Raw genomic sequence first — 56,595 nt, forward strand, 5'->3', positions numbered from 1 at the left:
GTTTAAGCACCGGCAGATACCGAGATCTTGGCAAAACACGAAAACCATCAACAAGAATCCCACTCCTACACGATCCTTCAAGCGGTTCGCTTGCCGACCGTGCTTCATCCTCTCCCGCTTCAAACCAAGTGGACCTCAATCATGAACGAACTGAATAGGGGTTGGAGTATGCAGCTCAAAAAGCAGGAATTTGCAGGAAAAAAATAAACTTTCGAAAGGAATTGGGTAAAGCTGATAAGAAGAAGGAGGAGGAGAAGGAACAGAAGAAGAAGTCAGAGGGGAAAAATAATACAAAGAAGAAGCCGGTGTTCGCGTGCTTGTAGACTATTTTAGACTGAGATGCGTTTGAAAACGCGTACACTTGAATACTTGCATTTGTTACTACGACAGGCTTCATTTTTTTCCATTTTCCTTTTATGATATCTCTCTCGGATGTTCGTAGCAGATGCATCTGCATTACATGAAAAGTACTTCCTACGTAGGTTTGGACTTGATCGGGTCTTAAAAGGCAACACCAGGAAGGTGAAGAGTTCAAAAGAGATAGAGAAGTCTTATTTTTACCCTCTTGGGCCCCGGTAAGAATTTCCTTTTCGCGATAATGCGCTTTACCCCGTTACCACCTGACACGTTAATCGTTATTAATCCCGACCCGATAACTTCGATCTTATCGGCGAGATGTATGGAGTTCAGAAATGACCAAAATCTAAATGATCTCGGCACGATGAGCCGGATCCTAACCAGCAACAGGTATCGATACGAAAGTCTCGAGATACGGCCGTTTTGAGCGTTCGTCACTCGCGATTTCTAGTAATTACCCCTTGTTTTTTTATTTATCGGTTCGAACGCAAAGCGGGTTTCCGACTTATAGTCTACGGATATTTCCAAGAATATGATGTTTTTTGGTCCCGTCCAAAAGAGAGGTGAGGGGGGGGGGCGCGATGCCGGTGACATAATAAATAATTCCTCGTTGTTTCTTTTGCGACAATGACAAGCCGGTCGAATTAATGAGCGAGGACTAATGTCCTTGCATTTTTTTGCCAGGGACTTCACCGTTAGGTTCCCATCCGGCGCCGGCCACATCTTTTTGAACGGCACCCAGTCTCTCTCTCTCTCTCTCTCTCTCTATCTCTATCTCTAGCATTTTTATTTACTGGGGAAATTATTTTATTCATTTATTCATTTATTATTACCAAATTAATTCGACCATTCCAATCCCCAGCATTTAAGAATAGGGAGAGGGGTGGGGGGAGTTTCCTGGAAATTCACGGGAATGGAAAAGGACGACCATTCCAATCCCCCAGCATTTAAGAAACGGTCCGCGAGATTTTTGTTGAAATTATCAAAAAATTGGGGCGATGCTTTTTCGGGGTTACGTTTGCGCGTCGTTTTCTGTAAGTTCGGCCCCCTCCGAACATTTGAATGAGACGTCGTACTATCAGAGCACTCCCGTCGTTGGCGCGGGACCATTCCCTTCGCTCAAATTTTCATCTTAGACGGTAGAGAGCTAACCTTACCAACGTTCCCATCAATAGCATCTGCCTATGTATTTAGTCTATGTGTGTGTAATGACTTGATCCGATTTGCATGAATCGAACCCCTTTGAAAGGATTGCTCGAGATGATGATTGTTTGCAGATGGGTCTTGCCGGTCAATTACTTCGCGAGTCCGGTCATGCTCGATGCGGCGGCTTTTGTAGGTTCGAGAGGTAGCTTTTCGCCGTGTATCGCTGTGTCCCAGGCGAAATCCGAGAGGTAGCTCCCATGACGTAGCACACTATCCCTCGTGGCGCTTTTGACTCGTGCGCTGCTTCGATGTCAATCGTAATGACTCAACCTGTACACGTGGAATAAACTCCTATAAAGGGTGAACTGATGTGGCAACCCTATGAGGATGGGTTTTGCTTACGAATCACTTAATATATGTTCTCTATCATTTGATGTGAAACTGTGATGTTTCTATACACACGACGTAGTTTTTTAAAACAGTCTCTCTCACGTTGTCACCGTCAACTTCACAATATTCCTAGAAATGGGGTATATCGAGATGTGTATTTACCACGAGAAATGGGCTTTGTATTCCAAATCCGAGACCTTTTCGTTCCTCGGCAAGCCAAACAAATAATTCAATCCTATACCATGGAGGGTTAAATTGGGTTTAGACTCCGTTTATTTCGCGAAAAATTAATGATTTAAAAAATATCTCTCTAAAAATAATTACTTAAATCACTCGAAATAATTAATCTAGCGATAACGATGGCTCTTCCCTCTTCGACGGCCACGCCACAACCGCATCTCCTACCCCCTTTCATGCACGCATGGGCTCAATTTCACAAATCCATTCACATTTCAAACAAAATCTAAAATCAACAAAAGGAATTTTGCAAAGTTGCTTTGCATAATTAAGGGTAATTTCAGTTTCTTATTTCGCGGGCAAACAATAAAAAAAATAAAAAAGAGAGGAGGGCATCATGAGCTGGCGCTCGATAATTCTCAATTCAAGCAAATGAAACCACGTGCGATGTCGTGCGAGTTGGACCTCTTCAAACTTCCCCCACATTGCGTATGAACAGCTCCTATCTTGACGTCAACACATACCCGATTTCAACAAGAGCACGTCCCGTTACAATAATTAAATCTTATACCACGTAATCATCTAACAGTTTAAATTTTTAGAACCGTTGATAGTGATTTAATGAAATTTCACACCTCCAAGATCGTGCAACGCCAGCTATATCTGGTGCAACGGATGAGTCCTGTGCCGATTATTTTTATATGAACGTAAACTTTCATCGATAACCCTAGTCAATACGCCAAGAACTTGCTCTTATCTCTCGAACTGTGTGCTTGCATTTTTTCTGGCACTAGTCACCAACTTCTTGCACCCGGTAGCGCACTGGTAAGAGACAAAGACCGAGCAACCGATGCTGAAAGATCGGCCACCATCGTGAGGACACTTTGCGGTTATTGGGTCGCTCGAATTATGACTTCGTGCGCCCGACTTTATTTACCATCTTTACTAATTAGTTTTCTGATAAATAGAGTTACGTGTGATGTTAAGGACTCTCTAAACTTGAGGTGGGGGAATTGGTGAAGAGGCTTAATTACGTTTGTCGAATGCTTCTTTAATTTGCAATTGTACATGGTAATTAGGTACGATGGCTATACGGGATATCTATCGAGAAACCATATTGGCAAACTCCGTCGGCCCTTTCAGAAAGATGAAAATTGGGAAAGAATAAAAAAAAATTTAGAAATTTTAAAAAATATTTATGAAAATCGTCTACCTCAATAGTTTCCATCCAAAATTGACTAGGAGGACTACGTCGGGAAGTCGTCGAAAGGTTTACAACTAAATTAGCTAACGTGAAAAGTTTATGATTGAATTATCCGCTATACAATAATGGGTTGATACCATGAAAAATCCCAAACTGGTACACTTGTAATAAATTTATTACAAACTAATTTTTTGAATACAAAAAATTCCAAACTGGTACACCCATGACAAATTTACTTTCCGTCAATTTCTATTAAATTTTATCATCAAATTGCTAAGTCGGATGACACTTAACAATTGACGGGTGTACCATTTTGGGATTTTCATGGGTTTACCAATTTGTGATTTTTCGTAATATTAATCCAATTTTACGGAGGGTAAATTTATCACAAGTATATCGGTCTGGGATTTTTGGTGGTCAAAAAATTATTTAATGGTAAATTTATCACAAGTGTACTAATTTGAAGTTTTTTGTGGTCAAAAAATTAGTTCGGAGTAAATATGTCACAAATATACTAATTTAAGATTTTTCATAATATTAAATTTACAATAAATTCAAAACTTTTTAGACAATTTCCTCCTCGTCATCTACAACAACTTTTTGGCCAAACAGTAAAGGAGATTGAGTGGAAGAAAATTAAGGGAAGAGAGATACGAAAGACGGTGACATGCAAGAAGGAAAACATTATTGCATGAGGGAAAAGTCGGACCCACGAAAGGGACACGAAAGGGAAGAATGTCGCGACAATGTTAATGCAAATGGCTTCTTTTATCAAGTCCTTTGTGGCCCGCCCTTTGCCTCCCCCCGCCAAAGGAATCGAGCCCAGAAGACTCGGTCCGAGGCTCGTGTGATTTGACTCCCACGTCCACATTGGAGAAATGCAACGAAGAAGATGGTAGGAAACAGGCAGATCCTAACCTCAAATTAATGGCAATTAGAAAACAGAAATCTAAGCAATTCGCGGGGGCGACCGAATGCTCGATTCGGGACGATGCAAATTTGATGCGCGACTCGTGGTACCTCTTACTTAGAATAACTTCGAAAGTCTCATTCACCGTTTTGTATGCGATACTTCGTGCGGTGCATCGGGACGAGACATTTTGTGTGCGTTCGTGGTCGAATCGAAGACTTAGATACTCTATATTTAATAATAATAAAAAAAAAAGTGGGTCGAGGAAGATGTTGTAAAAATTTCAATCCTCATCCTTTTCTCAAATCGTCCTACTTCATATTTGGAACAAAAGGTACAGTACGAGGTATTGAGAATAATAATGTAATTTAGTTATCTATTTCTCCAAGCTACAAATCCCCCATAAAATAAGATTTTCTAGCCAGCCAGCATATATCTAGAAGGGAAAAAAAAAACTTTAATTCTTTTTTTAATGATGGGATTGCGGCCGCTATGAATTTTCCCCCTTTGATTTCCTTTTAACAAGTTCAACCCTTTCTCCTGACAATTCATGAACTTTTCCATTTTTTTTCAACCAAAAAAAAACCGAGTTTGAACAACAGCCATCGAGAGACATTTTCTCTGGCTCTAGAACTACTTCCTCCTCTTCGTCAACAACCCTATCCTTTAGAGAAAAAAGGTATCATGAACACGCGCAATTTCCCATTTAACCGTAGGAAGCGAAAGTTGATCGGACCTTATTAACGAGCGTTTCGAGACACTTGTTAATTACGTCCGTTAAAGAGATATTTTCATTTTCAAGGTACGAAATAGATGACGCATTGAAGATTACAAAAAATTTCTCCGATGAAGTGCTCAACGAACGTTTCGGGACTGTTTTTGACAAGACCTGAGCAACGATTTTTCGCTGATTTTTGATCCGTGACAAAAATGCTCAGCCTGGGCCATACAGTATCGTCGAACCGCCCGACGACTCCTGGAAGCGGAAGTTACTCTTTTAGCCCCCTCGGGGAAACCTTCCAGGGGCAGGTGGTAAGGAGTCAACGGTAAAGTCAGGGGTAGATAAAGCCGAGACAAGGACCAATCGTGCAAGTGGAAATTGGGGAAAAAAAAAAGCAAAAGGAAGAAAATGACAACCCCTTCTTTTTTTTGAATTTTTTAAATTTTTAAATTTTTTTGGGGGGTCCGAAAAGGACAACCTTTTTGACAAATCAAAAAGTTAGTTTTGGGCGCTGTACCACGTGGACGAAACACGTAAATAGAAAAACGAAAGGAAAAAAACGAAAGAGGCGTGGCCCCCAGTCGCCAGTCGCACCTGTCGGGATCGAGACGTCGTCCCAATCTTGACGCGGTCAGCGTTTTTATTCTTTGACCCCCTTTTTTTTTTATTTCGAGATATGCAATTTGCAAAATTCAAGTCAATGCTGGGGTAGAAACATTAGGGGACCTAATTATTTATATAATTAAAAAAAAAAAAAAAGTGACCCAAGCAATCGATCCCTGTCATCTCACGTCTAATCGAAATATACAACCAGCAACCTTTGAAGACTAAGGCTGTAACACCCAGGATCAACGGATAATTCAATAAACAAAAGTCCCTAATTTTCTTTAATTTTTGTTTGTCAAAATCGGCGCTGGCTTCTGATCTTTCTTCAATTGGGGCCGGTTCTTTGCACATGTTGCAGAGATTCCGCATTGGCGACACCTGGTGTCAGTTTGAGTAGGGATGGAAGATGCGTGTGTTCCGCAGCCTTCATGCTCTCTTTTCGCATGCGTGTTCCACGGCTTTTCATTAGGGTGTATGCTTGAACCGGACCTCGAGCCCAATCGAATATGACCCGAGACCAAAATCCGGTCCGGTCCGGTTTGGATATTTTTCGGTTCGGATGAGAAAGCCAGAGATTAGGGTTTCTCGGGGCGAGAAAGAGTGCGCGGTTTTTTTCTGAGAATTTCGGTTATGTTCCGTTAAATCGAGCCGAAATAACCTGAACCAGGAAAAAGAACGGTTATTTTTTTATTATTGAAATTAAAAAACGCACGAAATTTCGGTCTTGTTCTGATTTCGGTTCGGTTTTTGACGCCCCTAGGTGGGTGTCCGAGGCTCCCTCCCGTGCAAGACACAAGAGGGACCTCAAGGCGAGTTATCACAATCTCAGCGTACCATACGGCGCGACATTTATGGAGTTACTTGAACGTGAGATTCGATACCGTTCGAGGATTTTTGCCACGGAATAATAGAACCGGAAAAATTACAAGTCAATGGAGGTCCACGAGACCACCCATTCCGAGCCCCTTCTTCACGGTGTAAATGCTAGCCACTTCGTCTCTGACGTTCCCTTTTTTTTGGTCCTTTTGTCTGATATTTCGCGAGTCGTTCTCGCTCCGTAGTCGCTCTCGCTCCTCTGTTTTCTCTGCTCGAATTAAAAGGGAAAACGAAGGAATTCGAATCATTATTAGGACATATAAGATAAGAAAACGGAAGCATTCCCTAGTAATAGCATTTACGCACGATAATGAAAGGTGTAGTGTTGCGATAGATATCGTTTCGTGTATTATTTCGGGTCTCCATCCTTTCGATTTTCAAAGCATCGGTACACACGGTTTACAAGAACAATTAGAGTGCTAGAGATTGTGAACGTTTGCTAATGAGTTACTGGACACTTGTTAACAAAATTTTAATTTTGAATAGGGAGATTCCACTGATTAATAAATGGAAGGACAAAAAACAGAACGTCTTCCATTTGGGCTTCGTTATTGGGCCAGGATCTAGGGCCATGGATTTCTAAATGGGTCGGGTTTCGTCGTCCTCTGGGTTTCTAGTCAAGAGCCCAAAAGGGGGAAAAGGGTGGAATTCATTAGATGTCTTTGCTTTTTCTTTTTCCCTTTTGGATGAGTAAAAGGGTGGAATGCAGTGTTCTTAGTAGAGCTGGGCATAATTTTGTTCAAACCGCCGAACCGAATCGAACCGAACTGAAATTCTTAGTTCTGTTTAGTTTTGGAGGAGTGATTTCAAAAATCCGATTCGTAAAAAACCAAACCGGATTGAAATTGGGCAGTTCGGTTCGGTTTGGCTTTCTTCCAAACCGATCAAATGCCAAACCAAATTGTTTTTTTTATTTCGATTTTATAAGTATAATATTCATATTAATAGTATGAGAGAGATAAGAGTAGCTGAGAAATTCTTTTTTTTTTTAAAAATTCAGAGAGGGGAAGAAGAAAACTCAAAGAAAGAGACGTATAAAACGAAAGTCGAATCTAGTAAGGGGGAGAAAACATGAACATTCATTTTCGCAATTCTAAAAGATGTAGTACTTCAACTCTCTCGCCTACTTCATTTTTATTTACTTATTTATTATTATTATTTTTACCTTTCTTTTTTATTCATTTCCATCATTCCTTAATATATATTTTATCAAAGGGATAAGTGCATTGAAAGTTTTAAAACTTATCATGAAAATGCAATTAATTCCCAAAACTTTCAAAAAATGCAATTAAGTCCAAAAACTTTTAAAAAGTGCAATTAAATCCTAAAACTTATATAATTGATCTAATGAAGTCATTCAATTGATGGCACTTTTTGAAAGTTTTAAGACTCAATTGCACTTTCGTCACAATTTTTAGGACTCGATTGCACTTTTTGAAAGTTTTATGACTCGATTGCACTTTTGTGACAAGTTATAAGACTTGATTGCACTTTTTAAAAGTTTTAAAACTCAATTGCACATTCATGACAAGTTATATGATCTCTGGTAAACTTATCCCTTTATTAAATAATAAGCTATACTAATATGCGTAAGATACCGATATACCTAATATTTGAAATAAATACAAATAATATATATAATACACATTACAGAGTTGAAAAAAATTTAAATATATAAATAAAAATATGAATAAATAAAAATAAAAACCGATGTTATTATAACTTTTCTTTTTTTATTAGTGTAACGACTTGGTTTGACGGGGGCAGGGAGTGGTCGTTGGGGCCAGAGAGTTTGGATAAGGACTAGCTCCTAGCAGACTTCTAAGATAGCAAATGGAGCAAGAATGAATTGAATTATGCGCTAAATACGGGGAGAGTGATTATGAGATATGAGTGTGTGTGTGTGTGTGTGAAAATTGGAATTAACTCATAGAAGCGCATTTTGACGTAATGGCAACGCTCCAAAGTTAAGCGTACTCAGGTAGGAGCATTCATAGAATGGGTAATCTCCTAGGAAGGCTCCCACCTATACGGCAAAGGACAAAACTGTGAGGCTCGGTATGAGACGGGTCAAAGCGAATAATACCACAATGAATTTATCCATGGATGGCACAATGTGGTAATGAGAGCGGGACCCCCTCCAACAAGTGTATGGTTTGTATGCCAAAAGACAAAACCGTGAGGCTTAGTGTGGGATGAGACAAAGCAGACATTATCTTAATGAGTTAAATCCAAGAATGTCACAGTATGGTATCATAGCGGGATCTCCTCCAGTAGGTGTGTGGTCCTATATGAACCACGTGAAAATTGGTGGACTTGTAACGACCTGATCTGACGAAAGTAGGGAGTCGTCGCCGGACCAGAGGGCACTCTTAGCAGGCTTCTTGAATAGCGAAAGGGGCAGGAATGAACTGAACGACGCACCGAACATAAGAGAGGGATTCTAAGATATATATATATGAAAACTAAAATTAACTCATAGAGGCGTCTTTTGATTAACGGCAATACTTAGCTTTATAACTCCAAAGTTAAGCGTGCTCAGGTGGGAGCACTCCAACCAAAAGACAAAAATCATGAGACTTGGTCTAGAACGGATCAAAGCGGACAATACCTCGAGTGAATTAATCTATAGATGCTATTATTATTATTCAAAATTATTTATTTTTAATAATTATTGTAATTTATCAATTTAAAAGTTTGTTATTTGCAAAAAATAATTATTATACCGTGGATATAAGAAATCACGTTCACCTTTATCCTACCTCTCCAACCAAACATGGGATATGATAAAGTTTTATCCTATCCCGACTTCTATCCTGGCTATCAAACGTATCATTTATGCTTATGGTTAATTAGGTTTCAGTTTAATTTCAAACTCCTGTCTAGTTCAATTTGGTTTCATATTTTTTCAATCCATGCTATTTTAGTTCGATTATGTGTTTCATACAAATTGAATTGAACTTAATGGTGCTCACCCCTAATTCTTCGTAAGAGAGTACGCTATTTTTCTTTTCTTTTTCCAAAACGAAAAATAGCAACAAAAGGATACACCTATTAATTGGAGGCCATCAAAGCTCGTTGGTAAAGAGTTCCACATGGAGAAACAATTATCCGGTGCTAAAGTAGAAACTAATCTGAATGCTATCCGAAGTTTACTGTCCATTCAAGAATAGCCCATTTTAAGCGAACGAAAGAGGTTCCAGTCCGGCCTATTTTGGTATCACCTCGTTTCCTGATACTAGTTTCCTTATTTTAAGGAACACATATGGAAGTAATTTTATGTATCGGCCAATACCAAACCTCGAAGTTTCCAATTCGATTCGATTGTGATGGTTGCCTGTTGCTTGGCAACCATCGTCGATGACTGGTCGATGGAGTCAAACCAAATCAAAGGGTCGAAAAATCGTTTTTGGTCCGATTGAACTCGGGGAATCGATGGGTTCCAGAATGCACTGTTTCAATTGTTCATAAACTTGAACCAACAACCATTTGTAACATAAGCTCCTAGAGGATGTACAAATGAAAAGGGATAAATTGGAGAGCCCGCAGAGAATACAGCTTAAAAATTCGACCATTACCTTTCTCGTCTCTTCTAATAACAGGAACCATGGGTCACTCAATTTTGACTCACCACGTATAATATAATCTGGGCTAATCCAATCTCCTAGTTCCAGCTCCATTAGCGATTTCAGGTGTTACGGACTGATCAGTAAGAGGAGCAAGAGGAGCAAGAGGGGCATCTGATGAGGCCGTTGACGTTGCAGGCCTTGCAGCTCTTGAACCCGTGCTTGTCCGAGTAGATCTTGCAGCTCCCGCTGCACCTCTCGCACACCGCGTACCTCAGCCCTCCGCAAGGGTCGCACGCGCCGGGCCCCGCCTCGGGCGACGCGCGGCCGGCGACCAGCGACCTCAGCTCGCCGCTCTCGTGCAGCTTCCGGACCTCCTCGGCGCCGCCCACGAGCCGCCCGCCGACGAGGACGCAGGGGAGGGACAGCCTCCCGCGGCCCAGGATGCCCTGCAGCTCCGCCACGTACCTGGAGTCCATCGACAGGTCGCGCTCGTCCACGGGGACGCGGAGCCCGCGGAGGATCGACAGGACGGCGCGGCAGTCCTCGAAGGTCTTGCGGACCACGCGGAGGCTTGTGAAGTAGACAACGACGGCGGGCTTCTCCTCGTCGGAGGAGCCGGGGGGGTGCTTGGACTTGAGGGACGAGGCGGAGGAGCGACGGTGGTGGTGGAGGGTGGGTGGCGATGGCGGTGCCGCATTGCGGTGGGCCCAGCTGGAGATCCGGACCCGGTGGAAAATGGAGGGGGTCCTTGGGGAGTCGGGTTCGGGCTCGGACTCTTCGGTGCAGAGGTTCTGGATGTCCTTGAAGGACGAGCAGGAGAAGCTCCTTGATCTCGGTGCGGTTTTGATCCTCCTGAGTGGCCACATGACAGGGAAAGGAGAGGCTTTTGGGGAAATGAGGTTAAGGTTGAATTTGATGGGTGGAGAGAAGAAGGGAAAATAAGCCTAGGAAAAGAGGGAAGGGAAGAAAGAGGCAACAAAAGATGGCAAGGGTGGGAGGGAGAGTCACAGTGAGAAGGTAAGGTTGGGCTTTGCTGTCAATGATGATGATAGTAAATGCTTTTTTTTTTTTGCTAAATGATGATAGTAAATGCTTAGTATCTGCCTTAGGCGCTAATTATTTGGGCATGAAGCAATTGTGGGTCCACGTCATTTGGTGATATCCTCTGTCAAAGTGTCAATTCATTTACTTTCCCACAGTGATGATGATTATCGATTCTTTCCTTCTTCTGACAAATTCCTTTGACCGGGGTCGACCCTGTTCTGCTACTTGAAGTTGTTAGCGCTTCGGGATTTTGCCATCCCGTTCTGAACGCAGAACGAGCATCTGTCGGAGAATGCTTCCGTTTCGATTTCTTTATGCAACTGAAAACGATGACAATGTGGGTCGAAGCACAGATATTCGTGGGGGTCCGAGATTGGTTAATCCTATTCAGACGGTTTCCACTCTTTTCTGCCTTTACTGCGGCGAGGTCGCATTGAAGGAAATAGTCGATCTTAGTGCCTTTTTACATATTTGGAGTTAATGACCTAATTAAAATCATGACGTGTCAAGTAATAAGTCGGAGCTATACAAGAACTCCGAGAAAAGACCAGGATTAAATTCAGACAGGAAATAGATATCACCCCGAGAAAGAGTACCTCAGTCTAAGAGTTGCCTAGTGTCAACAGAATAGGCTGTCGTCCCGAAGCAAAATTTGGAAGGACATGTTTGGGTCCGCCTTGTTTTAATCTGTAGGAAAGAGAGAAGTTTTCTCAGTAAAGCTCTAGCATCACGTAAAGGCAGAAGAGCTAGAGAAATTTAGAGAGTTCTCACGTGGGAAATGCGGACCGTAAGCGGAGTCACATTTTTGCTCCTCGAGAAATGAGTATGTCTCCATAAGGCACCCTTTGTTCAACTCTGAGCATATCGCGAGTCGCAAGAACTGCACGAACAGATCAGCTGATTAATATTGGTTTTGCGAGTTGAAATCAGCGGTAAGCCAATGCAGTGTGAGTAGTTCATTGACCGTAAGCGATTGGAGCATTGCATGGATAAGTACCGCAAGTCTGATAGAAGAGCGTAGCTGCTCCTCTTCGGCTCATCCCAGTGGCGAGGTGGTTCAGAGATTCTTCCTTGGGGGCCCCAGGAGTCTCGAAATGCTCTTTCATCTGGCTGAAGCCACCAAGACAGGTACGGTGGGCTTCAATTATGCCAAGGAAATGTAAATTTTTAAGCAGATAGAATAAGAAGATTTTGCGACATACGTGCGGATGGTATCTGTAAGCTTGTCAACAGGAGGACTGCTGATTGGGCGTTGGGTTTGTGTTGGTCCAGTTTCCACCAGTAGTTCTGCAGGAGACACTCAATAAAGAGACCGTTTAGGGAATAAAGAAGCTCGCCCACTTGCCGTGCGTCTCTAAGTAATCGACAATTTGACATGACTATGCATTTTCTCTTTGATATCAATGAGATACCTACCTTGCTCAGGTGTTTGGCCGTCTTCAGGCAGCCTTGATAACTTGAAGTTGGGATCCACGTTTAACCATGAATTTTCCTCAGCTACAGGTTCGAGGCCACTATTGCTGTTTCTAGATGAAGATAAGGGTCGCTTCTTGCTGGATCTGTTAGATACAGTGATGTCAATCCATATGATCAATGATTTGTTTGATGAACAAGACAAGCTAATAAGATGCAAGATAAAACCAGCTAGTTCCACGATGGTTTTAATTGGCTCTCATGAGAAAATCTGATTCCTGCCTGTATATCTTTGTTCACTATCCAAAGCACTCTTAGGAAAGAAGCATATTCTCACTAACCGTCCAGAGTTGACTTCTGCATTGTGCGCTATGAAGTTGTGTCCAGAAGCTGAGCTTGGAATGGATCTTACATCATCCCCTGTAATACCATATACGAAGAGATTTTTGTTAGTTCTCTGCCGTATTATGTGATATATCCCAATACGTAAGTATTACCTGAATTTCCTGGAGTTACCATTGGGTCTGGATCTGCTACCGCTGTCTTATTGTGGATGAGATTGTTTCTTAAACCTTCCATGAAAATTTCCGGGGGCATTTCATGATTTTCAAAATTATTCCGCAGCTTCTCTATGGAGACATCTTGTGAATGCAGGTTGACCTCCATGTGTACATCTTTGAAAGGCTTCACAATCAAATATTTCATCAGAGGGAGGCCAGACGAACACATTGCAATCAGGTACTCCAGTAAAAAGATGTGAGCCGTACCCGTGCCCCTAAATCTTGATAATATGCTCTCTCTGGGGGGGATGACGACGAGGGTTCTGGTGGCAAGGGCAGGGATGTTCTTCCTGTGGAGAATGGTTATTATTTTGAACTGAGGTTGCACAATATCAAGCACGACAAATTGTTAAAAGAGGCTTGCCAGAGGCTGACCAGAAGGTGTGTCATGGGGAGGCTGGATACTTCTCATCCACAGCTCCATAAGAGGTTGAGGATAATAGACGCGTCTATTTTCGTTAAGTAAACCACATGCTAGCACTGTCGGCGGTAGCTCCATGAGATGAGCGATCTTCATGCTGGTCATCACACTCGTACGCTGCAACCAAATGTGTCTGGGAATTATGACATCATATTGTTTTTATTGTAACTGTTGTAGGCTGAAAGCTGAAACTCCTAACAAGGATGTCCCTCCAAATTTATGGTCATCTAAGCCTCCAAACACTCAGTGGAAGGGACAGGTTAGTTCATATGAATGGCTTGACTGGGTAGGATATTTTGGCAATGTGGAACTACATCGGACTGAACAGGAGAAGCACCAACCTTTCTCTTTCTCCCTCTTTTTGAGACAATGCTTGAAGAGTTTTGCAGCCATGATTGGTATGTATTTCCAGGGATGATCGTCTGTTCATAGTCCATGGCAAAAGGTTCTGCCCTTTTAGCTTTCCTCTTGGCTTGTCCCTGTCTCTGCTTATCCTGCTTCATTCGCACCTTTATCATTATCAGTGAACTCTCTAAATTGTCTTTACCTTTATAGAAGAAAAGGTTACTTCGGTAAGTTAACTGTGACCTGATGAGGAAACTTGAGATCATCAGTTTCCTGATTAATTTGGCTTTCTGGATGTTGATTTTGAACTTCATCTGTGCCAGAAGCGTAATAGTTAATTTATGGGAGGTGTTTTCACTAACAATTCAATTCTTAAATTTCCAAAAGAAATCCAAGTAGATCTATGTGCATCTTAATATATCTGTCTCTAACCCAGAAGGCCATCTGCAATGCATACTCAGTGCTTTATCAGAACGTGACTTCAGAAATAAAAGGAACCGAACTATGAATCCATTCGTATTGCTGTGTCAAATGCTTAAGGATAATAACATAGAGTGCTACTCATATGATCATATCGTGAAGCTATTAGCCACTTAATAATTCAGAGGAATATGCTACTTCAATGATCGCTATAGGTGGATGGGCAATAATGTGATACACCCCCAAAGGATCTCTGTCAAGTCAAGTATCTTTCACATAGATCTGAATTTGGTTCTCGGGTAGTAGAAACCAAATAATTCCTGAGCAGTTCTAGCTTGATGTACACTTTCCTCCATTTAGTAAACAGAAAATGAAGGAATGGTGCTGCAAACCTCTCTGAGCATCGTCTGGCAATGGTGGTGAGGGTACGAGAGTACTTGGTATGTGTGCATCCTCTCCTGAAGCAAAATTGGCCTGAGTCTCGTCCTCCCCCTCTATATCAAACCTGTCAGACCATTCAACAAGATACGCGGTATTGCAAATGGTCAAAATCTAAGATTAATGTGCATAGCATACGTTAAGAAAAGGCACAACTAGATGCTTGTCATAGTATGTTAAGCAAACGAGATATTCCATCACAAATACAATGTAACGTTTAGAAAATGAGATTCCATCTCAAGTGCAATATAGCCTTTCTCTTTGAAGTAGACCAAAGAAAGACGTAGATTGAATATTAGAGTTCTCATCCTTTGAGCTTAGAGTGCACGTATTACCTTTCAAAGTGATTAAATAGTTCTCTATCAGTCTGATAAGGATCAAAATGATCGAATAAGGTTATATTTGCTGCATCAGCTGTGAAAATAAAGCACTGATGATGTTAATCTAAAGGATACATATAAAAGAGGAAAAGCTGGACAAAAATCATGGGGTTGATGATGAACCTTGATGAAAGTTCTGATTTTGGTCCTCATTCTTTTCATTGTCATTCATGCAGGTCTCGTCAACATTGTCTAGTCGCTGCAAAACCGAAAATTAAGCAGAAGAGCCATGGCCATGAGAAATTGGGCATATTCAACATTCCACAAAAAGGTTGTGCACTTGGCTCGTGAAAAATACCCAAGGTTGCTAGGTAACTTCGACAATTTGTCATTAGCTAGGTGTTCCTCTAGCTGAATCCTCGCTTTATTTCAAATATGAGACTCAAAACACTGTCAAACTCAGGCACCTAACAGCTAAACCTACTTCTTACAAAGATCATCATCCAAACTTTAGACAGACTTAAACATAGAGTGAAGTATTCAAGGTATGGCATTCCCATTACTCAATGTACTCATCTTCCTGCTCAAGCTTTGATTGCTTTTAGTTGAGAGGGGGAAGTTCCAAATGAACTTGCTAAGCGACCAAAAGAAATTTGTGAATAGTATCTTTCATCGACATCTTGGCCATAGAAAAAAATGCCAATCCTTCAAATGCGCATGTGGTGGCAATTCTTGTGATATATCAGGCACAATTTCCTTTATTAGCACGCCGAGCACAGGGACTGCGTGAAAGACAGATGAACACCTGAAAGCAACTACTGTGACCCTGAAGCGGTGCTGGACAGGGAATGTCATAATACCCCAAACCAAAGACAGCTTTTGAGTTTTGACAATCGCAAAGTACCCCAACACATCGCCTCACTTTTCTTTTCCACGAACTGTTCTTCAAGATTATGCCTAAAAAAAGTGTGAAAATCGTGCTAGTAAAGAATATACCCATCTCTAGAATCATGGCATCAACTAGCTAGTATTTCCAAAACCGGTGACTGTTGAAGAGTCTATTTGTAAGGTGATTCACTTAGGCTCGCTATCACGCTCAAATATCAATAGGCCGCATACATCTCACTATTTTTATCCATCTCTGCTATTGCAAGAAAATCTTCCCTCAATATCCTCCCGAGTTATTGCCTTCCCTATTCTAGTTCTCCTGATGTTAACTGAAAACCAAATTTACCTGACATGATGTTTTTTATTTCAATCCGGTACTCTCCAAATCCTCTTGCAGATGATTTTGATAGTCCAACCACAAACGAACCACGGAGAGAAAAATGTAACCAGGACATTACAGAGGTGGAAATGCCAAACAATGTTCTGAGATCTTCATCAGATGAGATGGCCACAAAAAGAAAAAAAAAAAACCACCAAATCATACTTTCAGCTGCAACCATTCTACAAACAAAAGGCATCCTCAACATATTAAAATAGAATCAAAGAACATCAAATTGCGCGAATTACCATAGCAAAGTAAGCCGTGTGTTGGAAACCCATGGTGGCCGTCGCATCAGAGAAATTAAGGGGTTGCTCAATATCACCGATCTCTGTCTCCTGGTTGTCTGGCAGAGTAACAGCTTCTCTCCTACGCACATGTGAAACGCCATGAACTTCTCTCTTCCACAAATTAATTTGACCAGCTTGCCCTCCTTCCTCCCACTGTTTCTGCTTTAATCTTTTTTGGGGCTAGAAAAATCGTGCCGTCGGAAAAAAACAGCTTTCTAAAATGACAACGATTGACGCGGATTTGGACAAAATGCCGATCCTATAAACACTCTTTAGATTACACCAATGAAACGTGAAATGAACTAGTCTAGATTGAAGGGAGCTGGTCGGAGCAAAAATTACGCGGAGCAAACCTAACTCACTTGGCCTGAGTTTTTCCCTTGGGCAGGATTGTTGGATCTGGAGCAGATTTAACCTTCCAAGCCTCGTTTATCTCAACCTAATACCGCAAAAATTCATCGTCAGTCTACGAACACAAGGATAAGAAATGGAAAAAGCTTGTGAAGACGAGGTGGGTGTGGTTTTTGATCGGGCCATGTTCGTACCAGGAAACGAGTGACGTCGTCTGCAAATCATTCCCAAGAAACAGCATTACTCATTTTTCGAAATTACGAAGAAAATTCTTAGCAAAGCGGAAGAACTGGAAGCTTACCATAGAGGAGTTTCACTTTCCGCTCATAGACGATCACGACTCCACCTGAGAGAGATTACGAATCAGGCGTTCAAAATTCGACGGAACACGCAAACGGGGATGAAGAGGAAATCAGGAAACAACAGACGGAATCAAATACCCATCAGAATTCCGGAAAGTCTGAGCGCCATTGGGATCGATGGATTCAAGATTTCCTCACTGAAGAAGTAAAAAGAAGAAGAACGGACACGTCGGTGACTCGATGGAAGGCAATATCGACATGCCGAGAGTATGGAAGAGAAAAATGTCCGTACGTAGACGTACCATATCTTGATGATGTCGAGCTTGTCGAGCTTCCTTCGGTTGATCTTCGCGTGCATAGTCGCGGCCATCCTTCGTCAACACGCGAGAGCAACGCACGGCAGGCCAAACATTCATCAAATCACAGAATCAGAATGCCTGTTTTTTCTCAGCGAAAATTATCAGAGACTAAAACTATATGTTATCACGCTATTCATTCACCGGGGACAGAGTTATCCCGCTATTTCAGGACTCTCTGCATGAACAGGAGGATCAGGTATTTCGAAGTTGACGTAAAACAGAGCAAAGAACGTAACATCGCATATCAATCTTCGCATCCGCGTCGCTCTCCTTTCAAACAGAAAGAAAAACCGAAGATCACCGCAGAAGTTGTAAGAACAGAGCCATATCTTCCGGAAATGAAAAACCATCGCTCCTGACAGCAGCGGAGCGCAACGGAGACTCGACAACTCAAGAGAGCGAAAACCATTACGCGTTTCTCACGCGCATGCTATCCTGGGCGTTGCTAAACAGGCGATGAAGAAGATACACAGACCAGCTTCACGTCGCTCGCACGACGGCGCATGCACCGAGAGACGACGTCGAACGGAACGGGAAGCTCGTTCGCGAGGTTCCGGGGATCGAAAAACGGCGGCGGAATCGAAGGGAATCGAGGGGGAGGAGGGAGAAGGAAGGAGGATCAACCATATCTGGCCGAGCGGAGCTTTGCGGGCGAGAAGCTGGTGAGAGTAGAACATCCTCCTCGCTCGTGCTACTGCCTCGGACTTTCACACTCACAGAGAGAGAGAGAGAGCTTGAGCTGCAAGTTTACTGGAATGGAGAGAGGTGCGTTAATGGAGTTCAAGCGGAGTAGCAGCGAGCAAAATCAGCGCGGGGGAAGATGAGGAAGAGAACGTTCTTACGTGAGAGCGCACATGATGAGCGCGCGTGAGCGCGTGAGAGAGAGAGTGAGGGTCGAAAGCCTGCAAGTATGTTCACTCGCCGCGACTGTAACAGAAAATTGGCTAACGGCAAAAAAAAAAGGCGACTAATGTCGTGAGCCGAGAGAGAGTGTGCTAAAGCTACCCGCGGGTGTAGGTAACCGTGCTGCGTTGTCGACCACGGTGGACGAAGAGGAGGTGACGGCCCGTTTGGTGACCGTAAAGTTAAGAGAAAAATAAGAGATCGATTCATTTACGAAGGCCACGGTAGGATTTGGGGTTATAATCCTATGATCAAGCTGTTGATTTTTTGTTCGGATCAATCTTGAAAGGCTTCACGCGCATTTGACGAGTGCACCCGATTCGATCCTCCATCGACGTGCGCGAACCGGTCAGTCTCGTTTTGTGCTCCCCGGTGCTTGTTTGGCGTGCTTCCGTCTCTAAACTTTCGACTGATCGAAGCAGATCGGATCAAGACGGTCGATCCGAAGGGGGGTGGGCTTTAGTGGTCAGTGACTGAGGATCGGGGACTCTGGCCTGACCACAGTCACCAAACTCGGACCGGTTTCTCCATGTGTCCGCAACTTGTTCCAGTTTCCATCAATTAGCGAGCTTAAGTTAATAAATGAAGCACCGGTCTTCGAATAAATATGGCAGTCGGACGCCGGCGTCATGCCGCCTCGTTTGAAGTATATATCAGCAAACAAACACCCGACATTCTTTAGGAACATAATGTCTATATCCCATCGTTTTGGCCGAGCAAAATAAGCCACCATATCATGCTTTACTTGAAATGCCAATTCAACATCAGTGGCAATTTTTTAAATGCACTCTTCGAACAGAACTATATATAAGCTGTAATTATCTGTGTAAGCCGGTGTTATAGAAGTGAACTAAGGAGAAGATATTTCCAGCTTCAAATTACAAGCAATTGGAAAAAAAAAAAAAGGGGAACATTTTGCTGTTTCTATTGCTGTATAACATCAAGCTTTATATCTGTTGAACTCGAACTGAGATTCTGCAGCTCAAGATTTTCTTCTGCAGACTCAAAGAATCGATTTTCTGCTTCTTGTGCTCAAACGCTTGTATAACGAAAGAATCGTACCACAAAACTAGAAATCATATTCATACAGATGGGAAGCATGCTCATGTGCTGATGCTGCCATCTCCCGGTCGCCAAAATCCTTTCTTACCAACAAGAAACTGTTCTTGGTGAAGGGTCACCGACCAGTGAAGTGAGCGCAAAACTGGACCAAGTTTGTTTATAACTTCTGGGTTGTCTTGTACCAGAACATAACCACCCGGCCTCAATATGCGATCCATCTCCACAGCTATATCTACAACCTCACATCTGATGAAATTGCAGAAGATCAAGTCATGAGAAACCAATCATCTTGATTCAATTAAAAAAAGATTGAGGGACACCTCCAAGTGTATCATGGCAAAGACAATAACAGAGGATCCAATTTCCATTCCATCAGTGTTTGGTCAAAAAAATAAATCATCAATTGAAACATCAATGAGTAAATTAATAATACCTCTCCGGAAGATCTTTGAAGAGAAAACTGGAATGAAGCAGATCATATGTTCGAGGGTAGGTATTGAATGATTCGCACCAGTCATGATAGGTTCCAATCAACCCTCTGTCAAATATAACAGAGAGAGAATCTTGCACATGAATTGGGACAACATTCATAACCCAGAGTGGCATGTCAATGAGTGCTGCTGCGAATCTAAGAGAATAAAAGGTCACAGTGTCAGTGCAATTCCGAACATTGGAAGAAAATCAAATAGCCATCAAGTAACTAAATAGTGGAACAAGCCAAAAACATTAAATAAACCTGAAATCGCTTAGATAAAGCATTGATTAGGTGGACAAAGAGAGAAAAAAATACATAACATAATAAAGCAGAGATGTATCGCCACACAGCTAAGAGAAAAACCACTCCCACTATGAGTAAAGGAGAAAGTGATGTCCAATTAGCTGGTATTTTATACAATCTTAAACTTACCCTCCATAACCAGCATTCATATCCATCACATTCCTCATGCTTGACCAGTTTATACCAAGGCCTTCCAAATAAACATCTGAAACAAGGGCAGACCAATGTTTGCTATCTTCGTAGAACATTTGCTCGGTTTCAACTTCACTTGACAAGCTTAACGGTTTAGTCCTGAGCCTTGTAGGCCAGGGAGCAGGCCAACTACTATTGTCTGGAAGCCTGTTAAGGCAGCCACCAAGAGGCACATACCTGGATCACAATAATAAATGAGATCAGAAGGGCATACAAGCATGGCAAATAGAATTGTGACCAGAGATGATAAAACGATAACTGAAATAAGGTCAAAGATGGAGCACTGAAATAAGGTTGAAGATGGAGTAATCTTGGACTGAATTAGAAAATATACAAGCCAAGCAAATTCCCTTCTTTTGGAGGTCCCACATTTATTTATCAGATGGATAGCAAAAATGACACAAAGGTCGACTCATTTGTGAGATTGATCTCTGAGTTCGGAGCAATTGAGAAACCGGACTGAGGCAAAGGCTTCTGAACAAGACAAACTTAACCTGATTCACAACCACCCTCATTTGAGCTTCTCTCATAGAGAGCTAACCCATTTAGCTAGTGCTCAGTAGAGTCAACAGCTTTTAATTAGTCATCCGCCTCAAACTGAATCCGTTCCCATATCTACACACCTTTGCCCTTCCTTCTCTCTGTGTGTGCGCATGTACCCATGCATGGTCGTGCAGGCATGTATGGATCTTTGGGGTGGAATTAGGTAATGCTACATCCCAGCCTTGTGGTCGTGACACAACAGCATGTCCACAACAAAATATATTTTTTGAATGACCAATGCAATATGACATTAGTACCAAGAATGTTGCCGCTGATCTTGCTGTTCACATAAGGGGGGACTACTTTCTTCACGTTTCTGGTAGCAGGAAGGTGAAACAGGTTTTTGATATATCACCAGGCCAATCCCAGATGACTCCATAGCTTTAGCCACCACCTTCCAGCACATGGACTTCGTCAAATCAACCATAGCTGCAGAACAAGTGGATCATCAAGGCCCAGTTAAATCAACACCAGTTGTTGACATCTCCGAGCATTTTACTCGGAATTTACTGCAGACGTAATAACGTAAAACTCGCAGACTCGGCGAAGAGGTAAAAAGACAGGAGGAAGGAAGAAAATTATGTCAGCTTACACACCATTCCAGACGGTTTGATCCCTCTCATCATTGCGATAAACTGGGGTAGCCGACCATAGAAAGAAACCCCCAGGCCTAAGAATCCTGTTGAGCTCCAACAGTGGTTTCCCACCTACATTTTCCACAAAAACCAAATAAAGATGAACTCAAGACTTCACAAAACTTCTATAAAATGGCACATGTATGATTGATTGACAGGAAGTACCATCTGCATCCCAGTGAACCCTGCATCTTGCACAATGAATCAAGTCGTATGTGTTATCTGGAAAAGTCAGCATCTGTGTTCCAATAACGGAAAGAGTGGCAGGAATTCCTCGTTCTAGAGCAAATTGTATCTGAGCTTCATGCTCATCCTTTGGAGCCAATGACATGGTAATTACATCTTTGTCCAGCAAATAACCACCAAAGCTGGCAACTCCACAACCAACATCTAAAATAACCCTGACGTGTTTTCCCCATTCTATGGCTGGTAAAGTCTGAGTGAAATAAGCAAAATCAGTGAACCGCGAAAAAAAAAAAGGAAAAGAAATCCAACTACTCTGAAAGGTAACAGCCCAGTTCAGGATTACGTGATGAACAATTTGCAGCCAGTGCCAGTGCCGGATGCCAACATAATCAATGTGAAAGTTTTGACCCTTTTGCAACTCAAAAGACGACCAAGCGTGGTAATACATTTGGTACCTTTTCTACAAACTGAATATAATTATCGACTCCATCCTTAAATTGAGTTCCTCCTCCTGGAAAATGAAAATAATCGCCAGATTTCTGCACCCAGTTTTGGTCCCTCTTGTATTCAACAAGCTTTGGGTGAGGAACATTGTTGTACCAGATCTGCGGGGCATAAAGAAGATAACGGCCAGTATTAGTTTACTGGTAAACCACGTAACATGAAGAGATCTCATCTTGGTCCAACATTTTTATGGAATCAGCAGAAGAATTGATTTCAGAAAAGGCAGAAATTTCAATGCCAATACGACTGCAATTGCTTCTATAAGCTAATATGAGTAATACTCATCGATAAGAGGCAATTTTGTGAGAACACAAACTAGAGGGATTCAAAGAAGAAATCCTTCAGACAGAAATTGATGAATGGATGACAGCAACAGATTCACATCACACAACCTCATCGAATAATAATCCGTCAATCAAGTAATGAGGAACTAACACAAACATCACATTATCATAGCTGATAGTGATAGATCACACAAACCTCAGGAGATTGGGCAGCGACTGCATCGAGATTCAAGAGGAACTTATTTCTTGAATCAACAAACATCACATTACCGAACCAAACCCCGAAAAGGCAGTACGAAAACACTCCCAAGAAAAACTTATTTCTTGAATCAACAATCAACCAAAGAGATACGCATTTTGAACTAAAACCACAAATCTTACCAAAATCAACATATCAATCTCACCATGTCCCTGCTCTTGGGCCACGGAACAGGCGCCTTATACCCTTTCGGAAGCGGCACCAGACAACGCGGGCTCGGGCTCGGGCAATGCCGCTCGCGGTGCTCCATGTGCCGCCTCGAGTTCAACTGCTTGATCGCCTTGAAATTGTCCAGGCACGGTATGAAATCCACCGCGGTCGGTCCCTTGCACGCCTCCCACTTCAAGCTCGAATCGAGAGGCGGCGGCGGCGGCTGCTCTTCGATCGGGGCCGGGACTGACGAGCCTCTGGGCGGCGGGGGCGCCGGCGAGGAGATCCGCCGGAGATCGGATTGGGAGTAGAAGGAGAGTGAGGATTGGGAGCCGGCAGTGAGGACGAGGAGGGTGACGAAGAGCAGGAGCAAGATCGAGGACGCGAGGATGAAGGGGTACTTCCTCTCCTTGAAGAGGTTCTGCACTGCTGATAGCGCCATTGTCGATCTTGCTCGAGGTCGAATGTGATCCACAGATTGAAGAGAGAGAGAGAAGAGAGAGAGAGAGGGATCTTGAAAGGAAAGGAGACGATGATGATGTTGGACGCGGTAATTGACTGGGGGAAATTCGAAATGTCGTTATATATCCACTAGTAATAAATTAATAATATAATGCTAAAATAAAAAAAAATAATCAAACTCTTTAGTATTAGAAACGTAAAATCCGTATTTCGATGAAAATAGTACTTCTCGTTTTCTTTTTCTTTTTATCTTTTGCTAGATTAAAGAGAAGATCTTCCGTTCAAAATAAAAAGAAAATTGGGCATCCTTCCGCACCCTTTATTGCTAAGTCCTTGTTAATTACACATATGAACCATATGATTTTATATGCTCATCAAAATAAATCATGTAAATGATTGAATATTATCGTTCCCTGAAATATCACGTGTAATGCATGTGGATGCAGTGGCTATATGCAGGAGAAAGAATAAAGTAGTAGGGACTCGGGAGGTCTTGTTTCTTTTCTATAAACTTTTTTTCTTTATTAATATAGTAAGGAGTTATATTAGGCTTATTAATATAATAAGGAGTTATATTACTTGACGCAACAGAGTCCAGGAGAAAAGGATGTCGACGCAGCAACATGCGCAATTGCTAGATTGGCTGGATTTAGATTTGATCCGGTCCTCCAAATTACATTTCAAGTCGCCCACTGTTGCTCAGGAGATCACCCAATTCCTGTTTGCTGGAGATTGGAACTGCGGAAGTCGGATTTCACAAACTTAGCAACTCGGTGCAAAAAATCGGGCTATTCGACTCTTTTAGGATCAGTTTTTTTAGAAAAAGAAAAAGCTATCTCCGGAAAATTATTTTCCGACTTTTTAATGTTTGTATGACGGAAAGCTAATCGATTTACAGATAACCTTTTTCATAAGCTGAAAATAACAAGTATAGCTTAGAGGAAAACCGACATCTTCTTTTGATAAGAAGAAAATCACTTTCTTTGAATCACCAAGCAAATGAAAACTCATTATTTTCCTTGAAAATGATTTTCATAAAAAATATTTTCCTCAATCATGAAATTTTCGACAAAAATAAACGCATCCTTAAAATGAATTTCTAAGTTTAGGAGATGGTCCGTTATCAGCGGCCAAAATGATTTCAAACAAATAGAACAGGGGTCATTCAAAAAATAACACCTCCCTCCTTAACACACTCATTAGCTTAAGAACGAAGCTCTGCCTCCCGGAGAGGCTCTCGGGTGTCCCAGCGGCTGTTGCCGCTTCTCCGGTCGGCAGCGGAGCTGGTGATTTTGCCGATCCACAACGATGAGAGCATCCTTCGCAGACGTGCCCATCTATCTCAAACAGCCGCAATTCCAAAACGAAAAAGAACACTTCCCTCCTTAGTGTAAGTTCCGCACGTGCAGAAAACAAGTGCAAAACACTCACAAGCAGCTATACGACGCAGGAGCTTCCACCACCAAAAATGATCAGACATCGTCCAAATATAAACTAGCGCACGAACGCAATACTCCGCATCTTCCATGGAAAACATTCTTCACGTACATGATTAGTCTACTTTGACATCATTTTTGTTTAGTTTTGATGCGGACATGGCAACAGTTTTCGAAAGATTCTTGCTTACATCTCTAGGCAATCCTTCACTAAATCATGTTTTGCATTGAACACATTTCCATATCTAGTGCTCAAAGTCGCCAAACAATAAAGAATTTCCCTTCACGGACTTGACTGAATAAATCAGTACATACTGGGAACATCTGGTTTTCGGATACAAAGAAATTGATCTAAACGCATATTATCACCATTCCCTGAGTTTCTACACTCCTCATATAAAAAAAAAAGGTACATCGGGTTTTGCTAAACTTCCCTAAATCATCAATTCAGATTATCAAAGCCAACAGGCACAGACAAGGAGAAAAGCTCAATAGTACAATTTGAAACTCACTTTGTACAACCGCAAAAACCCCGTTCCAGAGGGAAAAAAATTGGTTTGGGATAATTTGTTACAAAAGGCTTGCTTCTCTTACTCCGTTATTCCGGAACCTGCATTTTCCACATCAATTGCTCCCATACCTGTATCTTCCTCTTCTTCACTATCTTCATCTCCACTAACCTCCTCGTTGTCCCGGTGCAACTGAAGCATGTGCTCAGCAAGTAATTTGTCATCCCGTTCACTCACCTGTTCAGATACATGCTTATTACAGTCTCAAAGAAGTGATTTTCAAGTGTTGCAGAAATGCTAAAGCAGATGAATATCTCGTTGAAGCGTGCAAGAGAAGGAAATTTGCAGGATCGCATCAAGTTCAGGATGCATAAAACGCGCACGAGATAATGTCACTAGTAAATAGAAGAAACTGCTCACCGCTCTAGGGGCCTCCTTCACAACGAGTTTCCCCTTTTGCTTCTCAATAGCTTCACTGCAGGCTGCAATAGCTTTATTAAGAATTGCCAATCCTTGCTCCTGCCAAATGCAGTACAAAAGCAGCCGAGGTTTCATGAGCTGACATACCACCAAAAACTTACCAATACATGATGACTTTCTCTCTCGACGGACATTAACATGTTCAAACAGTCTTAAGTAGAAGTTTCTTTAAAGAACAATTCAGAGCTTCTCAGAATAATCATGCCAGTGATGAGGAAAAATACGCATCCAAAAACTAACATTGGCATCTAAGAGCATTGATCCCAAAAAATTAGATCCCACAAAAATAGATCAAAGATCAACAAAGGAGTAATTTTACGTTGCAGCTTTTTGGACAAAACTTGCCATGAAAAAAAAAAATATATATATATATAAAAGAAGCCACGACGAAAAATTCATAGGAAATTTTAAATGATCAGATTAATAACAAGTTGGCAAAACCATATCCTTCTAAGGCCGATAAAATTAGGACAGGAACCTATCATCATAAAGCTTAGGTCAGACTCAACAGACTTCCACATAGTGGCTAGCTACAGAAGTGATAATACTCGAAAAGGTGGAAAGAAATGTTGATGACAATAACTAAATATGGACAAACGAAACCCAACACCCAACTCCCCACTGCAAGAGTTACCAAAGGCTTACAGTCTCAAAAATAGTTTATATTTGCCTCCAAAGAGACAAAAACTAGTAATGAAAATTAGAGAAAAGAAGTATGCACAGAGGGCACTTCTAGAAGCCCATAAAAGAACCAAAGTGAAAATGACGACTTTACAAGAAAAGGTCAAGTGAAGCACCGACCTTGTCCAGAGTCTGAGTAGTGAGGACATAAAGTGGAGGTGCAACCAGTTTGATTTTCACAGGACAATCATCGTTTCCAGCAGCTTCAGCTTTCCTCATAGCATCCTGCAGAATCAATTGTTAAACAATTAAACTAGAAGGGTAATGAGAGAATACCTTATAGATAAAATCACTACTCTCTTGAACAGATGTACTCTAGACAGAGTGAACATAACCAAAAACTAAGTAGAAAAACAAAGTAGGGACCTTAATGTGAAGAACACCATCAAGCTGGAAACATTTCATTTCAATATCAGCTCGTATCTTCAATGGTTGTGGGGTCATTCTTCTCCTAATATTCTTTACCAAAGAATCTTTCACTTCCTCCGACACAGCAGGGACCACTTTTGTCGCCTACATACCAATTAAAGCTGAATTGAGTAATAGGCTACAAGGACAGCTCACAATCAGTATGTCGTTGCGAAGTCTACCTCTTGTCCATTGGGACCAACTTCTTTGATCTCACGGGTTAGTGAATCAAGAACTGAATCGGGATCTGTCACAATTATCTTAAATGCCTGCACAAAGATATAGTTAGTAAACTCAAGACCCCAGGGCACCTGTACCACAGAACTCAAGAGCAAACCCCATAAATGGCCGAACAACTCACCTCAAACGCATGTCCGTATTTCCTGTACAGAGGCCAGCCAATACTGACGTACAGTTCCTGTGAAAGATCATTGCAATTCCCCTCTATCATCACGGACAACAAATAAGGCGAAAAAAAAGTCCCAAACTAAAGTTTCCAGCATGTGAGACTTTCATTTCTAATAAGCAATTCCCTGAAAGCAGCAGCAATTCAAATAACTTCTCTCCAATGAGTAACTCACAACCCTCAAACTTTTTACTACCAAGAACCTAACCGCCAAGCGTGGAGACATGGACTTGCTCTACCAGGAGGAACACTGCTGTTCTCTCAATCAGCAAGCAAGACCAATGGCAGAATACGATTCCTAAAACAATCTTCAGCAGAAATGCTTCGTCGGAACGACATCAGCAACATCCACGAGTTTCTCAAATTCACTTCAGAAACTCAAATCTCTGCCTCCAAGACCAGAGACTCTTTACCACAATTCACGAGGAAAAAAGAAGAAAAAACCAGCAATCGTACTCCGGCAACTCGCAGGGTAAGCATCCGAACAAACTTTCCTAACCATACCGACAAATCAAACCATCAAGCGATAACAACGAACGCAGCAGAAATTGGGCGAAACATAATCGACTAAGAACAAGAACTCCAATCCAATAACAACACACGCCCCAAATTGAATCACGCGTTCCACGCATATCAAAGCGCACAAAACTCCGACAGGTTTAACCAACCACGCACCTCCAGATCAATGCCCAGGGTCTCCGCCACGTGGCGCATGATGGAGTGGACGAGCTTGCTCTTGTTGTACCGCTCCTCGCACGCCTGGATGTCCTCCTCGGACACCCTCCGCTTGCTCAGGTCGATGTATCCCTTCTCCTTGTCGACCCGGAGCACCATGACGGGCTCGATCCGGCCGACCTTGATGAGGCTGCTGACGGAGCGGATCCGGCGGCGGGAGAGCTCGGAGAAGAGGATCATCCCCTCGATGTTGTTGTACTCGAGGAGGGAGACGTAGGCACCCATGTCGGCGATGTTCTTCACCTGGATCATCACCGCCATGTCCACCTCCGGGTACTTGGCCTCGTACATGCGGCACTCGAGGTTCGGGGCGTGGGACGCCATTGGAGGGGGCAGGGACTGTGGAGGAGGCTCTCTTCTTCTAGGGTTTTGGGAGTTCGGGAGAGAGCGTGCGGGGTGCGCCGAAGAGGACGATGGGGGGGCTGAACAAAACGATGGATGGGATGGCTTTGGGTGGAATTGTCATGTCGTCGCGGTTCGGGCCGCCGGGCGAAATGACCCCGGGCGAGCTATTCGGGTTTATACCCGCGTCCGATTGAGGGAGTGGGCTGCAGGCCCGTATCGCATGGTCCAGGCCCGTTTGGCGTCGTTTCTGGCTTTTTGGGCCGAAAATAGAGATTAAGAAAGGCCCACTCGATTGGATGGGCCAATGGCAGTGCGCGCGCAGTATCATGATTCGGGGGTCTTGTCGACGAATTGCACATTTAAATGTTGGGATAAGTATGCTGAAAATTCTAAAAGTTGTCACGAAAGTGCAATTTAGTTTTAAATTTTCAAAAAGTATAATCTAGTCCTAAAAGTTATCACGAAAGTGCAATGGAGTTCTAAAACTTTTAAAAAGTGCGATCAAGTCCTAAAACTTATCACGAAAGTGCTATTGAGTATTAAAACTTTGAAAAGTGTAATCAACGGAACGACTTGATTGAACCAATTTGACATATTTTAGGATCTGTTTGCACTTTTTCAAAGTTTTAGGATTCAATTGCACTTTCATGATAAGTTTTATGATTTAATTGCACATTTTGAAAGTTTTAAAACTCAATTACACTTTCATGACAAGTTTTAAGACTTCCAATATACTTATCCCTTTAATGTTAAGAGTTAAGTAAAAAGTTCATGTTTCCAAATATTAATAAATTACGAACATATTATATAATATACATGTGTCGATATTTAGGTATTATGAAAGTCTTGACTGTTTTGTCCAAAAGTGATTTCAGTTGAATTTTCTACTTCGGATTCTTGAAATTAAGGAAGTAAATTGGGTGGGCTCAGTCCGACGTTTAAGAAACTTTGGATTACCAATTGAAATAGGAATATAAGATCGAGAGACTAACGTAGAACGATTCGTGTTTTCTATTGATTTATAGCCAAAATTGGAGCAACGTTTGATCATACTTTTTGAATGTAGAAAATAAGAGGAATATCAAGAAAGCGACCCGACCCGAAATCAATTGCACCAGCACCTTTCTCTATCTCAATTATTCATATCATGGGGGGGCATGACGTCCACCAAGAAGCGCTTTCTCTACTTAGTTCCAAAGCAAAGCGAAAAAGAAGAATGGCCACTGTAATCACACCAACATCGAAAGCAAAGCAAGGCAAAGCAAAGCAACGATTAAGTAAAGAAAGCCAATGCTGACAAACTTCAAGAAACCAACACCTGGAAAATAAAAAAAAGCCACCTTAAACTCCTCGCTCGCTCACACGCTACTAGCGCTACCTTCGCTTTAGTTCGCTCTCCGTCTCTCTAGACCCTTCCCTTGCGTTCATGGCGACCTTGGCAGCGGAGGCGGCGAGCTGGCCGGACGCCTTAGCCCTCGCGAGCGCGATCGTGTCGTCGGCCGGGGACGTCCTCGCCCACCGGAGGAACTGCAAGCAGCTCGCCGGGCACGCGGAACTGGTACGAGCCTGGCTGGAGAAGGTGAGCGGTACCGACCTGGAGAGGGTGCCGGAGATCCGAGAGGGTCTGGGGGAACTGGCGGAGGCTCTGAGAGAAGCGCTCGAGTTGGTGGAGAGTTGCAGAGGGAAGAGCTGTATCTACATGGTGGCCACCGGCTGGAACGCCGTGTACGAGTTCCGTCGCGTGCAGGCGGAGATCGATCGGCGGGTGGAGATCCCTACGTTGACTTCGTTGGTGCATGAGTTTCGCATGGAGGTAATTAACGGGAGAACTCTCTCCCTATCCCTATCTTGTCGTGCTACTTGAGCTACTCAAAACTTGACTCGAAGACCACTCAATATTTAATCATCTTAGACTTATCAAGACGAAAACATGAACAAATGATACTATTTCTTTCGAAATTCTACATGTTCTAACTTACCCGCTCGACCTTATTATCAAGTCGATTAAGTCGAACTCGAGCTTATTGAACACATAGTCCAGTCGGGTTAGTATTCGAGAAGTCGAGCTCGAGTCAAATATTCAGCCTTACAAATTTGAGTCTAGCCCGAGATCCGACGTTAAAGAATGTTTGTTGAGCTTGATTAGACAGATGATTATGGATCTACTAAATATCCATGTCATTTGTTGACGAGATTTAGATATCTTTTATATATTTATATGCTCTGTTCTCGTTTGTAAATTTAAATTTTCAGGTTGGATTTTTTTAACATAATCCGTCCACAGATACATCTTCTCTTGTTTTGCCACTTCCACCGAATTTGCTGTCGGCGCTGTTGAGACGAAAAGTTGAAGAAGTGCGACTAAATAAGAATAAGACAATAAATCATTAAAGTCAGCACGTTTATTAGTTAAATAATACTTTTTGCGGCCAATAATTCTTCCTTACTTTAAGATTAAAATAAAGCTGGCGCACTTCATAGATGGGACTCGTCGCCTTTTCATTTTGTGAAAGATACATCACAAGAAATAATTGTTATTAGCAATATGATCAAGTAATGACGCAATCTGTTACTTCATCGCATCATGTAAAGTTCACAAAAAGGCGCTCAATGCGATTAAGCAAAGTTCTCATCTTTCTTATTACGCTCTGATCCTTCCTTGGGATTTCTCGTTCCAGCATTTGGAGCAAGCCTTGCGAGCCATCAGAGACGATCGCAGAGAGTACACGCTGGACGAGCTGGACATCGAAGCTCAGAACGCGATCCTGAAACCCAATCGGACCAAGAGAGATGCGGACATACTGGAGAAGTTCCTGTATCGAGCGTACCCCGACCTGCGATTCGACGAAGCTCTTCAAGAGGAGCGAGAGAAGCTGCACGTTGAGTTGCAGTGGCTGCGATCGAGGAATGACCCGAAGCAGTGTCGGGTGATCGAGCATCTCATCGGGGTCGCCGAGAACGCAACCAATGGGTTGCCGAGCAAGAGGGTCACGAAGCTGCTAGTGAATGAACCGGCATTCGTCATATCGGGGTAAGTATTAATAAGTCTAAACTGAATGCTCTTAGATTGGCTTCAATTCGATTTAGCAGGATCGGTTTGTGTAGTAGCTGGTGGGATTCTTTTCATGTGGCCAGGTATATAAACAATGTAAAGTCCATCACGGAGAGCTTTCAAGATCAAGGCCAAGATGACTGGCAGGCTGATCTTTTTGGTTGCTGCATGGAGCCCTGCTTGAGTGAGTCTTTGCTTACATAAACACTTCGAAGTGCTCTTTAAACGGACAAGTAATTGAATTATTCCAACAAAATCAAGCCAATCATGCACATGTCTTGTGTAAAGAAGAACGCAAAATCTGCGTAATTTGGATACAATGATTGGTTTTATCGGTCCCATTTACCATAAACGTGTTTACCAAGTCATTAGTTCCAATATAGCAGCAGAAGTATAGATTAATCGATGACTCGAGAAATTACCTGATGAATTGGCTGACTGTACAGTGGTTTAGCTTATGATTAACATCATTATCTTTGATTAATCTCCATGAAGAAATGTTGTTAGCTCTAATAGGAGGTTATCAGCTTACCTGTAGAGGGCACGTTCTTTGTAACAGGCTTCAAGACCTGCCTATATCCTTGTGGAATGTTTGCAAAGATCGCAAACGCAGTGTCCAGAGGAGAAATATGTAAGTCCTCATGCCAAAAATGATAGTCCATATGAGAGAGTGAGAAGGAGAGCGCGAGAGAGCATGCGTGCGTGCATGCATGCATGAGCTAATTCGTCTTGAATCCAATGGCCAGCTCGTGAAGCTGCCGCAAACAATGTTTTTGCATTCTCTCTCGTCGGCAGTTGCTGCTGCTACACTTGCTGCGTGAGAAGGAGGCTGAGAGAGCTTTTCAACATTCAGGTGCTTTCCTTTCTAATTGGTAGTTGACATTATGTTTCCTCGAATGATTTTGAAATTCATTAGAAAGAAGAAAGAAAATCTCACCGAACTCATGGTTTGCTGTGTAGGGAAGCTTATGTGATGACTTCCTAACGCACCTGATGTGTTGCTGCTGCGCAATGGTTCAAGAGTGGCGAGAGCTTGAACTAAGAGGCTTCGAGGGTACGTGTGTTTCCAGATGTAGCCTCCTCGTCGGCCAGTCTTGCTACTTATTTACCGCAAATTCATTCTTTACAGGGTGCCAGGGGAGAAAAATGATTCCTCCACCTTACCAATTCATGAAGCCTTAAACCGGTCAACTGGTGACTGATAGTATCAGTACTTCATTTTGTTTTACAATGCTACATAGTTTAGTGCAGAGAGAGAGAGAGAGAGAGAGAGAGAGAGAGTTTGTATGAATATGTTCTGTCCTTACACAGATTAGTTTCTTTGCATGCTTGATTAATAGAAACTCGATATACATTAGTTACTGCAGGATCAGCAGATCAAAGAAAAGAAGAAAGAACAGAAATTTATCTAAACAAGTCTGCTAAGCAGCCGGATAGAAACCTCTTACAGCTCATGAAATTGTCCAAACCTGAACATATCAAGTTCTTTAAGAACTTCTCAATAGATACAGTCACACTATCAGAGATGACCGAATTTGGAAAAGAAAAAAGGAGTTAGATAATAGTCGAAATTACTTGAATCATCACGCACGGCGAGAAAGCACCGGCGTCCGATTTACAAATGAGTAAATCATGACTCAAGTACTCTTCAGCTTGTTGAAAGAGGCACTATGGGCTATGGTTAAATGCACAGTTTGGAAGGTGCCTCCTAACCTGGAAATTAAACTGAAGGGAGTGTCAGCAGCTAAAAAGAAAGAACTTCCATCACCACGTTGGAAAAAGCGAAACTACAACTCATTTCCGTGGGAACCTGGCTCATTGATTCCCGACGGAAAAAGCCAATGGTACAACGCTGACAACTTACTATTCCCAGAACTCAGCTCCACCTGATCGGCCTTCACATTACATAATGCATCATAATCATGCTTCAAATGGGGAGCTGCGATCTTTTCCTGAGAAAAAATAATACTTCCATGAAATATGAGCGAATATTCTATCTCAGGGAGAAACTTCAAACCATGAATAGTACCTTGAAAACTTCAAACGGACAAGAATCAGCACCACCACAACCCTATAGAAGGAGGCAAATAATTGAGACAATCTTACTTATATGAATACAAAATAAGCCGCACAGTGAACTCCAATATGCTGAAAAGAGAAATATGACATTTATAATGAACGCAATAATGACAATCTGGCTTACTGTCTCATTTGTCTAAAATGAGGAGTCAATGAAAATTATGCCATGAACACAGACAAAAACAAGAAAAAAAAATTGAGCGAGGAGTTCAATGTTTATGATTGACAACATACCGGCATGGGAGTGGGATGTTCATTGTGTAATACTTGCACGTAGTACTTGTTTGAGAGATTAGCAGGACAGCTATAAAGTACCAGCATATTATTCCCACTGAAAGGTGCCACAATGCTCCCCATCCAATTTCTGTTATGAGGAGGTTTTGGAGGGAGCGGCAAGGGTTGCTCTCTCTGGATTTGCTGAAACTCTAAATTATCAAGATACAAAACCATTAAGAATAGTGACCACAAACCAGAAGAAGATGTAGGACAGTGCTAAACAAATTCAGCCTCGTGACATGCTTTGAAAGAAATTTAGTACAGATAACTCTTGGCCAAAAAACTAGAGATGATTTGCTCTTACTACAACCAAATAAAAAAGTTGAAAGGAGCTTACCAGATCCTTCAAGGAAAAGGCCTAGGAGACAGGAAAAAGGAACCACAGTTTCGGCATGCGCAAATCGAAGTCTAGCTTTCTCATAACTTCCTGGAGGATGCTTTTCTAGAGAGAGAAAAACACAAGAAGTTAAATTAGGACTAGGAACAAGTAAAGCCGGAAAGAGATAACAAGGCAAATCCACAATGAAGAAATTACAGTGACAAGAGGGAGATCGTAATTGCATGCAGTTGATAACCTATCCAGCCATGATGAAGAAACTACAGTTCAGTGCAGATGCCACTACTGGAGATAGGTCACAGTCTATTAACTGCCCCGTTAAGGGCTACGTTAAATATTCTAGATTAACTAAGAAAACATTAACTGCCCTGAAAGTGACACATGCAACGAAGAGATTGATCTGTTTACATACGGTTCCTTTCTACATTCTATGCATGAACAAAAATCTGTCAGTCTTTTGACACTGAAGTTGGTAACACCAAACAAAGTCTAATAGTGCAGGGGACCCTTGCCCAGATCCAGGAGTTCCAAAGGTTTTCTAGAATGGAGAAGTCAATATCCAATAAGAGACTCACTCAATTACCCAAATGTAGAGAGAAACTGACCAGCAGGATCCTCCTGATTATTGAAAACCCAGATTTTACGAATCGAGAATAAACAGATAAAAGGAAAACTGAATTGTGAAGTTTGATTTTTGAGAGTACTACATACTACATAGCAAGCCTAGGAACTGGGTTTATTTTTTAATTATCTAAAGGCACATACTGTCGACAATTCATGTGGAAAAGGTTAAGCTTATTTACTGACACACTTCCATTGTAAAATGATACAGAAAGGTCAAACAAGATGAGACTTGAAACATCTGCGTCACCTTCATTCGCCTGAATAGCTTCCTCCATGGATTGAACAACATCTTTCAGCAACGGTACGCCCATTCTGTAGTTCAGTGCTTTACCATATCCTTTCAGTATAAACACCTCCAAGTCATCGGTCCACTCCAGCAAAGCCATCTTACCAAACGAAGTACCAAGCAAAGTAAAGCATAAAATCGTCAGAGAAGAAAAGCTCCTCAAACTTCAAAAAATACTTAAGTTTGACAAATAAAGCATTCAATTTGTGACTGACACCACTAAAGTCATGGTTCCATAAACCTTAGACATTCACAAAAATCCACTACATGAATGATTAATTATTCAACATCAAGAACCTAATATTAAGCATGTTACCAAAATAGATGTTCAATATAAACAAAAACCAACAGTTCAACAAACTAAAAGTTGTGACCAGAGTTCAGAGTAGGCACCCACAAGATACCATCATTACTAAACCAAACTGCACGGAGATTGGTAAATAATAGGTCCAGGGGAAAGAAACAGTAGAAAGCGATTTACCTCATCAGGGTTGAAAAGAGCACATGCTTGATTAGTTATATCCAACAATGATGCCTCCTGCAAAGGGAGAAATGAAGAAAAATAGCCACACGGTCAGCTCTAAATGGAGAAAGAATAACCAGTCTTGAATTCAGCACAAGTTAAGCAGTTCTGTCAAGGGGAAAACAATCAAAAGGAGGATCAGATATTGTCACCTGTTTGCAGAGAAACCAGAGAGAAGATGTATCCTGCCTTGTAAAATTCAACTTATAGCGACTTGCTATGGCCCCAGTAATTTCGTCCAAAATGGGTTCCTTAAGCTTATCAACAGCAGGCTCCTGCTTTTTTCTAAAATTCTGCACCACAAATCAGAATGCCTTTATTTCGTTAATGTTTCTGTCCCATGAGTTCAAGAGTTATGCAGCAAACATGGGCACTCGATATTCTGTTACAATTTTTTTTTTGAAATGCTGTAATAAGAGCCTTGAACATTAGGCTTTGTGCAAACAGATATATTCCAGCTCTTAAATTAAAAGGTACTATAGACTCACATGAAAATACCTTGTAATTTTCACAACAATCATGAAATCTGAGCAATATATCACTTGCACGGCTTTCACTGGTGACAGCAAAAGCCCGATGCTTCCCCGGTCCAAGAGTTCCCTTTCCACTAAATAGCCCCATTCCAAAGGCCACAGCACTTGCTGCTGCCCTAGGGACCTAGTCTCATTGAAAAGGAGAATAATTAGGACAACTTCACAGAGGACAGAAAGAGAGATTCATTCCCAGACAATATGACCTCGCTGAATGCAATTCAGAATTCACGTTGATTTGTCAAAAGTTGTCAACAGATACTGAAGCTTAAGAGAGAACCACAGACCAATTTAAATTATCCAACTTTTTTTGCTTACCTGTGTTGCTTTCAGCGTATACATATCAGGGTGGTAGTCTTGACTAAACAATTCAGGAAATCTTTCACGGATCCTGATTCCAAGATCATACAACTCATCTTCTCCTTTGCTAATTAACTCTCCACCTTTCACTTTCCCTTTCCAAGGAGATGTCCATCCCCGCAACCAAGCAGGAACAATCTGCGCTAAATTCTTTTCTTCAGCATCTTTTACGAGTTCCTGTATGTGAGAAGCCAAATTTTCCAACTCTCTCATCCGTTTCTTTGTTGGAGAGCGAGTTCCATGCCTAGCCTACATATGCAAGACCAGGTGTTAGAAACACAAATGATGAGGATATTATAGCTCGCATATTTAGAAACAACCCGCAGCAACTGAAAGTACCAACACAACTACTGCTGATAACGCATGCAAGCCAGAGAATCACAAAGAAATCTTAACGTGTTGAACCTTGTGCCTGGGGGACCATCACCATGCTATCCAAAGGTTGACTTTGCAACCTTATCAACCTCGCAGTTTTTATAAGTCAAGTTGGGGAAATTTAAGATAGCTGATACCACAGGATACAAATTCCAGCAAGCAGGCAGTGCACATAATTAATCTACTGCATGCAATAAGGCAGGACCAAGTTGAGATAGCAAAAAACCAGCAAACTCCACAAACTTTACAGAGAAGCCTCTAAGTGTTACTCCCTAACGGGTCACCTAGACCAGTCATCAGTACTAAGAGTTCGATGAAGAACGATAAGATGGTCAGTCTAGTAATTAAATGTCAATCACTAATGCAACCATATATACAAAAAAATAATTAAGAACATAGAAAACAGAGATTACCACAAGATTTAAGTGAATAGGAGTACATCCATCGGGTACGCTCGACGGCACGTAGGCGTTGTTCGCGACATCTTTCCCCGCACCATACCTGACATCAGAACATAAAACAAGATGGGCAAACCCAGAAGACCGCGATCTGATTTCAGAAGAACTAATCGCATGCTTATGGGGGTTTGGGAGAGAATCAGCTAAAATGCACGAGAAAAGCTGAAGTCATCCCAGCGACTTCCTCATGGTTCCTTCGATGGAAAGCAAACTTTAAACAGTTCCGCTGAAGCGGAAATGCGAAGTGGGGATCGATTCGATTGTTCTGTACTTGTCGCCGACCAAAACGAGGGGGAGAGCATAGAACTCGTGTCCATTGGGGAAAACCATCAAACAGTTAAGAGGTTCAGATCAAGGACGAGGAGGAGTTACCTGGTCACAGTAGAGAGATGTTTCCGCACATCAAAAGCTTCTTCGGCCGCAGAACCAGCGCCGACGATCGCAGAAAGCATCAACAGAAGAGCAACCGCCGCCATATCCCTCGCCATTCCCATCTCCTTCTTCCTCTCTTTCGAAGGTTCACGTGAGAGAAGAACTCCGAAGAAGATCAAAGGGAATTTCTCTTTCTCTTCTCTCTATCTCTCTCCGGGCGTGAATATGTCGGGTCGGGCCGGTCCTGTTTTTATGCAAGCCCGACGCGAATGATTCGAACCGGTACCGGTACAGATCGACTCGGTACGGCAGGATCGGGTTGGTTCGGTGCAGAGTCCGAGTCCGAGTCAGAAAGCCATTTATATGTATATTTTTTACAAATACTTGTATTTTGTGTATTTATTTAATTTGAGCTTAATTGTAAGTGTATATTGCATATTGAAATATGGATTATCAGTGGAACTCGTATTAACATTGTCCACTTAAAATTACAATTAAGATTTTCATGATCAAAGTCTGCATTATATCAGGCGAATCAACTGCATTTAATTTTACATTAGTTATATAGTGCAATAAATTGACTACTCAACAGTTAAAGTGATATCTCTCCTATTATAATTTATATATATGCATGTAAGGAATCGCCCCCACGTTTCGTTAAATAGCAATTCTCACGATGAATTTCGTATTGCATAAAAAATAATAATATGCAAGGATGACAATTCGTATGTTATCTACAAATAAATTATCTTAGTTGCAAATTTATGAACAAATATTTATATTTAGGGTTGTAAATAGGTTTGCACGTTAAGGGTGCGAATGATAATCATTCTGTTTCTTATTTTTTTATTTTTTTGTTCCTGGAATTAGGTTTGAAACAAAAATTCGTTTGGTAAAATAATTTCATTTTTTTTATTTCTGGGACAAATTTTGGCCAAAAAATAGATTTGGAACAGAAATGAGAAGTTAAAATGTTTTACTTTTATATTTTTGGAACAGGAACAGAAATAACAAATCTCTTTTATTGCTCACCCTTGCCACCCACTTGCCAGCCGTCCGTCGCCCGCCGCCGCCACCGCCGTCGCCACCGCTCATCGATCGGTGGGAACATAAATTTTGTGTCTAATTTCTATTTCGGAAACAGAAATTTTGTGTCGTTATCAAATACTGTTTTTTGCTCAGGAACTCATCATGAAAAGAAAAATAGATTTTTCTATTTCTAGCCAGAAATAAATTCAGGGAAGAGAAATGTTGTCATTCGCGCCTTAAATATGCAAATAATTGATTTATCATTGGTCGTTTAAGCAATTATCATTGATTTGATAGATATAATAGATCTAGATATAAATAAATTATAGTTTTAAAATACAGCTCTCTTTTATATTCGGGGTTTTTGGTTGCTATGGATCTTTTTAACTTTTAGTTAATTTGCAATTTTTTGTGATTCATTGCTTAAATAACAAAAAAATTGAGATAGACTTGGAAAATTAACAAAAAAAACTCCATGGGGCGGCGGCACATCCCTCGTCCTCTCCCGGCCCATTGCCAATCCCTATTCAGGGTTATATTGTGGACCATAACATTTCTCGAAAGCACGTTTTGGATTGATTTTACGTATTTCTTTCGACTTAATTCTACTATCAGTGCTCACTAACTTTGACCTTTCTTTTGATTCAAAACGCTCGAAACACTCACAATACGGGAATAGTGCCAAAAAAGTCCTAAACCTTTTGCATTAGTGCCAATTAAGAGTGTTAGAACCGAACCGAAAAACCGAACCGAGATACGAACCGAACCGAACCGAAAATTTCGTGTATTTCGGTTCGGTTTCGGTTTCGGTTCGGATCATCAAAATTAACCATTTTTTTTTCAATTCGGTTTATTTCAGTTTGGTTCGGATCAGTTCGGATCGAACCGAACTGAAATAAACACTCTTCCTCTCGCTGAGACCATCCTCATTCCTCACGGTCCTCCACACTCTTCCTCCCGCCGCCGTCCCTGCTCTTCTTCTTCTTCCTCCCCATCGACTTGCCGCCCCCGCCCTCGCCGCCACCCCCGTCGCCGCCACCGCTGTTGCCGGTGACAACACTCATCTCTCTCGAACCCTAAACGCGGAAAACCCCCCAAATCATCAAACCCCACGAGGAGGCCCAGGAACCCCACCGCCCCCACTCCAATTCGGAACCGCGAGGATCACAACCGCCGGCCCTCGAGAGCGTCGAGCTTGTCGCCGCTGGCGCGGGGCACTCGGAGCGTCGCGCAACCGACCACAGAGCAGTGAACCCAACCGAACCGAACCGTGTACGTCGACCATTGTAAGGGCGTCAATGGCCTCGAGAAGGTTGTCCTCCGAGAAGTCTGTGGCTGTTCCGCCGAGGTATCCGATCGATTCGCCCCCCACCCCCCTCCACCCCATCGCTCGCGTCTCTGTGAACTCTCATTGTTTCCAGGAGTGGGGTTTTGGGTCGTTCTCCGTTTCTACTCGCGTTTTTTTCCCGTCGGAATCTTGTTTTTTGCGTTCTTGAGCTCTGGGAGCGCGGTGGAGTTTCGGGAGGTGGTCAGATCGAGCGCAATGGGCGTTGGATTTGGAGGCTTCAGATGTGGATTGGTCGGTTGGACGGGCCGATTCGTGTGTTCTCTCTCCATTTCTCGCAGATTGCGCGCGGTCGGGCCGTTCTTCTGTATGCATTTTCTCACTTGAGAGGCGCGGAGAAGGTGTTTGTCGAAATGGCCGAGAGGGACGTCATTTCATGGAATACTGTTATTAGAGTCTTTTCGGTGAATGGTTTGTATGAGGAGGCGTTTGTGTTTTTCAACAACATGAATTCGAGGTCTGGTATGAGGCCTAATACGCTGAGCGTTATTAGTGTTTTGCCGGTATGCGCCGGGCTCGAGGATGAAGTCATGGCGTCTCAGATTTATGCTTACACAGTTAAGGTTGGGTTGGTTACAAATGTGACTGTTGGGAACGCGTTGGTGGATGCATATGCAAAGTGTGGGAATGCAGTGGCTTCGAGGCATTTCTTTGACGAGATGGTTGAGAAGAATGTAGTTTCGTGGAATATGATCATTTGCAATGTAGATGCTTTTGATCATAGATGTTTTTTATTAGATTTATTGCTTTATTATAATCGTGGCTTTCATACTTCATTTCCTCTGAGATTGCAAATGATTCAATAGATGTCTCTTAGTTCCAATAATGTTGGATAATGTTCCAATAATGTTTATAGTGTGGTAGAGAGACTTCAGCTGTGGAGAAAACCATCTAAAATTATCATAAATACATTTTATTATCAAGAACTAGTAATTAAATATTAAACATCTTTTAATGTGAAATTATCATGCCAATTCATGCATATTATCAAAATTTTCCTGGTTTCTTTCTTCTTCTTCTTCTTCTTAAATTAACTATGCATAGATCAAACTAAGTATACATAATCTACTAAAGCCATTATCTTTTTCTACAACGTGATGAAATTTCTAGAGCTTTCTTAATTTTTTATCATAAAAAATTATCATAAAATTATCATAAATACATATTATTATCAAAAAATTATCATGAATTTTTTTTTATAAAAACAGAAAACCGAGCCATGAATAAAAAAGCAAAAAAAAAAAAAAAAGAAGAAGAAACCGAAAACCAAACCGAACCAAATCGGCTTATCGGTTCGGTTCCAATTCGGTTCGGTTCCTATTTGGTTCGGTTCAAGGAGGAACCCTTAACGGTTCGGTTCGGTTCGATTTTTCAAGAAAACGAAACCGAACCGAACCGTTTACACCCCTAGTGCCAATTTAGTCCTAAATCTTTTTTTGGTGCCAATTCAGTCATAAACCTTTTGCATTGGTGCCAATTTAGTCATAAACCTTTTTTTGGTGCCAATTAAATCCTAAACCTTTTGTTTTTGTGTCAATTTTGACCGGAATTTGCTAACGTGGACGCCTGCCTGCCGGCGGCCGGTCACCGGCGCCGACTTGGACAACTTTAATATTATTTTAATATTTTTTTGAATATTTATTTTTTTTCCTTTTTTTAATTTTTTTTTCCACTTTTTTTTGGCCCCCCCCCTCCTTCCTCTGGCCAGTCGCCAGTCCGGCGACCGGCCAGAGGCCGGCGAGCTCGACCTCGCCGGCCACTGGCGAGGGCGGCGGCCTCGCCCGGTGAGGGCGAGCCTCACCTTGGTCGGGCGAGGCTCGACCTCGCCGATCCGGCGAGGTCGGACCTCGCCCGACCATGGCAAGGCTCGAGCCTCGCCGGAGGCCTGCGGCGAGGTCGCTGGGCGGGCTCGACCTCGCCAGATCAGGCGAGGTCGGGCCTCGCCCGACCATGGTGAGGCTCGCCCTCGCCGCGGCCTCCGGCGAGGGCTCGAACCTCGCCATGGTCGGGCGAGGCCCGAACTCGCCGGATCTGGCGAGGTCGAGCCTCGCCCGACCATGGCGAGGCTCGCCCTCGCCGGGCGAGGCCGTCGCTCTCGCCAGTGGCCGGCAAGGTCGAGCTTGCCGGCCTCTGGCCGGTCGCCGAACCGGCGACCGGCCAGAGGAAGGAGGGGGGGCAAAAAAAAAGTGGAAAAAAAAAGAAAAAAAAGGAAAAAAAATAAAAATTCAAAGTAATATTAAAGTTGTCCACGTCGGCGCCGGTGACCGGCCAACAGGCGTCCACGTCAGCAAATTCCGGTCAAAATTGATCGGAAGGACTAAATTGGCACAAAAACAAAAAGGTTTAGGACTGAATTGGCACCAATTTAAAAGGTTTAGGACTTAATTGGCACCAAAAAAAGGTTTAGGACTAAATTGGCACAAAAGGTTTAGGACTGAATTGGCACCAAAAAAAGGTTTAGAACTAAATTGGCACTAATACAAAAAGTTTAGGACTTTTTTGGCACTTTTCCCCTCACAATACCAACTCTTGACACGTACATTCGGATATAATTTCTTCGTGATATTGTAAAATTTGAATAATATCTCATACATCGACAAGGTAAAAAGAAGTCGAGAGAGAAACCAAAAGTGCAAACCATTGAAAATTTCCAAACTCATCCTTGTCCTAACATTTTGACTTTTTTGTCAGATGAAATCAAAGAAACACGAGCTAGAGGAGAGACTTCCCTCTCCAGACTCACCTCGACAATTACATGAAGCGAGTGAACCTATAGCCATTGGATGCGGTGGATCTCGCGTGAAAATAACGATCCGATAACTACCATCAATTCATCGTATGATTAAGGAACAGCCGGTGCGAAGAAGCAAGTCCAGGGGAGGAACATCACCGTGCATGCAATGTGAAGTAAGTCGAGGGATCTCTCTCTATAAGAAGAAGATACCTTGTCAAGGAAACAGCCACTAGGCGCAAATTCGTTACTCGCCGCTACTTTGAATCCGAAAACAAGCGTTAAAGAAATGTCGATTCGGTTCGCCGTTCCTACCTCTAATATTTACAAAAACAGACTTTTCCGCAACAGTCAAAGCCACACCCACATGGATAAGCAACGCTAGCATCGACACCTTGTCAGTACAGCGATCCCCATAACCCTTTGAGAAGAAGCGAGATGCCCGACCTTCTCATCATGCCGCGACTTCTCGATGGAGTAGCATTTGATCAAAGTGCCAGACTCCTAGAACAGATGAAAGAAAGAATCAAGAATATAACACAAGAAATAAAACTTGACAAGGAAGACAATTCGCGTGTAAGGTGTAAACTTGCTAGGATTATGAACTGTTAAAAAGTTTGCTGTCGGATTCTTACCGTGCCCTTTGCCCACTCTTCTCAGCTGGGCTACATATTCAGATATCTTCTTAATGCTTTCCACCTGGAAAAAAAAATAAAGACAAAAGTGAATACATCATATTGAAACTATTATACAAGATCCAATATCATCTTTTACATGCATGTAGAACAGCAAACATATTCATGGAAATCTCTTCAGTCTTCACCTGCTCGGCCAAGAATCTGCTCTCGATGAAATCCATCAACTGCACATCATGGTTCTGCTCAGCAACCTGAGATTGAAGGTTTCGCAGCAGGAGTTATATTCAAAATCCTGAAGAATGAAGAGAATGTGAATGATGGAGCCAGTGAAACTCGTCAAAGATGTATGCCTATGGAAGTTCCTTTAGGTTTCGCAGCATGAGTTAAATTCAAAATCCTGAACAATGAAGAGAATGTGAATGATGGAGCCAGTGAAACTCGTCAAAGTTATATGCCTACATCATCGGGAATTTAAGGTTTAAATTATCTGCTGCATATGAAAGGTCATTCCCTCAGAGGACATGAATCCAAATCCATCCCATCTGAATTGAAGTAGACTAGTCTAATAATGGAAAACGACATCACATGCGTCATCATCCTATAAGCAGAGAGAAAAAAAAGCATAGATGCTCACTTTTTGCAAGCTCAGAAGCTTTTCAGTTGTCAGCTTTTCCAAACATAATGCAAGCTCCATAGCTGGATCAAGAAATTCAAGAAATTAAATTCCCGCAAGGGCCATTGGTAACAGAAAGAGGTAAAAGAAGAACGGAAGGCATGTCTGCTTGGGATAAAAAGAATGTGCCAATACGGAACAACTTGCAAGTTTAAATGAAGTTCCTCATGTAAACTTGAACGAAATGTACCGATTAGTACCAAAAAATAAACAGATCAAACATTAGATTCTGCCAACCCTATGTTGTTGAACAGCTCATCTGCAAGCCTGTCAAAGTCTAGCATCTATATAGGTATGCCTTCCCCAATTATTTGTCAAAAAATTTCTGACAGTCCATATACTCCTGGTGCATCATAAGCAGGAACAGCTTCAACGTCCCCCAAACACTATAATTTAATCTTCAATTTCAGCACTCAATAGTAAATTTAAGACGTATCTGAAGAACCAAATAAAGTAGGGATCTGATTGAGGCTATAGTGATAGTCACTGTCCCAATATATCCATGATGCTGATTTATATATGAGATAGCATGAATTTTCATTGGCCAGCCAAAGCTATAACTTAAAAAATCGTTTAGCATAAGTAATCTTCAAGAAAGAAATCTAACATTCACGTAGCACATGTAGCATAGTTAGTTTCCACAGAAAGCACTAAGTAAACTCCACACTGACTCAACATGAATGGCCATAACTAACAAGCAAGCCGCCAGACATTGAAAAGCCATAAACTTTATACAAATGATTTGGAGACTGCAAATGTATCACCATACACATGCACAGATTATGCTTTTGCAATTTTCAGATCATCAAGTCCATGCAGAAAAGCAGAAAAACCAACAGTAAAGAGCCACATCAGACGAATAATGTCATATAGAATTGAGAAGGTCACCATATAGTGCCTCTCCCTTATCCTCATGATCAAACTCCGAAAGCGGCATCACTATAGACCGCAGCTTCACCTTTCCACCCCTTTTGTTCTGCAGGCATAAATCCATTGAGCTATATCCTTCCATCACAACAGGCAAAAGTCCAAGCCAGTAGATGAACTAACAATGCATACCTGATACTCCATTAATATCTCTGCATGTTCCCTCTCTTCCTCGCTCGAATCCTTGAAGAATCTGTAAAAATAAAAACAGTGTGAAGATAAGGAAAAGGCACAGAAAAGCTGTCGAGTGACAAAGTGATGCAAGATTCGACAAAAGTTACTTTGCAAGACCCTTGAGCGCCACGTTATCTCTGTCGAAGTAGGCATACATGGCGTGATACACATATGAGACATTGTATTCCACACTGTCATTGATCAGGCACAGAAATTAGCGAGAATTCGAACAAGCATTGCAGAGAAATGAAACAAATCATACACATGACATCCAACAGCTAGAACGCATGCAATAATAACAGACTATTAAGGAGTACGTACAAGATAACAATCGGACCCATCTAAAGAACAAGAACAAGAACAACAGCGAAGCCAATCCAAGCATACAAAGAAACAGATAGCCAAACGAACCCATTATCAGGGGAAAAAAGGAACCCATGAAGTCAAACACTTACTTGATTTGCTCGTTAACTGCCGACTCGCACTGGTCACAGTACTTCTGGCGAGCGAGCGAGAGATGCGGAGAAGTGGGTACGAGATCGAGCTCCCTCTTGACCTCTTCAAAGGGCTCGAACACCACGCCGCTCAACTGCCGGTTGCTCGCTCCTTTCGACGCGCAGACCACAAGAAACCGCTCGTTCCCTCCGCGCGGGAATCGTACCGTCGAGGGTCTCGCCGAACAGGGCAAGAACGGCGAGGGAACAGGGGAAAGGAGGCGAAACAGGGCGCAGTCGTCCCCGCTCTTGAAGAGAGACAGAGCCCGAGTAGCCTGGAGCGACATCGGATCAAGAACGAACAACGGACGAAGACTCTATCGAAAGAAAACGATTGAAATGGATGTGGAGAGAGAGAGGGCGAGACAGTGAATTTGCCGTGAATTTGGGGTTCTCGGAAACAGAGCAGAATTGAAGGGGCAGAGATCGACAGAGAGTGACGCAGTGGAAAATTTCTGGAACGCCGAATGATGTGAGTTTTTATGTGGGACCAATGAGTGTCTTGTGTCGAGGAGGCCAAGCCCCCGGGAAGGATAAAGTCACCGGACGTAACGGACCCGATGGTGTGACGTGGAATGATAGAGCCGTTGGATGGGCTGCGGCCATGAATAGTGGGGGGACTGATGAGCGGTTGCGATCGCGCGCGGGGGATGCTCACGGTGGTGACAAAACGGCCGAGGGATGCTTATCTTAGCGGCTGATCATGAGAGATATCTTCCATCTGGACCCGTGGACCGATTCAGATAATCCGATAATTTCAGTTTTCCCCCACGTGTGGGAAAACGTGCGTGAATATATGAATGTTTGTTTGGAATAAAAGGATTTATTGTTTTTGCTTATCACTTTCTTTTATTTAAAAAGTAAAGATCTTTAAAGTTTTCAATTACTTATATGTCAATTTCTTTGTATTTTGAAAATTTCAGGTACTTTGAATCAGAATCATTTTGACCAAAAACAAAATAGAGTCATTAGATTTTTCAAAAGTAAAAAGTTCATAAAAATTTGACATGCATGAAATAAATGTATGGATTGCGAAATTGATTGTTTCGGAGTTACAAGAACGTCACGCACGACATATGTCATTTTCATTTATACTTATAGTTATAATTACGCATACGAAAGCATAATAACATTTTTGCAACATTCATTACAAGAAAATCGCACGAGTTTAATAATATACATGTCTTCAACTTTTTACAAACACTGTTATTTATAATCATGACAAAATATATAGTCCTAGGAAAGGTCAATGTCAGCTCACACCACTACACCCAAATTGGGGAAAGGTTAGGAATCACCCAACACTACCACACTGATATTAAGCAAACCACCATCCAACCTAGGGGTTGATGGCCTCCGACATTCTCTCGTCCCCTCCGTCGTCATCTCTAGGGGACCATCCTACAAAACTGAAAAATAAGAAATGAATTGAAACCCAGTAGATGAAATCTTCAAGTTTAAGGTAGAAGATCATCTTAGCACTCAACTCCGTACCAACAAATCATGTAAGTTCAAGCAACACAAAATAACCATGAATAACAATTGCAGAATCACATATTTTATCTTTCTTATCACGATATGTCAATAAAAACCATTAACAACATTGTATATAATCATTCACTCAAATGCAAGTAGATGGCATATTATTTCATGATGCGCCAGTATCATCTAGTGACTCACCACTATACATAGGGAATATCTATTCCCCACTTGTCACGAAGCTTACCAAATATACATAGGTAAGTTCATACTCGTTATGAAGCTTACCAACACACACAAGTGAATTCATACCGGTCATGAAGCTCACTGATATACACAGATGAGTTCATACTTGTCACTGGCTAGAGCCCATCTTGACTCACGAGGCTTCCTAAACATTCTCGGAGCATCCTAAACACACTCTCCTCCCGTTTGGTATACAATTCGGTTCATTCCTACCTCCTTCGCCATTCTAGAAGCCTACCAGGAGCCATTCCTTATCCGAGCCCTTTAGCCCCGGTGACTACTCCCCGCCCTCATCGGACAAGATCGTTACAGGACCACCAGCTTCCACCTGGTTTGTCCCCAAACCACATATCTACTAGAGAGGGTCCCGCTTTGGCATCCCTAAATTATTTCATATAACCGACAACATGACATCGGCAATTCATATAATCGACAACATAAACATCAACAACTCAAATATTCGACAACATGAACATTGCTAACGCAAAAAATCGACCACGTGATTAACCAACAACACTTAGTTAGTAAATTGATAACTTAGTCAAATTACAAAGATATCACTTTTAGGTTTAATATTCATCTTTTCCATATTCTTATCACTAAAAGTTTGCCATCACATCTTAGAGATAAATCAAATACCCCTAAGAAATCCATCAAACACATCCTAGGCATGTAACAAGCTTAATGATCCAATTCAAGTGAACACAAAAATTTCACATACCATGATTGTAGCTTAACCACATTTGACAACAAAAGCCAAATACAAGTTAACAACCAACAGCCAACCAAGTCAAGAGTACTAAGTAGATTAATCTAACTTAGTACTCAGAGCTTTCACTTACCATCAAATTCAAACTAAATTAACAAACATCAATCAACAAGAGTACTAAGTAGATCTACCTAACTTAACCGCTAGAGTTTTCACTTACCATCAAATTCAAACTAAATTAACAAACATCAATCAACAAAGTCAAGAGTACTAAGTAGATCTATTTAACTTAGTCCTAAAGTTTTCACTTACCATCGAATTCAAACAAAATTAACAAACATCAATCAACCAAGTCAAGAGTATTAAGTAGATCAGTGCAACTTAGCCCCTAGAGTTTTCACTTACCTTGATCAAAACTTGAACAACTCAAAGCTTTAACCACTCTTGTAAACACTAGAAACTGTGAAATTAGAAACTTTAGAAATACAAACGTGAGGCCTTCATCTTTTCTTCAAATGAGTGTGAGACGAAAGAGAAAGGAAAGAGACATGGAACTCTCTTTTTCTTTGTAAGAATGAGTTAAAGCTCTTTAATTAGAACTTGGATTCTTGAAATGGCTTTACACGATCAAAAGAGAATGTATTTAGAAGCTTTCACGAGATGCAAAAGGATAAGAGCAACTAACCTAGGGCTAAATGTAATGATGACTTGAAGTTTAAGAAAATGCTAAGTGGAAATGCAAGAGAGGTGGTCAAGTTAGAAAATCACAAGTGGCACGATCATATGGTTCCTTTCAAATGATGTGGCTAAGGGGAATGAACTTAGAAGATCAAGACTTAATGGTAATAATGACTTTGCCTTAAAAGCCTTATATGTAAAGATAAAGATATGTGTTCCAATACTAAAGCTTCAAGTGGCCTAATGAGAGTGGCTAAGTGAAGATATTTCAAGAGAGGGCTTCTTGGCCAAGTAAAATGAGTGAATCATCAAGGACATTAATTAGCTAAGGTTATCATGAATGATGTAATGAATGAGGTAATGCATGATATCATCACTATATTAAGTTCAATGTCACAAAAGCATGTGCGTTAAAACTATTAATGGAAAATGAGAAGAGGTGGTATAAATTAAAGAGGAACAAATGGCTCACGTATATGGTTTTCAAAGTAGATATTTGTTAAGCTATCAAAATATCTAGTAAATCAATACGTAAATAAGGAAATCAGTGTCATTTCCAAGCATTAATAAATTAGAAAAATATTTTGAACTCTCTAAAAAACATCAGTGAAAATAACGGATGTTAAGAAAATCTCAACTAAGTATATTTTAAAACATGAAAAAATCCAATATGAAACTCGGAGCATGTCAATCCTTTATACAACTAATATGGAGGCAATTAATTACCGTGACACTATACCATCAACATACGTGCCAACACCTATCATATTGGACTCCGAGCAATAACAATCGTGGAAAATTATCCTAAATATTATTACAAAATGTGGAAAATTTCGGATGTCACAGATCGTTGGGCCTTAGTGATGGCTGGTAGAGGTCATGAGCGGCGACCTCCATCGTTGGCGCCGACAACCTCTACCGGCCATCGCCGAGGGCCTCGACTGGCAGAGCAGATGGGAAAAAAGAAAAAAAAAGGAAAGAAAAGAAAATGAAAAAAAGAAAAGAAAAAAGGAAAAAAAAAACTGCACGCAGCCGTACCACATAGAACAGTCAGCATAAGCTTGCATTCATCTATGATCCATGCAACTTCTAGAGGAAACTTCATCCTGGTAACACCTAGTATTTTGAAAGAGATTTCAATAATCAAAGTATCATCGAGACCGAAAGCTAGATAAACACAAGTTTTCATTTTGCATTTGGAATACATCGAAATAAGTAAATTCCGAACTAATGCAATGTCCCGTTAATGTGATAAAGGATTTAGTCAAACCGTGTCTCATCTCCATAATAACCATTAGGGGTGAGCAAATCGAACCGAGAATTGCCCAAATTGACTAGTCCTGGGCGATTCATGGTTCCTACATATTGGAACTGGTGAATATCGGTCCGGCTCCCAATTCCAAGTGTAGGCCCACCCACCTAGACCACCCTGACCTGACTGATATATATTAATTATTATTTTTACAAAAATAAAAACCCTAATTAAAGTACCTCAATTCACTTCACTCTCCCTCACGTAAGGACATCAAGTTCAAGACCCTAATTGCCATTTGCCCCTTTCTAGTTTCTTCACTTAAATCTCGCGCCTCTCTCTCCCTGCTAGCTCTCGCAACCTTGCTCACCACTCACGGCAGTCATTGCTCCCTCTACTATAAGTTCAAAACCCTAATTGTCATTTGCCTCTTTCTAGTTTCTTCACTCAAGTCTCATGCCTCTTTGTCGTAGCCTTGCTCGCTGCTCATGACACTCGTCGCTCCTCTCATAGCCTCACTCGCTCGCGACGCTTGTTGCTCCCTCTCCTGAAAATCCTTAGTCCCTCTCCGGGAAGGATGTGAGCACAAACTGAGGATGTCTTTGGTATTCAATCTGAGTATATCAAATTACTCAGAAAGATATGACCAAAGTACTCAAAAGTATAAGAAACGAGAAATTCGAAATGAGGCAAAGATATGACTGAAGTACTCACGATCGGTCCGATTCCCGAGTGGGTCCATGAACCGATGGGTTGGTCCCCGGTTCCTTGGTGAGAACCAGCCCACCTTGAAATCGATCGCCCCTAACAACCACAAATGCCATCAGTGCTTTATGTCTTGTCTCACTGATTTGTCAAAATATTGTAATATTTATTATATGGTCAAAAGCATATTATACGACTTAGCTACAATGAACATCGATCTCATGTCGCATTCAAGAAAGAAAAATTAAATTTAAGATCCGTTTGTTTCGCATAAAACTCATGTTTTGAAAAATATTTTCTTAAAAATGGTTGTTCGTATCGTTTACAAAAATACATGAGAGAAAAATATTTACATTGTCCACGAAAATATTTAGACATAAATTATTGTCTATAATTAAAATATTTTTTGTTGGCTAATTATTCAAAGTGATATAACCAATCATTTTTTAGGAAGATAATTTTCAAATCATTTATTTTTCACGAAACAAACTAATCCTTAGAATCTTCATATAATTTTATAAATCGGTATACTAGATTATAGTTTTAACCAATCATAGATCACAAAGAGGGAGGCCCATGCTCAAATAATTATACATATATAGATGTATAGACATACTAAATTTACATTCGGACCCCGACCCGAATCTACATTTGGGCTTTTGAGAACACTCAAAATGTTTTGTCGGCGGAGCCATCAAAGCCCACAAAATCACCTAAAAGAACTCAAGGAAAGTCCTAACGGACTCTGCATCGGACGGTCCACTTCCTGCCACGAGCTTGGCCGTACTAGGGCTTAAATATTTACTAAAGTAAGCAACTCCAAGACTTTGGAGTTAGTAAAGTTATTATCAAATATGAAAAAAAAAAAATGGCAGAGCTTGAACTATGCTTCTTCAACCTTCGGTCAAAAATGACAATAATGCATCATTTGTGACAACAATGCGCCTCATTGATTTCCCGTCGTCAAGTTCCATCCACCTTCCAAAATAATTAAATATTCGACCAGAAGGGCAAAATTTTTTTTTGAAAAGATAAACTCCAATAACATTTTTAATTAGCGGCGAGATTACCGATGTAAGCAGTCTTAATTACGACCGGCACCGTGATAGAGAACAGACCATGCATCTCGAAAATGAATCTTTCATAGAGCACGAAGCTGATGATCATTTAATGCAGGCATCGGAGGTCTCGTTTTTTTTCCTTTTTTCCCTCCTTCTAAGGTGGTGGTGGAAGATGTCTGTTTTATCTTCATAATCTAATGTAATTATATATTGGAGGGTCTTGTTAACATATGCTCCTGAGATATCGATTAATCGTACTTATGATGCGTTTGTTTCACGGAAAACTCAAGATTTGAAAAACATTTTTCAAAAAATGATTGATTATATAACTTAGAAAAATTAGTTAACGAAAAATGTTTTCATTATAGACAGCAATTCATACCTAACTCCTTTCGTGGGTGATAAAAATATTTTTCATTTATTTATTTTTGTAAGTGATATAAGTAATTATTTTTTGGAAAATATTTTTCCAAAATTTAAGCTTTTCATGAAACAAACGCACCGTTAGTCATCTTCGATTAATTGATAACACATAATACAAGAAAAGGGATAATGACACAAATGGTTCCTGAACTTTCGCTCATTGTACAATGTGGTCCTTGAACTTTAAATTTATTCAATATGGTCCTTAAAATTTAGCTCAATGTGCAATGTAGTCCCTTAACTTTTATTTTGTTCAATGTGGTCCATTGATTTTTGGCACTTATTCAATTTAGTCCCTTAACTATATGAAAATATTCGATGGTGTCCTTTCCTTTATTTAAGTTCAGGGACAATATTGAATATTTTTGTATGGTCCATAGACTAAATTGAACATGTAACAAAAGTCCAAGAACTATATTGAACAAATCAAAAATTCAGAGACCATATTGTATATTGGGCTAAAATTCAAATATTACATTAAACAAATTTAAAGTTCATGGACTATTTATGTCATTTACCCTACAAGAAAAATAGCGTTTTGAAGTGACAAATTCTATTAATTAAATATTAATCACCAAAGCCACATTTCAAATTTCTCTTTTGTTTTCACCCACCGCAGAAACCAAACAAAGGTTCTTAACGTTACCATGGTCGTCTTCCATCTTCCGAGAGCTTAGGGTTTGGAAACAATATATGACAAAGGCCATTAATGACGGCTCTGCTCCCTATTATTTGTCAGCGAGACAACCTCGCTAGCTAGGGACGTGATTCCAATTAACCTTAGTTAAAAAAAAACAACACATTTTCTTATTTGAGATTTGCTTAATTATTTAGGTTCCCTCGTCTGGTGTCGGCAACACCCCGGTTCTCGTAAAATTCTACACGATAAGTAACTTCTCATCCGATTACTCATAAGTGCTATAAACTGGAAAACGAATTGTCCACCATCGAAAAATTTATGTTTAGAACCTAGAACAGAAACATCATAAGATAGGAAGATCGAAATGAACCTCGTAATGTCAAATCGACACTAGAACACGGTTCCAAAGAAGGGTAGTTTCCCATGAAAACGATAGGGTAGAATAGGGTAAACCGAAGGATGCGACCAAACGCTCCTCCGAAGAAGAAGCACGCATTTTGCTGGTGATTGGGTTCTGTGTAAATCTGGGGTTCAGCTACTTCGAAAAATGGTCCAGCAAGACATCGTATTTTATCGAGAGAATAATTCCAAAAAGGCCACGGCACGATAGAGGGGGGAATCCGCATTAAATGTGTTGGTGCTTGAAGTTGTTGCAGGAAGGAAAAGAAAAATCGATTCATATGATTCCAGACAGACAGTGAGATGAGCAAGAGAGCTTGTTTTATTTCGGAAGACTAGAAAGAAAGCTTGGAATCATGTGACGGGCAATTAATGCAAAGACAGTATTAAAAGCGATAGCAGTTAGGGTTCTTCAAATACGGCAAGAGAAATCTAATATTTATACATTGAATGGTCTCTGTCGAAATGGGGTTTCCTTTAAAGAATTCCTAAAGCTTAGTCTGATGTCAGGATCTCATTAATTGCCTCTGATAGGTTCCCTTGTAGCTAGGTGTTTGCGTGTCCACAAATTTTCTGAAAATCAACTTAGTTAAGTAGCAATTCCCATTCGGTGATTGATGCGAACGTGAACGCACTGGTGTAATGTAGAGGAAATTGAATAATGCGGATGTGAAACATGATGTGATGCAGTCATAGGATTTCGGTTGAATTAGATGCACGATCATTGTTCATACTTTTAATTATTCATACGAAGGGACGTACGAATTTAAAGCCAAAAGAAGATAAAAATTACTTGGATTGGACATTTATAAAATAATAATGTGCAACATGCGTCGACGGCAAAACTCAAGTAAACCCTCTTTTTCCACTTGATTGTACAGCTGAAGGGAAAAGATGATAGTGGACGGCATCGGTCAATTTGCCGAGAATGCACGACGGCTTGATGTTATGATATTGACATGGTATTGTTTAATAAAGACTATAAAATAGTGGGAATAACTCCGATTTCTACTGCCAAGCCAAAAACAAAAAACGACTAGGGTTTTTATTTTCTACACCGGCTATCAATGTAAAATATTAAATTTGCACGACTGATGATATCCTAATATCACAATATATATCTCAATGAGAAAAAGGATTGTGTCACGAAATATTACGAACTACTTAAATAATAAATGTATAAGATCCATCAAAGTGGAAGTTACATGCTAAATGTTGCAATATTGCGGCAAATGCAACTGATTTGAGATCATTATGTATATATATATATATATATATATATATATATATATATATATATATATATATATATATATATATACATAACGTGACACATGCTTATGGGCTCTCATCTTGGACTTAAGACGATGGATGTTGCAGCACGAGATGAAATCAGTCTCCTGTCTTTTGCCTTCGTGACCATCAAGTTGATCGAATCAATGATTATTGCAGTCAAACCATCACGCATTAACTATATCCATGGAGAGAGAGAGAGAGAGATGCATTGACCACCTCCGTGAATGTCTGTCTAACAAACATTCACGTCGATCCTCCTCCATTTGATGATCTTGATTTTCTTGAAGATTAGGGTTTTGAGCAGTTTAAGGCGTGGAGATTATCAACCCATCAAGAGTTTCTAACCATACCCGGTCTCCCCAACGAGAAAAAAAAGGGCAATAATTTCTTCTCTCTCTCTCTATACTAGAAATGATCTTGATTTTCTTGAAGATTAGGGTTTTGAGCAGTTTAAGACGTGATGATTATCAACCCTTCAAAAGTTTTTAACCATGCTCGGTCTCTCAAACGAGAAAAGAAAAGGGCAATAACCTCTCTCTCTCTCTCTCTCTCTCTCTCTCTACTAGAAATGATCTTGATTTTCTTGGAGATTAAGGTCTTGAGCAAGTTGAAGACGTGATGATTATCAACCCTTCAAAAGTTTTCAACCATACTCGGTCTCGAGGGAAAAAAGGGCAATATTCTCTTCTCTCTCTCTACTAGAAGGTAATCAGAAGAGAAGAGAAGAAACGTGGAGACCATTCATCTGAGTAGAAGGCCACCAAATCACTCTCATTGGCGGCGGTGCAGGGTTGCCTTTCGTCTTCACTATGACCAGATGTACGTGTCTTTCGCGGCCACCACACAACCCTAATTGCCCAACTTGGGTTAGAGAGATGAAGGCGCCAATTAGGTGGGGATTTCTCTTCACCCACAAAGCAGTCTGATTTAAAGGGGGGCCAATGCCCAGACTAACAACTTGTTAATTACATTTTATCAGCAACTTGCTCACACACACACACACACACACACACACACACACACACACACACACACATATATATATATATATATATATATATGCGTACGGATTATTATTTGGCCGGATTAGATTGTTAGAGATGTTACGGAACCACACATTCATAAGATAATATAATTTCTTACATCAAGTTGATGGTAATATAATAAAATTGCACGATATATTAGTAAGAGGTATAGTGTTTTATGCTCCTCAAGCTCTTATTTAGAGAAGTTTTCAGGTGCACATTGAGAGTGCGCTCCATTTATTTAAATCAATCATGTCTAGTTCCATCAATTTGGAAGGATGAGAAGAAATTCATGTAATACTTGGTATATGATGATTGTTTTTAGGTGAATAAGAATGTTTTTTTCTTGTAAGCACATACAAGTTTCTCCATGATTTGCCATCCCGACATTATCAACATGTGCACTTTAATTTTAAGCCAAGTTTCAGACATGCGAGATAGAGTGCTATAGTATTTGAATATAAGAAGTCATGTCTATATTTGAATATTTTAAACCGTCATTTTTGTTGACAGCGATCTTGTAAAATTTTCAAGAGAATCACATGAAGCTAAGATAAGAAATCAAGCAAATGATCAATGGTGCCCTTTCTACTATGTCTTATTGGTTTCTTTGCTTCGACTTTCAATTCATCGCTTGAGCTTGAGCTTGCTACTAATTATAAGATGGATCGATACATTAAAAAAGTTAATTTCTGTAATCAATAACTTATCTAATTTTATTGGAAAAATTGCAGCAATAGTCATATTTTTACTATGTCATATTGATCTCAATGACTTTGGACAAGTAATAATATCATGAATCAACTGCATCAATTAGAATGGTTTAGAGCGCTAGCTCAAATCTGAACAAGATAGAAAGGACATCTATGTATGTATCAAGATTTCTTCCTCTTCTTACCCACAGGAAGTATAGGACCAATTTGAAAATGGGTGGATCGTAAAGATTCTTAGGCAT

At 41.2% G+C, this 56,595-nt stretch overlaps 8 protein-coding genes and 1 long non-coding RNA gene across 17 annotated transcripts in view; 2 read left to right on the top strand and 7 right to left on the bottom strand.

Moving 5' to 3' along the window:
- The window catches only part of LOC115673204 (inactive receptor-like serine/threonine-protein kinase At2g40270), a 5,736-nt gene extending 5,343 nt beyond the window's left edge, over positions 1-393 (bottom strand). The window contains exon 1 of the mRNA XM_030595293.2: positions 1-393. This exon is cut by the window's left edge and continues 7 nt beyond it. Coding sequence (XP_030451153.1) covers positions 1-108 — 108 coding nt within the window. The 5' untranslated portion in view covers positions 109-393.
- Positions 394-10,093: 9,700 nt separating this feature from the next.
- Positions 10,094-10,822, bottom strand: LOC115673238 (uncharacterized protein At5g39865-like). Its single transcript, XM_030595350.2, has one exon. The coding sequence runs from the start codon at positions 10,820-10,822 to the stop codon at positions 10,094-10,096; it is 729 nt and encodes a 242-aa protein (XP_030451210.1).
- Positions 10,823-11,038: 216 nt separating this feature from the next.
- On the bottom strand, positions 11,039-18,219 carry LOC115673266 (sister chromatid cohesion 1 protein 1). 2 transcript variants are annotated; one of them, XR_008814734.1, is made up of 22 exons: positions 18,111-18,195; positions 17,430-17,498; positions 17,266-17,324; positions 17,127-17,171; positions 17,020-17,039; positions 16,837-16,913; positions 16,433-16,553; positions 15,101-15,176; positions 14,933-15,011; positions 14,552-14,664; positions 13,983-14,053; positions 13,736-13,888; positions 13,349-13,511; positions 13,181-13,263; positions 12,911-13,097; positions 12,755-12,833; positions 12,417-12,559; positions 12,203-12,287; positions 11,998-12,110; positions 11,787-11,880; positions 11,597-11,687; positions 11,039-11,417 (listed from the first exon to the last, which is right to left on the bottom strand). XR_008814734.1 is itself a non-coding variant. In XM_056304038.1 (21 exons), the coding sequence occupies exons 1-20, from the start codon at positions 18,161-18,163 to the stop codon at positions 11,798-11,800; spliced, it is 1,872 nt and encodes a 623-aa protein (XP_056160013.1). In that variant the 5' UTR covers positions 18,164-18,219; the 3' UTR covers positions 11,434-11,687; positions 11,787-11,797. The 2 variants fall into 2 exon arrangements, 1 of the variants encoding a protein (XP_056160013.1); XM_056304038.1 differs by lacking the exon at positions 11,039-11,417 and having other exon boundaries at positions 11,434-11,687; positions 18,111-18,219.
- Positions 13,125-15,191, top strand: LOC130135289 (uncharacterized). Its single transcript, XR_008814735.1, has 3 exons — positions 13,125-13,354; positions 13,572-13,792; positions 15,154-15,191. It is a non-coding gene; the product is annotated as an uncharacterized LOC130135289 (long non-coding RNA).
- A 934-nt stretch (positions 18,220-19,153) lies between the features above and the next one.
- Positions 19,154-23,506, bottom strand: LOC115673259 (probable methyltransferase PMT23). The gene is made up of 8 exons (XM_030595372.2): positions 22,978-23,506; positions 22,241-22,390; positions 21,765-22,035; positions 21,561-21,671; positions 21,222-21,393; positions 20,359-20,598; positions 19,885-20,079; positions 19,154-19,697 (listed from the first exon to the last, which is right to left on the bottom strand). The coding sequence occupies exons 1-8, from the start codon at positions 23,422-23,424 to the stop codon at positions 19,493-19,495; spliced, it is 1,791 nt and encodes a 596-aa protein (XP_030451232.1). The 5' UTR covers positions 23,425-23,506; the 3' UTR covers positions 19,154-19,492.
- A 1,804-nt stretch (positions 23,507-25,310) lies between these two features.
- On the bottom strand, positions 25,311-28,516 carry LOC115673243 (eukaryotic translation initiation factor 2 subunit alpha homolog). Its single transcript, XM_030595354.2, has 7 exons — positions 28,040-28,516; positions 27,320-27,376; positions 27,141-27,227; positions 26,917-27,063; positions 26,671-26,775; positions 25,810-25,908; positions 25,311-25,626 (listed from the first exon to the last, which is right to left on the bottom strand). Exons 1-7 carry the CDS (start codon positions 28,421-28,423, stop codon positions 25,471-25,473), a joined length of 1,035 nt encoding a protein of 344 aa, XP_030451214.1. The 5' UTR covers positions 28,424-28,516; the 3' UTR covers positions 25,311-25,470.
- Positions 28,517-29,578: 1,062 nt separating this feature from the next.
- LOC115673223 (protein MID1-COMPLEMENTING ACTIVITY 1-like) lies at positions 29,579-32,767 on the top strand. Of its 2 annotated transcripts, XM_030595325.2 has the most exons (7): positions 29,582-30,257; positions 31,123-31,475; positions 31,580-31,680; positions 32,056-32,127; positions 32,243-32,349; positions 32,457-32,550; positions 32,626-32,767. In XM_030595325.2, the coding sequence occupies exons 1-7, from the start codon at positions 29,871-29,873 to the stop codon at positions 32,676-32,678; spliced, it is 1,167 nt and encodes a 388-aa protein (XP_030451185.1). In that variant the 5' UTR covers positions 29,582-29,870; the 3' UTR covers positions 32,679-32,767. The 2 variants fall into 2 exon arrangements, with proteins under 2 accessions (XP_030451184.1, XP_030451185.1); XM_030595324.2 differs by having other exon boundaries at positions 29,579-30,257; positions 32,457-32,678.
- Positions 32,768-32,777: 10 nt separating this feature from the next.
- Positions 32,778-37,953, bottom strand: LOC115673222 (uncharacterized). Of its 7 annotated transcripts, none has more exons than XM_056308510.1 (12): positions 37,717-37,946; positions 37,300-37,387; positions 36,470-36,760; positions 36,120-36,278; positions 35,774-35,914; positions 35,580-35,636; positions 35,060-35,198; positions 34,189-34,293; positions 33,810-34,000; positions 33,526-33,567; positions 33,361-33,448; positions 32,778-33,209 (listed from the first exon to the last, which is right to left on the bottom strand). In XM_056308510.1, the coding sequence occupies exons 1-12, from the start codon at positions 37,836-37,838 to the stop codon at positions 33,205-33,207; spliced, it is 1,428 nt and encodes a 475-aa protein (XP_056164485.1). In that variant the 5' UTR covers positions 37,839-37,946; the 3' UTR covers positions 32,778-33,204. The 7 variants fall into 7 exon arrangements, with proteins under 7 accessions (XP_056164485.1, XP_030451182.1, XP_056164487.1 ...); XM_030595322.2 differs by having other exon boundaries at positions 32,778-33,221; XM_056308512.1 differs by lacking the exon at positions 33,526-33,567 and having other exon boundaries at positions 37,717-37,948.
- A 5,069-nt stretch (positions 37,954-43,022) lies between these two features.
- LOC115672975 (ferritin-3, chloroplastic-like) lies at positions 43,023-46,211 on the bottom strand. The gene is made up of 8 exons (XM_030594980.2): positions 45,689-46,211; positions 45,341-45,424; positions 45,192-45,252; positions 45,021-45,108; positions 44,094-44,155; positions 43,645-43,710; positions 43,457-43,520; positions 43,023-43,325 (listed from the first exon to the last, which is right to left on the bottom strand). Exons 1-8 carry the CDS (start codon positions 46,012-46,014, stop codon positions 43,276-43,278), a joined length of 801 nt encoding a protein of 266 aa, XP_030450840.1. The 5' UTR covers positions 46,015-46,211; the 3' UTR covers positions 43,023-43,275.
- Between the last annotated feature and the right edge of the window lie 10,384 nt (positions 46,212-56,595).

This window comes from Syzygium oleosum, unplaced genomic scaffold (assembly GCF_021117445.2).
Source record: "Syzygium oleosum isolate NSW1041296 unplaced genomic scaffold, Sole_v2.1 Sole_v2.02, whole genome shotgun sequence".
Lineage (NCBI taxonomy): Eukaryota > Viridiplantae > Streptophyta > Magnoliopsida > Myrtales > Myrtaceae > Syzygium > Syzygium oleosum.

Coding starts and splice junctions, on each gene's coding strand:
- LOC115673238 (XM_030595350.2), bottom strand. CDS start 10,822: ATGTGGCCACTCAGGAGGATCAAAACCGCACCGAGATCAAGGAGCTTC.
- LOC115673266 (XM_056304038.1), bottom strand. CDS start 18,163: ATGTTCTACTCTCACCAGCTTCTCGCCCGCAAAGCTCCGCTCGGCCAG. Junction 14,665..14,932: donor CTATTTAATCACTTTGAAAG/GTAATACGTGCA, acceptor ATGGTCTGACAG/GTTTGATATAGAGGGGGAGG. Junction 13,512..13,735: donor AAAGAGGGAGAAAGAGAAAG/GTTGGTGCTTCT, acceptor ATTTGGTTGCAG/CGTACGAGTGTGATGACCAG.
- LOC115673259 (XM_030595372.2), bottom strand. CDS start 23,424: ATGGCGCTATCAGCAGTGCAGAACCTCTTCAAGGAGAGGAAGTACCCC. Junction 21,394..21,560: donor GGATCAAACCGTCTGGAATG/GTGTGTAAGCTG, acceptor CTTGTTCTGCAG/CTATGGTTGATTTGACGAAG. Junction 19,698..19,884: donor TTCAAAGATCTTCCGGAGAG/GTATTATTAATT, acceptor CAATTTCATCAG/ATGTGAGGTTGTAGATATAG.
- LOC115673243 (XM_030595354.2), bottom strand. CDS start 28,423: ATGGCGTCCCACGCCCCGAACCTCGAGTGCCGCATGTACGAGGCCAAG. Junction 27,064..27,140: donor TTGGTCCCAATGGACAAGAG/GTAGACTTCGCA, acceptor ATTGGTATGTAG/GCGACAAAAGTGGTCCCTGC. Junction 25,909..26,670: donor CTACTCAGACTCTGGACAAG/GTCGGTGCTTCA, acceptor TGCATTTGGCAG/GAGCAAGGATTGGCAATTCT.
- LOC115673223 (XM_030595324.2), top strand. CDS start 29,871: ATGGCGACCTTGGCAGCGGAGGCGGCGAGCTGGCCGGACGCCTTAGCC. Junction 30,258..31,122: donor TGCATGAGTTTCGCATGGAG/GTAATTAACGGG, acceptor TTCTCGTTCCAG/CATTTGGAGCAAGCCTTGCG. Junction 32,128..32,242: donor AGTGTCCAGAGGAGAAATAT/GTAAGTCCTCAT, acceptor TCCAATGGCCAG/CTCGTGAAGCTGCCGCAAAC.
- LOC115673222 (XM_030595321.2), bottom strand. CDS start 37,838: ATGGGAATGGCGAGGGATATGGCGGCGGTTGCTCTTCTGTTGATGCTT. Junction 35,915..36,119: donor ATTGTTGTGAAAATTACAAG/GTATTTTCATGT, acceptor TTTGTGGTGCAG/AATTTTAGAAAAAAGCAGGA. Junction 35,199..35,579: donor CTCTTTTCAACCCTGATGAG/GTAAATCGCTTT, acceptor TCGTTTGGTAAG/ATGGCTTTGCTGGAGTGGAC.
- LOC115672975 (XM_030594980.2), bottom strand. CDS start 46,014: ATGTCGCTCCAGGCTACTCGGGCTCTGTCTCTCTTCAAGAGCGGGGAC. Junction 45,109..45,191: donor AGATATTAATGGAGTATCAG/GTATGCATTGTT, acceptor TTATGCCTGCAG/AACAAAAGGGGTGGAAAGGT. Junction 43,521..43,644: donor GCAGATTCTTGGCCGAGCAG/GTGAAGACTGAA, acceptor TTTTTTTTCCAG/GTGGAAAGCATTAAGAAGAT.